Source organism: Arctopsyche grandis, chromosome 2 (genome assembly GCF_051622035.1).
Source record: "Arctopsyche grandis isolate Sample6627 chromosome 2, ASM5162203v2, whole genome shotgun sequence".
Taxonomy (NCBI): Eukaryota; Metazoa; Arthropoda; class Insecta; order Trichoptera; family Hydropsychidae; genus Arctopsyche; species Arctopsyche grandis.
The window spans coordinates 17,411,310-17,483,398 of NC_135356.1; the positions used below are offsets into that span (position 1 = coordinate 17,411,310).

Consider the following 72,089-nt stretch of genomic DNA (forward strand, 5'->3'; position numbering starts at 1 on the left):
TTGTTAGCAACTTCGCCTCCGGCCAAAAAGCCACGATTCCAAAATTCCAATTCCGACTCCACGTCCTGGTAATATTACGAACAAAAGTCAGACCATATATAATAATATAAGCGTTGTATCTTATATCTTTTAAAATATGTCAATCTCGAATGACTGACAGGGCTTTTGATTAATATCTGTACATAATTTAGACGGTTCGGTGATTTTTCCGCAAAAAGCGACATCGCGCACGTCACTAAAATCTCGATCACGGAACATATGGCACCCAGAAACTCCATCAATCGAAAAATACCGATAGCAATCGAAAACTCGAGTGCCAGATATATCTTATTCGTGATTTTTGTGGCAATGATCCTCTTGCTGATCACAATTTGCACAATAATCCGTTTACCAATTTATACGTATGTACATACATTTCGACTGAAAGGGCCAGTTTCGCCTTTTTTTTAATGTATCCGTTTATTATCCTCTTATCTTGTAATACAATATGAATGCATATTTGGTTTTGAAAGTATAATTTAACCTACCACTTAATAACACGTTACTATTATTAAGTAGCATACTGATAAAAAACTATATATTATAAAATTAGTTATATAATCGCGAAAAACGCGATTTTTGGATTTTGATCGATGGACCTATCGGAAAATTACTATTGTATCAACAGAACGTTAAATAAAAACGAATCATCGATTTTAAACAATGTCCTGTGCTTCCAATCAATCGATTTATCGCGACGAAAATGTCGAAAAACTCTTTTTCGTCATCTTTTTCGTGTTCCTGGGCTTTGTACGGCGACTTTTGAGCGATCCGGAGAATTTGAATTCTCGTTAATCCACTAAAATTAATTATAAATATCTCATTTAAACTGAAATAGATTATAATTAACTGTTATTTTTGAAATATTTGAATAGTCAAAAATATTATAGAAAAAGAGATATATGACAATAATTTCTACTAGGTCTAAATTGTACATTGTACACACATATAATGTACATACATTTTTCAATAAATATTTATAGTTAATATCAAATGTAATATTTATGATATAGGTATAATTGTTTTACTTTTACAATTAAATGAAATACATATGTAAAACGTGGATGAAATCATATTTGTAATGGAATATGGGAAAATAATATGCGTAAATACATATATACATACATATTTATGAATGTTTGATAAAACGTGCGTAAGCTATACAATTATAAATATACATACATATGTATATGTATATACATGTGGACATATACCTAAATAATTCGAATTGAACTTCTATGAGAAATTAATTCAAATTATTAATCGAACTCATAAGCCCAACTAGGGGGGAGGGGATTTGGGATATAAACTCTTTCTAAAATTTATCCTTTTTACGTTAAGATTCAAATTTTTTACTGTAAAAATTGAATAATCTTGAAGCACTTAAGAGTTCTCAAAAACTGCCCAACTCCTCAATTATATTTCTAAATGACGCATTTTATACATTATTTATCACTAGTAGGTACATAGTAACAAATTGCCGGCATTTAAAAATGCCACAAACTAATGAATTTCAAGTTAACCCTTAAAATTGAATTAGCGGAATAAATTCGATGATAAAGATTTCAGTACACATTTAATTCGAGACGAGATTTATTAAGTCGAGGTATTCATAGGTAGCGTACAAATGCGACATGATATGACGCGACAAGGGTATATATGTATGTATGTACATTCTCTTGGGATTATAAGTATAGGGTGGATGGTCATTATTCATTAGGGTAATAGCAAATAACAGTACACCTTCCAACAGTGTTGAATGCAAGAGAGCAATAAAAAAGTTTTTCTACCAAGTTAACAACGGCTCAAAGCAAATTTCCCTAATGATCATCCGATTTCAAATTATTAGGAATAGGTGTACCTTTGTCGCACTAAAAATGCACGTAGTCTACATAGGGATGGCAATTTATCGTAAAATTTCATAAACCGGTAAACGATAAATGATTTCTCCTACTATCGGTATACCGGCATTTACCGGTAAATGAAAAAAGTGGATTATATTAGATTAGATAACCGTATGTGGTTACTTTTCTTCAAAACGATAACCTAGATTGAATGGTAATGTCAACATATAAATTCATTCAAAGTAAATTCGTAGTTACAAATTTATTTTATTTTTAGCCATTGATCGATTTCTTTATTTGGACCGACGTGTGTTGGACATATGTAGATAGAATGAAGTGAACATTTAGTATTTTCTTTTAATATTTCCCATCTTAATATATTATTCACTTTTTGCAGGACACCAAACAATCTTATTAGTTTATTACATCGGGACAATATTCTGCAGGATGCACACTACAAAGATTTAAAATATGGCAATTGTATGCTTCACTCATATTGGAGCCATTATCGTATCCTTGGGCGCGGCAATCACTTATCGGAATATTATGTCTTCGAAGAGTTTCGAGAATTAAATTTGTGATTTCATCTCCCGTTTTATTATTGCAATCGACAAATTCAATAAATCTTTCGAAGATTTCATTCGTTTGTTTCTTTGTTTGCGAGAACATAACGCAAAATGAATGTTGTTTGTACCACATGAACGGAATCTGGGGTTGCATCTACAATTATGGAAAAGTATTTTCCAATCTCATTTTCTTTTAAAATACAGCTACGAACATTTTCAGCACAGCACGAAATAAATTCATTTTAAATATCTGGAGATAAAAAATGAACCTGCCATCTTTTCTTTTCAATTTGTAATTCCTTCACTTTTTTCAAATGCTCGATAAGAAGAGTATTATAATGAGTAATGACTTATAATCTCTAGCATTCCTAAGAAATTTCCATTTCTTGGATCACCAATAAAGTTGCTACTCCTCCTAAAGGCCAACCCATTTTCTATGCCCAGTGAACACGAATCTGGTCATAAAAAATGTTGATTGGAGATTCAGAGATATACATATGTATGTGTATTTAAATCGCGCGATTTTTCTATATCCTGGTGTTGTTCCGCCGATGTCTCAAAATCTGTCAATTTCCTGTTCAAAATGAATATTGGAATCTATATTCGGGTATTTTATCTTTCATTTGTAGTACTTTTCAGCTTTCAAATCTCTCTAAGTAGTCGTCCATTTCAAATCAAAAGTCAAAAGTACGTATTTTCACTTGGGATTTTTTCCCACTGTTAATACTATTTTATATTGAGTTTTTTCTATTGAAACATGTTTATTGGGATAGTGTTCTGGTCAGGCTATTTTTTCTTTTCGTTTAAAAGGGTTAAGTGGAAGTGTGCTGAATTTTAAATCGGTAAAATTGCAAGCTAAAAGCTTGTACTAGTATTTACACGAATCTGAATTGAATTAATAGGGATAATATATTAAATTGTCTTTATATGAGAATTAAATAAAATTCCAATTAGAAAAATCATATTTCGACTATATCTTGTGGATTCGTTTATTTTATCGAGGTAAGCAAGTTATCAATAGAATTTTTGTTATTAATCCATACGGGCCCTTGGACTTTTTACATACCTCATTTACGTTTCACATGGCTTTCGTGTTAGTGGTCATTTTTATCTCTTATCCGATCGTTTTCATACTTTGCCATATTGCTCATTTTGTTAGTACTGTCTTTATTATTCCAGAAAAATGCCGCCCGATAAAACGTGAAAAAAATCGCATTTTTGATCTGCAGCTGCAAAATTTTTTCGAAGAGTTTATTTCTACACTCGAAAATATATATTTATGCGTCGAACAAATTCTCCGAACTTCGGTCATGAAAATTTTTTTACAAGCTTTTTATTATGTAAAATATATGTATTATTGTATTGATTTTCTCAGGAATCGGTCAGTCCGACGTCTCGACCGGGGCCCCTCGGGCAGTCGGCTCTGTATTGCAATCCGCCTAACAATATCCAAATAAAACCTACTGAAAAACACTAAAATTGAATTATACTTTTAGTCAAAATATGTATGTAGAAATTTTCCGATCCAATATTCTACCAACTATCTTATAGGGTCGATATTAATCGATGAAATATGAATTACTTTCAATTTTTTTCTTTGTATACGTAGTACAATAGATAAAGTATGTGGGTATATACACAATACATAAAGTAGTAACAATACAAGTTTTTTTTCCATTTTGTTTTTATCAATTTACATCTTTGCTTGGGACAAAAACACGTCGAACATATTTGGAATCAAACATTATAGGTATTTATGTATATTATGTACATAATAAGAATTCCATCGTGCAAACATTGTCTTATATATGTATGACAAGATTGTACGTACACACATAAATCTTTTACATGCAAATGCATTTCTTGACAGAATTCTTGTTGTATTTTCGCCATGTATTATTGGATGTTTCTATGTTTCTTTTGTTCACAATTAGCAACAAACCAGATATCATTCTTTAAAATATTTAAGTTGTAATTAAAACACTGACGGAACACTTCACGAAGCGGAAAATTCAAATCAATCACACTGTGGCGGCTCGCTTATACGACATGGTCGAGTTTGGTTGCCTTCCTGCGAGTGGGAACCAACTCGGCTGGGTTCGGAGAGCTACTACTCACTCTGTCTTCAGCTGTCATATAATAAACACGTGCATTAACATGCCAGTCGTCTCATTCGTTCATCCTCCATACTGGTGACCTCCGACATCGAGCCACGCAGCCTCGATCAATTTCAACATGCCGCTCATCCCTGCCTCGCCGAGCCAGGCGGGGAAGCTACCCGCCGCGCCCCCATCGCCATCAACACAGCACGCCGCGGCCCGCGGGTGACAATAAACGAGCAGACACGGCTACCTACCTACCTACCTACCTACCTACCGACGTCCAGCCACAACGTCGATGACAGGTGCTTAAAAAAATGGGGGAGCGAATGAGACGACGATCTTGACAGCTGGATGTGGAGTCATGCGCGATCCACTACACATAGAACGGTCATCCAGCACCACAAGACATACACCACCTCAGCACCATCATCATCATCATCATCATCATCAAGGCCCCGTCCGTCCCCACGAGCGTCGTCACGCCGAGACGGGCGGTAGCGCTACAACACCTCCACGAGCCACAACGACTCACAGTCCAGCTCGGAGTATCATCAACCACATCGATGCCCCTGCCGCCCCCGCCGCCCCACCAACCGACATCAGCCTCGGAAGAGCGGCGCCGCCGCAGCATCGCATCGCATCGGCGCGACCATCGGACCAGCCACCGTCCTGCTCGCGACGTCACCGCCCTCGAATCTACCGACCATTCAGGGCGGTACACCTATGTACACAGCGGATGACCCACGTCAACAATTTTTTTTCTCCCCACGTAATAATTTTTTCTCTTTGTGTAACAATAATTTTTTTTCTATTGTAAAATTTGTTTCTTTGTAATTTTGGTATCGCTGATGCTGGGGGGGGAGTGATGTGGCGGCTCGCTTATACGACATGGTCGAGTTTGGTTGCCTTCCTGCGAGTGGGAACCAACTCGGCTGGGTTCGGAGAGCTACTACTCACTCTGTCTTCAGCTGTCATATAATAAACACGTGCATTAACATGCCAGTCGTCTCATTAGTTCATCCTCCATAACACCAAAACAGACGCGATCTTCTTTAGTGTTAGACAGCATAAGCCAACTTCAAATCTGAAAATCCCTTCCGGAGAAAAATTGAAATGGCAATTAGTAATAAAATCAGGAGTCAATTAGAATGAATCAAAGTCTTCTTTAAACTCGGGAAACTGGGGCACTGCCCCACACATTTCTCCAAACCAAAAAAAAAAATATATTTTAATATTGTTGACGACTCGACAAGAGTCAACAAGTGTTTCTTTATTCAGCTTACCACGCGGTAAGCAGTACCAGTTCGTAATTCAGTTCGGGGCGTTATCTGTCGTGGTCCCGCGATCGCCAGCTTCAATTTACCTGCTACTCTGGCACTTATGAGTAGAGGTAGGATAGTCACAGTGCTATCCATTGTTCGGCAAACCTTTAACAATGCATTTACAACCTTTGAACAATACACGGCCCCCTCAGACTCCGGTGACTACTTATGAGTTATGACTATGAGTAGAAGTAGGATAGTCACAGTGCTATCCATTGTTCCATTGTTGTAAAGCCTTTGTAAAAAAGGTTCGGCAAACCTTTAACAATGCATTTACAACCTTTGAACAATACGCGGCACCTTCTGGGTCCGGTGACTAGTTATGAGTAGACACCGGATAGTCACAGTGCTTTTTCTAGGAATCGGGGCGGTTTAGTTCTATTTAAAAAGCTAGAGTCCAAAAAAAAAAACGTTCGACGAACCTTTAACAATGCAATGAACAATACACAGCACCCTCTGGCTCCGTTTTTTTCAAGACGGCACCTTGGTTATCCGGCCTTTAGTTATGAGTAGTCACCGGAGTCTGAGGGGGCCGTGTATTGTTCAAAGGTTGTAAATGCATTGTTAAAGGTTTGCCGAACAAAGGATAGCACTGTGACTATCCTACCTCTAGTTATGAGGCACACTAAGTTATGAGTAGACTGCGGATAGAGACAGTGCTTTTTCCAGGAATCGGGGCGGTTTGGCTGTATTTACAAAGATAGAGTACAAAAAAAAAGGTTGGGCGAACCTTTTACAACAATTGAACATTAGCATTTACAATAATTGAAAAATAAACGGCGCGCTGTGGATCCGACCTTTACTTATGAGTGGTACTGAGTATATGTAAAGTACAGACAGTCAGTAGAGGCAGAGAGAAAAGATACGTATTTCCGTATACTATATGTACATAGAAGGTCGCTTTTAGTTGGCTGCGTGAAGGTTTCTTTGGGGCAGAATACGCCAGCTCCGATTTTCAAAATTTGACTATATTTTGCAAGACGTGCTTAAATTGTTAACCATAATATGTAAATTCTTTCATTTTTATCATTGAATATTTTTTATTAATCATATCTTTGCTTTTTTAAAACACCATTAGGTGTTGATGACACCTAATGAACAATTTGTGAATGAATAATTTGTTAAAAAAGTAATTTTCCTTATATAAAATGTTATTAAAAATAAATTACGTTAATTTTTAGTCGGCTTTAGCCTCCTCGTGTTCCACCTGTTTTTAAAGTCATATCTGATAAGTAGTCACTCCGGTGACTACTTATCAGAATTTGCCAATATATATAGATATCAGTGGCGTGCGGTCCATGGATGCGGTGGATGCGGCGCATCCCCTATAACTTTAAAAAGCCAAGAGTATTTTTAATAAATATTTGAATTTCGCTTCGATGTATTCTTAGTGATGTACGTGATTATGATGTAGTATATGATATATATTTCACATATCACGTGTTTTTTGTTACATGATGCATTATATAGGATCTTTTGATAATTTTTATTAAGGATTCGCATAGGCCGCATTCGCATAGGCCGGCCACAGGCGAGTGACGCTGGCGAGTAGACGCTGAGTGAAGTGCGCGCGCGTCATGGATTCGGAGTCGCGACCGATCCCATTTGCGCATGCGCACTATGAGGCTGTCATATTCGCGCGGACGCGTTGACACTTGTTTAACCTCTACGGTGGATTCGGTTTCTCTGTTTGCTTATCTATTGAGTTTCACTTGGAAGCCGCTGTTGATCGATATTTCCGCACGCTACGCCCCAAGTTATTTATCAAAAAGCTAGCCGATTCATTTCTTTAGACGAAGTTAATCATTTATACTGTAAGTTGGTTATTTTTTACTTTTGAATTAAGTTTTCATTTAAATTAGTTTCGTCTAACTTTATTTTTAGTTTACTGTTCCACTACTTACGAGTTTTCATTATTGCCTTTAATATGGATATCGAAAATAACAATGAGAGTGGACTTGTCGTCGAGATCAATAATAATTGCAATTGTTTAATTGAAAATGTGCTGAAAAGAAGATTTGCTTCTCTCCCATTTAATGAAAAGGAGATTATTGTTAAGAGCCCCAAACCCACACCAATATTAAATATTCAGTCTAAAACAAAAACATTTAAAAGGTATTTTAACACAGAAACATACGAAAAAATTTCATGGATTTGTGGATGTGCTCACTTAACGAAATTATTCTGTTGGCCATGTATTTTATTTTCTCAAGAAGTGAATGTCTGGAGTAAATTTGGATTTTCTGACCTAAACAATTTAAGTAAATCGCGCAAGAGACATGAATGTTCTCAAGCTCACATATGTTCTGCTGCTCAATTTAAAAAATTTGGAAAGGGACCTCGTATAGAAAATTTTTTAAGTGCTCAATTTAAAGCAAATATTGAAATGCACAACAAAGAAGTTACTGCAAATAGATACATTTTGTCGAAATTAATAAGCGCGATCTATTTTTTAGCAAAACAAGAACAACCTTTACGAGGACATTTTGAGCACCAGGAATCGGAAAATAGAGGGAATTATATTGAATTGCTGTATCTGTTGAGTGAATCAGACATAAAATTGAAAACTCATTTAGATAACTCTACGGTGTTTACTGGACTATCGAACCATATACAAAATGACTTGGTATCCGCAATATCAAAAGTCTTGCTAGATGAGATTAAAACTGAAATACGTGCATCAAAATTTGTTTCCATAATTGTGGACGAATCTACAGATATCAGTCGCAAAGCTCAGCTATCTACTATTTTTAGATATGTAGATGAAAATAATGAAATTCAGGAGAGATTTGTTGGATTTGTCGATGTTAGTCCCAATAGAACAGCTAATGCTCTTTTTCAGCACATACGTGAGACCTTGGAAGAATTTGGTTGTTTGGACAAATTAATTGCACAAACGTACGATGGAGCGGCTGTAATGTCCGGGGAGCATAATGGAGTGCAACGAAAAATTCGAGATATTTGTCCTAATTCTTTATTTGTCCATTGTTACGCTCACAGATTGAATTTAGTTTTGTCGCAATCTGTTAAACATATATCCGGATGCAAACGTTTTTTCAGCCGTATGTTGTCATTTTCAACTTTTTTTTGTAAGTCTTCAAGAAGAATTTCCCTTCTCGATTGTCAAATAAAAAAACGATTTCCCACTGCTGCCCCTACACGATGGAACTACAATAGCAAAATTTTAAATATGATATTAGAATATCAAACAGAATTAATGGAAATATTTAATCAAATAATTAATGACGAAGACGAATGGGATACTGATGCTGTCATAAATGCTGAAGTCCTTCATCGTTATTTAAAAGAGTTTGAATTCAATTTCAATTTGCATTTATTTTCTGCAATATTTAATTCGGCAGATTTTTTATTTGAAATTTTACAAAAAAAAACCTTTGACATATCGTATTGCGTAAGTGAAATTAAAAAATTTGTAAAATATTTAGATAACAAAAAAGACGATTTTGATTCATTGTGGAACAAAGTAATAACTAAAAATTTTAATAGAAAAAGAAAATATGCTGAATGTGAAGAAGATGTGAAAACAACGTATAAACTTCACTATTCTGAAATTTTAGAAACTCTTTCAGTAAATACAACCAATCGATTTCGAGATATCGAAAATTTAAAATTTCTCGAATTTTTTAACGTCAAAAAATTTAAAGAATATGAAAATAATTTTCCAGATTTCCTATTTAAATCACTCCACCTAACTTATGGAAAATACTTTGATTTTATGAAATTAAAAAGCGAATTAATTTACATGTACTCAACGCAAGATTTTCATTTGAAATCTATAAATGACGTAAATGAATTAATTGTGAAAGATGATCTAATAGACGTTTTGGAACAAGTATTTAGTTTAATACAATTAATTTGTACGATACCTTCCACGAGCGCATCGGCTGAACGATCATTTTCGACTATGAAAAGAATTAAAACGTTCTTGCTTTAATTGCAATCGAAAAGAAAATAATGTCAAATTTAAAAAACAATAAAAAATTCTATGATGCGGTTATCGATGAATTTTGTAAAAAGGAACGAAGAATAAAATTAAATTTTAAAAAATAAATTGGTCGGTTTTTTTTTTCAAACAAGGGACAGCATCCCTTGTTTGAAAAGTCACCGCCCGCCACTGATAGATATGTATATATATATATATATATATATATATATATATATATATATATATATATATATATATATATATATATATATATATATATATATTTTAGAATTTGGGAAAATCAGAATAAACGTATTACAGAAAATATTTTGAAACGTGAAACATTATACATATTTGATGTTTTGCGAAACATTTCTCGAAATGAAGAAAAGTGGACTTTTGCCACTTTCAATTATTACGGCTCATAAATATCTAAAATACTTGGAAAAGAAAATGATTGTCGTCAGTATTTTTGCGATGAATAAGTAATAAAAGCCAAAATAAACTTGTTCGGTCCAGTGGACACATCCACGATATTATTTAATTTTTAATTTTGAAATGCTTTTTATTCTTTAATAAATTACCTTTGTTCATAAAACATCTTAGCTACATATATCATAACTAGAGGTAGGATAGTCACAGTGCTATCCATTGTTCGGCAAACCTTTAACAATGCATTTACAACCTTTGAACAATACACGGCCCCTCAGGCTCCGGTGACTAATCATAACTAAGCTTCGGCGCGACCCTGCGCATCATTGTTCATTTTTCTGGTGAACCTTTTTTTTGCTTTCTAGCTTTGTAAGTTTACCCTCATTCCTGCAAAATAGCCCAAAAAATCTCATTTTTTTTGTTTCAAAAGCACGCTCCACCGTCGAAGACTAATCAATAATCATAATTCATAACCAGACTTAGGCGGCCAGGATGCTTTTACCCATTAAAAAATGGTTCATTATTGTCAATTATTATTGTCCTACAAAGCAAGATAACCAAAATAATGTTGACAATAGTGAACCATTTTTAGTATGATCATAACAATTTCTGATATAGTGATAATTTTCTATTTTATAAAATATTTATTTTTTGTTAGTAGTTTAAGTATTATATTATTTTCATGTACTTATTTGTACAGTATAATTGTAAAAAAAATATCATAAACCTATCTATGTATATAATTTCGAAAGAGACTTTGTAACTATGTAAGTATGTAAGGTTCGTTGGAAACATTGAAAACAAATTAAAGTTTCTATGACGACGATATCGACATCGTTAAATATTATATTTTTTCGATTCAAATAAATTTAATGATAAAAAACAAATGAATGTTTACTATTAGATTGCTTTGCCATGTTTAAGCTGTTTATATTACAAATACCGAACGAAGCCGGGTAAAAACACTAGTTAATAATAACGCGATAATGAGATAGCTGAATTCCTTCGACAAAAAATTACACTAAGTTATTTAGGAATACCAGAGTAGGTTTTCACAACGATTGCAATTTTTAGCGTTCATTGCAGTGTAAAAACTATAACGCAGTGGTCGGTAATCTTTTTGATGAATAGCCACATTTTGACTAAATATTTTTAATTATTTAAAATATGGAGCTGTCGAAAATAAAACAATTTCACGTAGATATTACAAAAAATTATTTCCTTCGATTCTTGGCGAGCCTACCAAATTCACGTAACTGCCGTGTATTTGTTTGTGTTATTGTCAGTGTGCATACTGAATGCTTGGTTGCGTCCATGTAACCAATAAGTACCGCGCGATATTATAAAAGTTTATATTTATACCGAAAGCAATGAATTAAAAAAAAATGGGAAGTTTCTGCAATTATTACTATCTATTACTATTTTAAAATCTATCGGGGAATAGGTTGGGCGTAAATTTTCCGAATCACCCTGTATGGTACCAATAAGTGCAGTGGGGTAAGTGTTAAAGTACGGTGTTTACCATATAAGGGCAGGGTTGGGTCGCTGCTGCAGATGCTCCCCATAGGTCGGTTCGCGTGCAGTCAAACTACACACACACACGTACACACACATGGACACATACAGGTGATGCACAATGCACACGCTGCATAAAAATATGCATGTTGCACACGCTGCACAGGCCTGCCCATGCATAACAAACACCCCTGGCCTACAACCCTATCTATCTATCACTTTTGCCGAGTTTAATATCCGATTACTGTCAAATCTCCCCAAAATGTCAGCGAACATCGTGGCAAAATCGATATGTTGAAGATTTGAAAATGTTTTACATATGTCATCATCATCACCATTTACAGCCATTCACCATGGACTGCTGGAGGAAGGTCTCTCCAACACACATCCACTCATCTCTATTTTGCACAACTCTCGTCCATCTTACCCCACATATTTTCTTCCTTTTACCCTTTTACATTCTCTAGTTCCCATTCTAGCACTTCAATTTCTTTTTATTGCCATTTCAATTTATTCACTATATCCACTACCATTGCGATGCTTCTCACCCACGTATTCCACTTCCTATATTTTCTCGTTATACCGTGCATGCGGCGTTCCATACTTGTTTGAGTGCATTGGACTTTGTGTAGCATTTTGGCGTTCAATCACTGAAAAAACACATTAATATAATATCTGTTTCTTCAGGAAAAGTCAATACAAGGTTTTTTTTATTATTTAAAAATGGCGTGCATTCATCCAAAGTACTACATCCTAATTTTATATAATACTTCTATTTATTTTTATTTCATCTTTACTATCGGACATGTTTAACTGTGATAAAATAAAAATAAAATTCCATTTATATGGTAGTGAGTCTATCACGTTGTTTTATTAACCATAGAATGGTACACGTTTGCAAAACACGCAATCTTGTTTTTGCAAAATAATCTATAGTACCTATGTATGGTATATACGGGTCTACCTCACGGGACCGAATGTGAAACGCCCGAAAACTTACTTTGCACTTAATTTTCGCGAGCAGGATACAACAGGAACAAGAGGAACAGGCTTTTCCTCCCGTATTCTGCGAGCGCACATAAATACGGGAGGTAAAGCCTGTTCCTCTTGTTCCTGTTGTATCCTGCTCGCGAAAATTAAGTGAGTATGTACCGTTTATCATGCACCCTTTTTATTTGATCTTTCGACTTAAGATCTTTCGATTTTCGATCTTTGCCTTCCGATATTTGCGTTTTAGGGTGTTTCACATTCGGGCTCGTGACGGAGACCGGGGATATACTTGAATGTAAATATGTATATCCTATGTTCCCTCCAAGGAATTCAGGCGCGCGAGCAAATAGAAAAATAAAATGGAATATCCCTACAGAAAATGCACTCCGAGAAAGGTTACTGTTCGTTCATCAGTGTCCTTTTGATCATTTTTAATTGAAGTGATTCAGCTGGGGCGGTAAATAAATTTCTCGGACGGACATATGTACATACATACATTCATATATACATACATACATATATGCGCAAAAAATAATTCAGAAGAATTAAAGCCATTAGAATCAATGATACATGCACTTGTAAAACAATCTGAACTGCAAGAATTAGTTGGAAATATGTAGGAACCGTACAGAAAGGGTGATCGGATAAATGCACTCAAGAGAGCTGCACTCTCGAGGCATCCAAACTTTCAAAGATGCTCAAGAAAAACTAACGCAATAGAATTCCACAAAAAAACGTCAAGGAGTATTTGTATGTTATCACTAGACTGCGGATAGAGACCGTGCTTTTTCCAGGAATCGGGGCGGTTTGGCACTATTGACAAAGATAGAGTACAAAAAAAAAAGAGGTTGGGCGAACCTTTTACAATACAATTGAACAATAGCATTTACAACAATTGAACAATAAACGGCGCGCTGTGGATCCGGCCACTAGTTATCACTTATCGAAGGGTGCTGGCACTTTTCTGTAGAATTCTATTACTTAAGTTCTTCTTGAGCGCCTTTGAAAATTAGGATTTCTCGAAACAATCTACATATTCAGTGCATTCTTCCGGGAACCTACAGAAAGACTTCAAATGAGAATCAGAGAAAACATTAAGAAAGATAATAGAAAACCACGCGAAAAGACGATACCTGATAAAATTTTTCGCACATAATAATACATTTCATTCATTTTAATGGATCGTTTGCCGTATCTTGTATTAACAAATATTGTATATTTGCATTTATGTATGTACAAAAAGGACTCACGAGTCTTACGAAAATGTGAATTAGATCTTTTTAGCAGAACCAGGCTTATGTATAACAGTGAAATCATAATTACACTGAAATTTCGGTGAATTCATATCCAATTACACGTTCACTGGGTATAGTTATATTTTCACTACTATGAAAATAAAATTCTTGATTACGACGTCCCGAATGATGCTTTGACATTCACCCCAAACTGAATGAAACACGCATATTATCGTCGAAATAGTAGAAGACTTTATTTTCATTTAACATTTTGAGTTCACTTATTTCAAAATTTTCTAAATACTAGTTTTAATAACCAATAAAGCTTAAGTTATTAAAACACTCTCCTTTGTTAATGTTTTCCAATTTATGGAATTATAATTATTATTATTTCACTGACATTAAGTAGTGAATTTGTAATTCTATTGTTACATCCGTAACTGAGTCAGTGAAATTATCATTTCACGGACAATAACAAATTTCGCTGTAGCATACACACTAAAATTTTTGAATACACTTAGCTTGAACATACATAGAATGCAAAAATTCTACGTGAAATTTGATACCTTTAGAAACATGTACAAATACATACACATGTTTCCTTGGAATATCACGAATTGATCAAAAGAATCACACGGTGAGAAATATAATCAATATTTTAACGGAGCGAGTGAAGTTCAAAAGGCATAGTAGGTACAAACATATGTATGTATGTCAGGTGGGAAATGTACAAAATGAATTTCAGTTGATCAATGAAAATGTTCGAATGATACACAGAAATATATGTATGTTATGTATGTACATACGGACATATGTAGATTGTTGGGGATGATCTAGGAAGTCTGAATGAGGATTTGCTAGTTGTAATAGCTTATTATCAACGACATATTAGTAAAACGTCGTTGAATGAATTTAATGAAAAATAAAGTACATTTTAATATTTAATAAATCACATTATTGTATGTTCATACATAATTTGATATCAATTTATACATTTATGAATATTGGCGAATATAATTGAGAAATCAAAATTTAGTTAACGTTGACGAAAACGGTGTTATTAAAATTTTGAGATATGGGCAGTTTCCTGATCTATTTTCAAACATTAAAATCGAAGTTATACTGTATATCTGAAAATTAATAGATAAATTAGACATTGATACATATGTAGATTATAATATGTACCACTCCATTTCATTTAAATCGGAGAATGTGATTGAAAATCAAGTTAGAAAGAGAAGAAAAATTCGCGAAGGTACATAAATAATGTAATTTAGCTTTGTAAACCTGAAATGGAACTTTGCTGAAAATCTAAAATTAATATATTTCCTGTATAAGTAAAAAAATAAACATAACTATAGATATATGTATGTACTTTCCATATTGTATGTACAATCCAAGAATGCTTTAACTATCGATGTATTTGTGTGAATCAATTATGATTTTTTGACTCTTTTTTATTTTTAAGATTAAAACCCAATTAAATAAATTCACAAAAGCCGATAATTTTAAGATTAAATAAAATCAAAATGGCTAATTTTCTAATAACAATGAGAATAATCAATCCAGTAAATTATGACGTAAATTGGGATGTAAGGATGGTGGTTTTTTCAATGAGTTATTAATAAACTATTATTAAGAAGTTTTACATAAAAATCCGTCACATTTGCCTAGACTAAACGTCGTTAAAAACAAGCCGAGTGAAACTAATTAAAAGCTTTTAAAAATGTACGTGTTCAGTAAATTAGAAATAGCAACCTTATAAATGTTATAGTTCAAAACACGTGGCACGTGGCGTCGCAGTACGTAACCTAAAAGTTTTTATTCACTATTAATTCAAGTGTACCGGTTTTAGTAAAATAAAAATGTTTGTATTGATTATTTTACGTAAGGTGATGTTAAATATCTCAGAATTACATAAATATAAACGGAAATTAATTTCCTGAAGAAATAATAAGAAGCTTACTGCGTAGCCAAATTAACCAGTTTTAGTATCTCATGTATCATATTATCATGTTTAATGAACATATTTAAAATTAATTAATTTGTTTTTATATTCATATATTTTAATCATTTAATAATTTAAACATTTTAACGACATCTGCTATTTTTATTTTGTTACTAATTTTACATTTACGTTTATAAAATAGATTTATTTTATAAATCTCATATAGATGTCATTGTAAAATCGGCACAAAAACATATGGCATGAAAAAAGACGTGACGATAAATAAACTACTATATATGTATTTCAAACTGCATTTTTTTTTAATTTGATATTATCATATATCTTATGATTGTTAGTCGTTTATTTTTTTTAATGAAAAAAAATCAAAACCATCTTAACAATGTAAATAAAATAAAAGGCATAATTTATTAGTGTCATTTTTCGAAATAAATCGCTTGACACATGACTTTGCTTCATAAGCAATGTTTTTTTTTAATTATTTAAACGCCTAAATTTGATGCAGGTCCATCGTGGTAAAGTCAGAATTTTCATTTTCCGCCCAAATCTTATTATTGTTTAAAATTGGCAATTTTATTTTGTTTATGTATGTAGTAATTTAATATATAGTTTCCAAAGAGACTTTGTATGTAAGTATGTATATATGTAAGTATCTTTGGTTGGGAACTTCGGACACAAAAAAAATTTTTTGACGATTCAAACTCTACGACAATTCAATTGGATTGTCATGTTTAAGCTATTTATATTACAAATACTGAGTGAAGCCGGGTAAAGATATAAAAGAAGGATACAAACCATTAGGATAGCCATTCGCTCCATGCAAACTCATAATAAACAAATTGAAAAAATAACGAATGTTTAAAAAAGCTAAAAACAGGTTGAAAATGAAAACGGAAATTAAAATAAAAATGTTTGAAATTTTTTTCAATGCTCTATAGCAGGGTTCCCTAACCATTTTGGGAAATGGGCCGGTTCAGAATTTAGAAATGTACAGAGGGCTGGATGAAAAATTTAAACAAATTTGCATACATTTTTTATAGACATAGTTTTTGATTTTTGATTTTTAAATACTTTTTATTATTACGAAATTATGTTCACAATACATCTTATATCTATTTTAATAGCTACTGATCTACTGATCATTTTCTGTTATACAATTTAATTTAATTTGGTTTGTAATCATAGTATTATATTATTCTAATGTTAATCTACAGCATAATAGGAAAAATAGCTCAAAAACCTATTTACAATCCTTATAAATGTACATAATACATCTAATACATAATATTAATTAAGGACTCTCTAAAGTCGATGACCTAAAGCAGATTGTGTTTAGGTAATCTGTGTTTATACCTAAAGGGTATAGACCTTTTGTTGTAATCACCGAGATTCTTCCCAAGTGTGTTAGTATGGATATGTATATATGAATATGTACATATGTATGTACATTAAAAAAAAAAAAAAAATTGTATATTTTTATATAATGTAAACACGAATTTTATACCTAAATTATGCATATATGCATGTATATTTGTATGTTTGTATATACATACATACATACATAAACATTGGGCTGGATGAAAATGTCTCACGGAATGTAGGTTGGTGACCACTGATCTATAGAAATCATATTAAGTTGTTAGGAAATAGGAAATAGTAGAATTAGGAAATTTTGTTGTCAGTGGGGATTGCAATTTACTGTCAAGTTTCATAAAGCGGTAAACGGTATACGATTTTTTCTACTACCGGTATACCTGTATACCGGTATTACAATTCTTAGCTGTCAGTCTGAAATTGGGTTTCAGCCGTCTTATGACTTATGAGAGTTATGCAAGAGTGTACGTCATACATAGTTGTTCAATGGATCCAATTTTGGACGGAACTGGTTGAAAATTGGCGGGAAGCACGGTGTAGGGTGCACGTTATAGCAGTTAGCTGCTGACCGGTCTTCTCGGTCACTTTCGCTGTCTCAGATCACTTTCACTTACTTGCCTTATTCATAAACGGCTGGTGTGTCCTTACGTGTCCGCCCATTGCATTAGCACTTCTCAGTTTCGTCACTTTGCTACCGCAAAATGGACACACCGTTGCATTTCTGTTGTTCCGATTCGACACTCCACTTCAATACGCCCAAACATTACGCTTTAGAGATGGGACTGAGAAAAATGACAATATGTTGCGACTATTATGCAACACTGAAAATATGTAGACCGCAAGCTTCACATTTGATACAGCTTTGTGTCTTCTTCATGAGATAACGGTCATAGCCGTTTCGCCGGAGAATATCGATTACTCTAAATTCGAGTTTTCTAGTAATCTGTCGGTGTCGGTTTAGCGTGCATTCTACCTTAAAGGTAACTGGTTATCTATGTTTATAGGAATGGTCAGATAAACAGGTTCATATTTAATGATTAACGGTAAACCGTAGCAATGTCATGAATAAACTTGACAAAAAGGTCGGGAAAATTCTTATTTTTAATGCGCCAAACGGTGTTTGGCTGTTCGAGAAGCCTTTTTTCCGAGAGAAAACTGCAGGTTGACTCTTCCGTTGCAATCAGTCGATAAAAGTCTCTACGAAGCATTCTTGGGGGATAATAAAAACTAAATATACTGTCAGCACGCTAGGCCGGTCCAAATGTCAGACAAATATTATTGTCAAGTCCTAGGTAGAATGCACGCTAAACCGGCACCAATATGTCTATGGAAATATCTCATGAAAATACATACATATATGTTTACCATATTACATATATGATTTATTTTTTCCTTCATCAATTCGAAGTATTTTTTTAAATTTTTTTGGCAAAATGTAAAGGAATGTCTGTATTCTCGTCACCAAAGGCCAAATAATTATCAAATTGTGATATAGCTTTCCGTCACTTATCTAAAATAATTCGGCTATCAGAATTATTTGGCTCTGTTCGAAAGGGTTCCGACTACTGATCAAAAGTCTTATCTTTCTTTATACCTATAAGTAGAGGTCGGAATCTGAAGGGGCCGGAAACGTGCCGCCTATTGTTCCATTGTTGTAAATCCTTTGTAAAAAAGGTTCGGCAAACCTTTAAGAGGGTTGGATAGCAGCGTCACTTTTGAATATCGCTTTATAAAAAATGTTGTTTTTGTTTCTGTCTTCGAGCTACAGCCCGAACTACCACGAAAGTGAGTGAGAGTGTGTGTGTGCGCGCGCGTTTTGCATCGAGCACAAATTCCCAAACATCGAATATTATTGATGTATTATTGATGCGAGCGGGAAATATTTGTACTTGCAACGTTTGGGAACATGCATCTTTCGTAATATGCTGTTTCGGTCGCTCGCGCTTATGAATGTATTTACGCGTCCCGCTTCTTTGAATTCTCCTTTCCGTCGTGTCATATGCATATCGTTCAGCGTTTGTTTGTACGAAAGTCTAAGAACTGAGTACTTACAATGGATGGAAGAAAAGGGAAGAAATAACGTATGTTCCAGTCGACTAAAAGACAAAAACGATATTTTAAACGAAATATCCATCTTACAACACATTCGACCACCAGGTAATAATGCTTTCTTGTGACTTAGTAACTATTATTTATTATGCAAAATGTAGTGATGTGAGCATAGCATAGGAAAAGGAGTAAGACAAGGAGATACAATCTCGCCCAAGTTATTCAATGCGGTGCTTGAGGGAGTTTTCAGGAAATTGGATTGGGATACAGCCGGAGTAAGCATCAATGGTCGCTTTTTGAGTCACCTTCGGTTCGCAGACGATATAGTTCTAGTAGCTCGTGATTCAGCTGACCTACTTATCAGACTAACACAGCTGGACAGGGAAAGTAGAAAAGTAGGATTAAAAATTAACGTAGATAAGACTAAACTAATGTTCAATAGTTATTGCATGCCTGATAGCATCCCCTTAGATGATAAACCAGTAGAAGTAGTAAATAATTATTTATATTTAGGTCAAATAATTGACATGTCTGGTAGTAAAAATGAAGAGATAAAGAGATAAACATCGATGTCGCCAATGCTGCTGCTGTTGGAAACTTAGCTGTAGCCTCCACAAGTTCTGGACCGACATCTTTGTATACAGTTCCGCGAGATTTATTCGATCAAAATTTATCAGAAACAGCTAGTTCAACGTCATCAACGAGGCTTGATGATTTAGTTATAGAAGCAGAAGCAGACAATCCCAACGAAACAGATATTCATGAACAATTAGAAGGGCGCAGAATAGTAGATATTAAATATTTATTTTCAGCGCTTTCAAAAATTTAGCATGAACACACTAATTGTACATTATCTGACTTAAATTTTGTGAAAGAAATAAGAAAAGGTTTTCTCAGCGAATATGTTTTTCGGTGTAGAATGTGCTTAGCAAAGGAAACTGTATACTCCGAAGATCCGAAACTGCAAGTTTCCGCAAATACTGCTTTCGTAGAAGGAATTATTTGTACAGGTAATGGCTATTCACAATTAAATGAAATTTGAGTCGTGGAACTTACACAAGCATAGAACAACATTTAGCGCCAACAATCGAAGAATGTGCCTTTGATGAAATGATTGTCGTTGGTGAAGAAGAAAAAAGGCTCGCCATTTTAAATGGTGACATAGACGAGGAAGGATATCCCTTACTGACAGTCATTGCAGACGGTTCTTGGGCAAAGAGATCATATAAAAGTGGGTTTAACTCCTTGTCTGGTGCAGCGTGCATAGTAGGGCTCCGAACTAAAAAAGTTTTATATCTCGGAGTACGAAACTCTTAGGGCGGTTTCAGACTAGCGTTTTATACGCGCGTATAATCTCGTTTTTTGAAGTGCATGTAGGCACGTATAGGCGCTTCGTTTTCCATACGCGCAACTCGTACGAGCGTAGACACGCTTATAAGCTCGTATTATCCATGTTGATACTAAATCACCACTACCGGTTCGAGCGAAAACGCCGAAATAAGCCCGTGTACGCGCGTTCGGTTTTTTGAAGCGCAAAAAGTAGCGCGCGTGTAAGCGCGTATGGCGAAATGACCGTATACGCGCAGAAATAAAACGCTAGTCTGAAACCGCCCTTACCGCTGCATATGTGCCAGAGCTACAAAATTAAATATAGATGCAACTGAGCACAAGTGTTTTAAAAATTGGCGTGACAGCGCTAATGTCATGGAAGCTGTTAAGTCTATTTAAATATATCTATGTTTTATTTAATAATGTGTGTTTTATTTTCATTTATTATTTTATGTTCAGTATATTTGTTATCTGTAAATGCATTTTCATTTTTCAAAACTGCACCAAGGAAAGATCCCTGGAAAATATACTTCCCACTTTTATTACTAATTGTTTTAATAAAAAATATATTTGCCTTCTGTTTGTACCTGTGAACAATATTCAAGAAGAAAAAAATCGTATATATCAATTTAAAATAATTTGCCCGTGAAAGGGTTTAATTACTATAATCTTTTCCTGTATTTTAAAAAATGTGAATATTTCACTAATATATATGTAGAAAATAGATTTTAGTATTTTATTTTCATTTTCTCCGCAAACAAAATGAAAAAATATTTTGAATAAATTCAATAATTACTTTACATAACACATTGTTTTATTTTAGAAGTTCGTATAAAAGTGTCACGTACATACATAGACACACCAATCTGGAGAAATAAAAAGAAATCGACAAGTCAGAAGTTGCAATTTGGTGTGCGCGAATATAGTACTTATGTATCGAAATATGTAATACGTACATATTGTGTAGTTACGATTCGAGAGAATTGTATATCGTATGTATGAACTTGTCATGTGAACAGTGGAGTCGTATGTGAGTGCGAGTGTGTGTGTATAGTGTACGTGTACGTGTACTAGCCTCGGACCCCCCCCGACCCCCGCACATATATTGAGTAAAAGGGACAGATGCGCGTCCAACAGATTCTACCTCTTTTAAATTTACAAAATCCAGCTTTCCTAATCAACTATTTTCTCCTCCAAAACTGAACCAATTTTAAAAAAAATTTCATCATCGGTATGAGAAAGATATTTTCTGTGCATCTATCAGCGTATTTTTTTTAAAATCGACCGTTAAATAAGCACGCTGGACTCTTTTCGTGGGTGTAAAAAAGAGGCGATTTTATAGATGTTTGGCGGCTCCTAGCTCCTACAAAAAATAATAAATCAAAAAAATAAAACGATAGATGCACCCCAATGGTGGATATCCATAGCATATTAAAAAATAATTTCTCTAGTGCCATAATTGAGGAAGGGAGAAGTTTAGTAAGTTTGTATGGACAAGGCGCTGCTGTCCAGCCCTCTTAACAATGCATTTACAATCTTTGAACAATAAACAGCCCCTTCAGATTCCGGTCTCTACCTATAAGTCTTGGTCTTTGGTATTAGTCATAGTCTTTGAGATACAACTACGATTGAAAACATGCTAGATACTAGTCTTCCGATTTGTTTGTTGACAAGTTCCAAGTGATTGGCTACATTTACGACGTAAAGTGTCAGTCTGCAGTCATTAGCTATATTGAAAGGAAATGTCGTCAAACGGCACTCAATTATGCCTTGATAGCATCTCGGATCAACCTACAAGAAACCGAAAAACCTACATATGAGCATATATAAATATGTATTAAAGTGCGAAACCATTGTTAGGATTTCTACTATGTATGTACATAATCCATTTGAGAGCGAGCACGCTTCGTACCTAACAATGCACACCGCGTCGTGTAAACAAACCCCGATAAAATAGGATCAGTCACGTTTCATGAGAATATTGCATTGTTTAAAATTTAAACAAATATTCCGTGGGCTTTAACAGCTTCCCTTGTACGTGAGAATTGATGAAATATCGAAATGTTGTGCAAATTTTATTTGCTCTCGGCTAAAGCTCTTTCTGGTTGGTACATGCATCTGATGACAAACTTGGGCTTTGCGAATGCACTCCAATTACGAGTCGGTGTATTTACAAATGTAAGCCGGCAGCTCCATTATGCAGAGCAGATTACAAAATGTGGTGCAATATGACACGTTTCGTCTCGTAATATTTGTTTTGTGTTTATAAATGGTTCGTATCGTTAGTATCGTTATCATTTACATACATCCACTACTGGACGTAGGCCTCTCAAGAATCCTATTTCAAGTTACCGAAACAGCCTTGCGGGGGGGGGGGGGGGGGTAGAGCCGTAGCTAGGGTAGTTTGCGCATAGGGGCAAATATGCTACTAGTTTCTTCCCTCCCATTATTTTTTACAAACCTCCTTTACGTTTCACTTATTTTCTTAATCTTCTCAATTTTCTGCTCTTCCATTCAATTAAATATCAAAATTACCGTTTTCCCATGTATTATATTATGAACAAGTAAATCCATAATAATAAATCACCCCTCCTTGTAGCGCTGGTCTGCATTTTATATAAACGTGCGAAAATGTCATCTGATCCACCCCCCACCCAACGTTACGGCTCAGCGTTGGGTGGGGGATTAGGAGAGACAGTGTCTCCTTGCCTGACTCCCTTTCCTGTGTAAAATCTATCTTTACCTGAAAAAAATCACTAAAAATTAATTTAAGCTTGTTTGTGTTCAACTTCGATGGGCAGCAATGCGAGATTATTTAGTCTGGATTGTACGATTTAGTTTTTTTTTTGGAATATTTTATAATTTTTAACTAATTGAAACCCTTAGTACTCGCCATAGTTATTGGTAAGGTAAAAAATAATGTCAACAATTTATAAGCAACCGTACTTTGTAATTGGTCTAATAGACGTATTTTTTTTAATAATGACGTTGAGTGAATAAATTGGGAATCAAACTTTTTAAGTTGGACACTGGTACTGAGTCAATGATGGAGAGAGATATCGTCGTTATAATTAAATTATTTAACTGCATTTTGAATGAAAATGCACCAAATAACTATCTGACATCGTTTAGGTAAAAAATTGTGCCTTAGCAGATAATCATTTTGACAAATTCGGGTCAACACGTTTCCAGGCTGTGAATCGGGTGGGAATTCTTTTTCAGACAACCGCAAAGTTGGTATCAGATATGTAGTGCATTTTTACGAAAAATTAAGTTGGACACTTTTACTTGTCTGACGACGTATGTACATATGTACATACGTACAGTTATGTTTTATGTGTCTGAGGTCCGATGGATTTTTCGACTATTTTCGCTGAATCATAATTGAGATTACCTCGTAGCCCAGCGATGACAAATAGGTGGCATACTTCAAAATATTTATTATTAAACAGTTTTGTGCAAAATATCGCCAACGATGCAATTGGTCATATTTTTTTCAAATCGAAAAAAAAGGAAGATATATAATATAACAACTTTTAAGAAGAAATCTTATGAATTTTAAACTTAATGTTTAAGTTCATCATTATAAATTTGACCGTTTACCTACTGACCGTACATTTATCTTACTGATTAGTTAAGTAAACAACTGTTCAAGACATTGAAACCACTAAAGCATATTAAATGTTAAGCATATCTAATGGGTTAATTCAACGTGTTCAATTTTTAAATGATATAAAAACAGATTGAAATATGTAGAAAGTTGGATATAAAATGCGACATTCAATTATAAAAATATAAAACGACCTCAAAATTTATTTCCAAGATGAGATTAATTTGAGAACGTCCGGTTAAAATTTTTTGCTCTGTTAATTCGCATAAAATATAATTTTGGATGATATATTTTTAAAATTGGTAAGGTAAATTTTGCATCGGCTAAATTTTATAAAATTGTACATAGTACATGCAACATGTATTTACATTTACAGTAAAAATATTTATGTCACTGTAACAACAAAGTTTTGATATATACATAGGTATTCATTTATGTGTATATATCTGATATAATTTCAATTTTATTTATTAAAGATTGAAGACGTAAGTATTAGTCGATAAGAATATGAATTACACGTAAGGCTTATATATACATACATGCCTTACGTGTAATGTATAATGTATATGCATGTATGTAGTTTTTAGGATGTAAACCTATACATATATATATTCGTAAGTTTTTAGTATTTGAATTTTCAAACATTTGGGAATACTATTGAAGGATTTAATCTAAGCTAAATATATTCATACATGTATGATTTAGGAACAAAAATTATATTGATAATGTATTCCAATTTTACATATTGTTTGCTGAAAATCTTGTGCGTAGTTTGAAAATGTATATTGTAAGTTATTTTACTATATCCAAATAATAACAGGCTGAAGACAAAGAAGAAAAAAACATTGCTTGGATGTAACTCGTTGACTTTTTGGCGCGAAACTTTGCGGTCAACAATTGCACTTAATTTGGCCATGCATTCGCGTTTTTCTTTTATTCACACGTTTACGCCGAAATTTTGCTTAACGCCACTTTCTTTTTTTCACGTTGACAGGTACTCATTTCGGTTGTTTCCAAATTTCACGTATCTTATTGTTTCCCGTCGACTTTTTCTATTGTCTACTTTTTTACTCACGCTCACGCAACGCATGAAAATTGATTTCCAATCCTTCAGATTTTTAAAATTCACCGATTCTAATTTGACAAATCAAACTTGTTGTGTGAAAATCTCACAACATATCGGTTGATTATTTGTATATAGCCTAATTATGTTGTTTTTAAATAGTTCTTTCTTTTTATTTGAACGCGCCATAATTTAGATGTTAAGCGTGATAGGCCTATGCGCCATTAGAACAAATTTTCGATTGTTTTAACTTTCTTTGAGAATTCTTTTAGGCACAATAGGCTTTGTTAGATAACGTTGATATATGCGTCTATTATTAAACCCCGAGATAGCTGCATATAATTCCGAAATGCTTTTACTTAGTAGTAGTAGTGGAAAGTAGAGTGCCATGTTAGTCTATTAAATTATTTAAATTTTTATCAACGTATACTATATCCTATACTATGTATATGCTATACTATATTCATATCGAATTTTCAATCGATTAAACGAAAATTTGTTTATTAAAGATGCATTTACATTTATATGCGAGTATAATTTAATTAAGCTCTTGCAGCCTCATATATATAAATATAAATATAGTATGTACATACATATAATGCAGAGAGGATTTATATGTATATATTCTGATATTAAAATCCACAGATTTCGTTATCGTTTATCTTATTACCTTGAACAACATACACGTATATACATAGATAGGTATATACTTTTTTTTGGGTTTTATATATATGCTATAGTAAGAGTGTTAAGTTCGCTGATGTATACATTGTCTAGTATGTGTATGCATCGTCAAAATCATCTAGTAACAGTGTAGACGGAGACATAACATTTAACTACATAAATTTACCATAACCTAAAATCGTAGGTAATACGGATATATGTATGTATGTAGTTGCGAAACTTATATGTATTGTATATTGAATCTTGATAATTACTGTATATTTCTAATCCAACAATAAATTGTTTATTTGAATACAATCGGTTCTATTCTTGAAGATAAAATTCATTGAAAGAGTTACGTCAAACCAGCTTACATATATGTATGTATACAGCGGCAAGTGCATGAATTTACTGGCAAGTGTATACCTTGTCTAGTAAGAGTATTTGCGAAATCTAGCTTATCAAAGTTGGTGTGTGTATGTACTTACTAGACAAAGTATATATCTGCCTGACTTGAGGCTTTTACTGTAACATATATAAATAAAAAGGATAAAAGGGTTTGATGAATTTTTACAGATAAGTGATAGAGGCATTTAAGAAAAAAATGCATTTATTTCGATAACGAAATAACAACGATTATTATAAAAATACACAACAAATAAAAACAATAATACAATCAACAAATTATTAACAAACAAGACATGTCCGCGCGTTGTTGTAGCAAACATACAAATATATCATATATGATATATATATATATATATATATATATATATATATATATATATATATATATATATATATATATATATACATACATACATACATACATAGATATATATATATATATATATATATATATATATATATATATATATATATATATATATATATATATATATATATATATATATATATATATATATATATATATATATATATATATATATATATATATATATATATGTATATATAATAATAATATTATATACTATGGAAGCAAACAGGTTACATTTAATAATACATGTATAATACAGGTACATACAGTATGCTTACGATATAGTCGTCGATTACCCTATGATCAGTCAAGGATAGCTTAAAGTAGCTCGGGACAGAAAGGAAGAAGGATTTGGAGGAGGTGGTGGTGGAGGTGAACTACCTGGTGCAGTTTTGTCATGTTGAACTGCATAGGGCAGCACCTGTGAAGTTACAAGTGCATAGTTACAAATATATGTATGGCATCACATTACAAGGACATATAGGCGAGTGTCCCACTCGATCTTGGTGCCGAGCACTTTGTTAGTCCATTAACGACACCAACCGGACACACAAATTAAACTATTTTTACAAGGCGTGTTCTTGAATCAGCGGGCTGGTGTTGAGTTACGCCACTCATTTGGGAAATTGCCAAGGGGTGGACGCTTGTGAGACAGGTTGTTTCCCCTGAACTGGTGCGATTGGAACCGCTGATTGCTTGGCCTGTTTGTCTGATCGATCCCATCCGTGCTCGTGATGGTCATGGTGTTCGTGATGGTCGTGATGGTCTGGACTCGGGAACCACTCTGAAATTACTACAGGCTTCCATATTTTTTTCCATCCTGGAACCCAAATGTCTTTGTAGTCAGGTACCCATATCTGTTTCCACGCTTCTTTCCATTCCAACTTTTTGTCTGGTACCCAGATGAGTTTCTTAGATGGCTTCCAAATCTGCTTCCACGCTTCCTTCCATTCCAACTTTTTGTCTGGTACCCAGATGAGTTTCTTAGATGGCTTCCAAATTTGCTTCCATGCTTCTTTCCATGCTAGTTTCTTATCGTCGATCCATATCTGTTTCTTTTCTGTTCGCCACGTTTGCTTCCATTCTTCCTTCCAAGCAAGCTTCTTATCCGTGACCCAAATTTGCTTTTTAGCGGCTTTCCAATATTTCTTCCATAGAGGTTTCCACACGAGCTTCTTTTTCCACAAGTCGTGCGAAGTGTATTCCCATCCTTCGTGATCTTTACCTAAGAACTTTTCACCTGGAATGCCTACTTTGACCCATTCGGGTATCCAAATTTTTTTCCACGCTGGAACTTGTATATCTTTCCAGGCTGGCACTTGGATTTCCTTCCAAATCGGCACGTTAATTTTTTTCCAGTCAGGCACTTGGATCTCCTTCCAGGATGGAATCTTGATTGGTTTCCAAATGGGTTTCCAAATCTTTTTCCAATCTGGGATTTGGATATCTTTCCATGCGGCTACTTTCGTCGGCACCCAGATCGGCTTCCAGATTTTTTTCCATGCGGGAATTTGTATATCTTTCCACACAGCAACTTGAGTAGGCACCCAAACGGGTTTTTGGGTCTTTTTCCAATCAGGCTTCCAAATCTGTTTCTTGGCTGGCTTCCAAATTTTTTTCCATCCAGGCTTCCAGATCAACTTCTTCTTCCAGAATCCGGGGTCGTGATGGTCATGATGGTCATGATGATCATGATGCTCATCGTGGTGATGGTGGTCATCGTTACCAAAATTAAACGGTGCAGGGTAATCATATCCAACCTTCTTTTCTGCTACTTGCGACTGTTGCGCTTGCTGGTCTACAACTGCTTTGCATGTGACCAAAGACACGTGGACTATTACCGCTAGGGTAATCTGTGAACAAAGAAAAACATAATCTTTACATGGTTGTTTAAAATGATTCCAATTTTTTTAAACTATTAGTGGATTTATAGACACATGCAACGACGAAGATGAATAAAGAATGGGTGAATTGTCTGAACCGAGGGCACTAATAGGTGAAAGTACTGACGCAATTATTATAAATGTTACAGTGAAATTATAACAGCAGTGAAATCATAATTACACTAAAGTTTCAGTGGGTATAGTTATATTTTCAGAACGGAAATTACATATTCACTGGCCCTTTTAGTAAAATTATAATTTTTGACAGTTGAATGATACTTAAATACCTACTTAAGATTATTTTGTAGAATGATTTATGATCCAATAATTAATTGATATTATGTACTAAAGAAATAAAGTTTCTGATTGTGACGACCGTACTCACTACATGAGTCAGTGAAATTATAAATTCGCTGACAGTAGCAATTTCACTGTAACATAAACAACATGTATGACATTCAAAGGTGACATAACTAGCGATCAGAGTCACTACGTTATTTCTAAATTTCGCTTATATTATAAAATCTACATATTTTGCGGATTTGTTTGTCTCGTTCAATTAACCGGATGACTAATTCTCGACGAAGCCGATGTTTTTATGCATTTTTTTGGCGACATGCAAATACGTCGACACCGAGCATGGGCGGGTAAGAAGAGAATTTCAATTATGAAATTGACATTCGGACAAAGAAAATATTGCCCAATGTCGCAGTGTATCCTTGTTATGGAAGAGAAACGTAGATCGTGGGCAGACGATGTTAAAAAAAATAATCGGTGAAAACATGTTATGCAATCGTGCGAAAATCGATCGACTCAGGACATCTCTATTATTCGAATGTAAATTAGGCGCCATGTTGAATAATTCATACGATAAACGTATGCGGTTTACTATTATTGAATTTCTAACTAATTACCCGATGTTTCGAAAAGAAAATAAATTAAATTGATTATTATTTTTTGTAGGCAAATAGGCTTATGAATTAAATGTAATCTATATAATGATGTCAAAAGTATAAAAAAAAATTATAGTGATTAGTTAATTGTTCTCGTAAATATTTGGCATAAGTATTATTATGATAGAAATCCAATTTGTAGATAGTATAATATATAAGTGTACTCTATGATGCAATTGAAGTGTATAAAATGAAATAAAAAATAAATAAAAAAAATAATGATAAGGTCAAGTTGAATTGTAGCACGCTTGAACTTGCGCACACGCATGATTTAATTCAGTTGAATGAATCGCAGAATAATTATGCACGTTGGCAATCTATATACATATACATATATACGTAACTCACCTTCAGACGATCTCGTAGAGATGATCCTGAGCTTTCTATCCGGATGCTAGCTTAGCTACATAATTGCGTGAGTGAATACAAGTTAGCGCAACAACAAGCAAAATTCAATGCGCAAAAAATGTCACAAAAGTGCATTCGATACACTATACATACATATACATATGAAAAGGAAGGGCGCTGCAATGAAAGTGCATTTAAACGAACATAATTATGCTCACCCGCTGCGATTAGCGTGTATTATATTATGTAGAAAGTGTGTAGAAAAATTATGCGAATGCATTTGTGATATGGGTGCATCAAGTTTGTTATGTCATGGTGGTTGATATTCGCATAGTATATAGATAGTGATTTTTAATAATATTCAAATATGGGTACGATAATGTTTACTGTCATATTCGATCGGCGTGTGTATGTGAGTGTGTTTGTGTTTTATATTCGAGGTGAAAGAATGTCGTGTTTACACCGACGATAAGGAGATTCGATAAGTGTTCCTAATCAGAATTAGAATGTGTCGGAGATATGAAAAGTGAGTGAGTGCCTTTCTTTTCGTGAGGAAAGAGTCGTGAAAGTTCATCGATTTATTGATTTTGGCCACGCTGATCTCATAAACATACCCGGGTATACGTGTTTTGTGCGGACCATTGCGTAACCTGTTCATTATTGTTGCTGCGATAATAAATGATTTGAGACGTGCAAAAGTGTAGGTATACGTATAAACCTATATACGTAAGTATGCATGTACAATGTCCGCTTTCTTTTTTAATGTGTCACATCTAAATAACGCGACGAAATTATGCTAAAAAAGCACTAATTTGTTGAAAGTAGCCAAAGATGCATAGAAGACGATTTTGCTGTTTCAAGTTATTTTTGCCAAGGTTAGATATTAAGATCAATGTCGAGTTTATGTACAAGTTTGTTTGCGCAAAAAAAAAATATTCAAGATATAATAATATTATAATTCATGTTATGTTGCGTTTTTTTTTTAAAGTTGTTTTCGATTTCAATTCAAATTTTGAATGTTGTATGCGTCACCAGAGCTTAAAATCTTTAAGCTTTTAAAAATCACATTCTGAAGTATTTAGTGAGATATTTATAAATATGATATTTTTGTTTTTGTTGTTATGATGTTGAAAAAATCTACAAACGAGCAAATTGTGTCAGTTCGATACAAAAAATGCTTAGTAAATTAAGTTTTGACCACTTAATCACCATAAGCGCACCGGTGTGCGCTCTTTCGTGTTTAAGACCATGACTCTTCACAGTGAACTCTAAAAATATCCTGTGATACTAATGAAAAATAGTCAATATTTTTCCTTAGTTTGTTATATATTCAAGAGGTAGTGTCAAGGGTCGGCACTAAACACAAACAATAAAATAATCGAATCGGTTTCTAAAAACGCGTGGCGATTAAGTGGCTAAATATAATTAATTGTTTAGTAAAAAAGTGTGGAGGCATTGATTTGGAATTAACAAAATATTTAGTAATCCTATATTTACATTTAATAATAATGATCAAGTAGTAGAAGAAACAATATAAAAAGTTTATATATGTACATATGTCTATTGTGTATGTACATAATTTGTTAAGGCAATAAACATATATATATATATATATATATATATATATATATATATATATATATATATATATTAAATATGATAAAATACGATGGGGTTAATCAAAAAATTCGGAACGACTAAGTTTCATCTCTAAGTTGAGTGTTTTTTTGAAACTTAGATAGGTTCAAATTTAATTTACACTTGTGTGCGAAAAAATATGGTAAGGATAAAAAAAATTAAATAAAAAAGTACTTATAAAATGATAAAAAGAATCTTGGGGTTTAAATAATTTTTGACTTTTTGGTCTAAATTGGACGAATTGTCAATGTGTAACAAGTGAGAGACGGATTTATGTATGTATGTTCGGATTTTGAACATTGGATTAGTGGACACTTCCTCACTGCTGTCGAACACTAGAGTCACGAGGGTCGTGGTATGTTTAAGGGTTGTTAGTTTGTAGTGAAATAGTGACTGACCAGAGCGGTCCGCGTGGCGGTCATGGCTGCGGACTGTTGTCGCGGCTGTTGCGGCCGCTGCTGCTGCTGGAGCTGGTTAGTCTTTGCTACCAAGGAAAGTGGCCTTATGTAGTCCCCTGGATGGTGGGGCCACAACTGCCCCACTACTTTCGCTGCAAGGCCGTGTGCTGCCACTTTCGCTGCAAGGACGCTCGATAACTTCGATTCGAGACGAGGATTACCTCTTCTACAACCCTCTCGCAACTCAAATTTACTCATATCGACAAAATTCCTCTTCTTTCTGATGGGCAGTTTTTTTAATGGAGTTAGTTGCCTTTTGCTATGGTCAAATATGCTATCTGCACTGTGATTGGTATATAAAATTGAGTATTTATTTACAAGATGTAGACATGCATAAAAACAAAGAGTAAATATATAATATATATATACATAAAATCCGAGTCCAATACAGTACAGATTTTTACAAAGATAAACAAATGAAAAAGATAAATACAAGATAAACAAATGAAAAGGAAAAGAATAAAAGCTATAACATGACTAAATAGCACATTGCATAACTAAACTAAAGTGTTAAAATATTGGAAAAAGGTTATAAAATTGAATAGAAGAAGAAATGGATCAATCGGTCAAGATTCTCTTGATGTTAGTCCTGAATTAATGTAGGGAAATACCGAACAGATCAACCTCATTCAGCTCCCCGTTAACATACGATAAACACGTTGCAGATAAGAATATTTTTGGGAATTAGTATTGAAAGGATTAAGTGAAGAGAGTGCAACGTCTCTAAAATACCTAACTGTTACATTCGAAGTATATTTTCAGTTGAAATATATTCCAACTCATACTGTACATATGTATGTATATTGCAGTCATGCAAAATAAATCCCTAAAAATAATTTATAATACACCCATATACGTATACTAACTTGAAAAAACTGCATGCCATATGTAATATTCCGTTTGTTACAGACATTACTAACAAACTAACCAGTAGATTATATGACAGAATCACTAATAACCATACTAAAACACTTGTGAAGAGTCTCGGTGATTACAACAAAATGTCAATACCCTTCAGGTATATACTACACAGATTACCTAAACACAATCTGCTTCAGGTCATCGACTTTAGATTAATAATATTATGTATTAAATGTATTATGTGCTTTTAATTAATATTATGTATTAAATGTATTATGTGCATTTATAAAAATTATAAAAAGGTTTTTGATATTATAATAATATAATACTATGATTAGTAACCAAATTAAATTAAAATTGTAAAATAGAAAATTATCAGAAGATCAGTAGCTATTAAAATAAATATAAGATGTATTGTGAACATAATTTCGTAATAATAAAAAGCATTTAAAAATCAAAGCTACAGTGTTAAATCTATTTAGTGGATTGTGCATTGATAAACCGCAGAAAGTGCAGAATAGAGCAATGCGTGTAATTTTGAATGTGAGAAAACGTAAGAACGTTAGAAGTATGTTAGATGAATTGAAATGGTTGGATATTAGAAATAGTCTTAAATTAAGCACTTTAAAATTTGTATATAAGCTAGATAAGAATCTATTACCCAAATATTTTAATAATTACATAGTTAGGGATAGATATATACAATGTATGTACATACATAATCATAAAAGTAGAAATAGGAATAATTTAATTATAGGTAGAGCTAAGAAAACAAAAACTGCAGGAGGTGTTTTCCACGGTTCTAGCATACTTACTCTATGAACACATACCCCTCGGACACATACCCCCGGTTAAAAACCCTCTAGACATTAACCCCCCCATGTAAAAAACCCCCTCCCCCCGTCAAGGATAAAATTGTTTTATAAAAATTGACAGTATCTTTAATAAAAAGTCAGTATTAATTCTAATTTATTTCAGCCAGAAAAATACAGATTCAGAAATACAGATATTAATAATACATATATCAGATTCTTTATAAATAATAAATAATCAATAACAATAATTTAAAATTTACAAAGCTCCAAAATCAATTGTATTTTAATATCTTTTTCTTTTCCTTTTCTCGATTTTACAAATTCCATCATGGATAGTCTAAAAATATTTAAAATATAATAATAATATATGTATACTTCTATTAAAATTTACTTTCAATACCACAGAACGCAAACGCTAACTGGTGACTAAAAGTCTTTTAAATTCATATTTATTCTATTTACAACAATAAATTTAAATTAAATATTGTATATAAATTGAAATTCAATATGCTAGAGCATTCTACACTCAATTTATTATTATTTATTACTTTACTTTATTATTAATTATTTATTTCTATTTTTACACAATTTTTATCCATGGCGGGGTTATTTGCACGGGGGGGGGGGGGGGGGGTTAATGTCCAGGGGTTTTTTGGCTTGGGGGAAGTGTCCGGATACCCTTTTCCACAGAGGTGTTAAAATATATAATGCCCTTACTGAAAGCATTAGAGGTGCTAGTACCATTGGTGCTTTCTTGAGTGGTGTTAATGGATACCTCAGTGAAAGGTGATGTAATTATATGTATATTTAAGTTTAATAAAATGAAATGTTAAGAATTATATTATATCATTTTAGGGTCACTAATTATAGTTTTGTTAATTTTGTAAGTATGTTATATTATAGTTATTAGTTTTAGTTTAAAATTTTTAATTGATAAATATTCATTAACAATTTGCTATTTAACAATAATAAATAAACTGGCGTTTTAGGTCATTCATCGCAGTCGAATCTGCGGGCTGGGGTGTCGGGAGGGCTGAAGGAACGTAACGAGCCGTATTCTGGAAGTAAGAAGGAAGGAAAGTCACGACCTTCAGACATGAGGAAATCGACGAAGAAGAAGGTCATTCATATACGAATTCAACTAGTAAATTACATTTCTACAATCACAAATACACTTTCAACGATGTGCGCCAGTTGTATTCAGTCAGCTCTGATGTTATTACGAATGCTTTAGAATTCAATAACGCGCTAATATTTGCTGCGTATTACGAATTGTACTGTATTGCGATAACTCTAAGAATGTGTTCAAAACAAAAAAAAAGTGACTTTCCAACTCAATTTAATAGTCGAGTGACGTTTTCACGAAAATATAACCTCTCCATCTAGCCTGGTACCAACTTAAAGTTGATCAGTATTTTCAGTAATTCGCCATATGAATCAACTTACGTAGGTGAGACGAAATGTATTCCAACTAGTCAAAATCTATTACAACTGGAAGATACACTTCAACTGTTACATATATATATATATATATATATATATATATATATATATATATATATATATATATATATATATATATATATATATATATATATATATCATCATCATCATCATTTACAGCCATTCGCCATCCACTGCTGGATGAAGGCCTCTCCAACACGCTTCCACTCGTCTCTGTTTTGCGCAACACTCATCCATCTCATTCCGCACATTTTCCTAATTTCGTTCACCCATCTTCCTTGCGGTCTTCCTTTTACTCTTTTGCCTTCTCTCGGGTACCATTCAAGCACTTCGTTTGTCCACCTTTCGTCCATCCTCCTAGCTACGTGACCCGCCCATTGCCATTTCAATCTCTTCACTCTATCCACTATGTCCACTACCCTTGTCATATTTCTCACCCACGTGTTCCGCTTCCTGTCTTTCCTCGTTATGCCAAGCATACAGCGTTCCATACTTCTTTGAGTGCATTGGATTTTATTTTGCATCTTGGCGTTTAGTGTCCAAGTTTCACATCCATACGTCATCACTGGCAAAACGCATTGATCAAAGATCCTTTTCTTCAGGCAGAGTGGCATTTTTGATTTAAAAACAGCATTCATCCGTCCAAATGCACTCCACCCTAATTTCATACGTCTCTTTATCTCTTCATCTTTATTACCAGACATGTCAATTATTTGACCTAAATATAAATAATTATTTACTACTTCTACTGGTTTATCATCTAATGGGATGCTATCAGGCATGCAATACCTATTGAACATTAGTTTGGTCTTATCTACGTTAATTTTTAATCCTACTTTTCTACTTTCCCTGTCCAGCTGTGTTAGTCTGTTAAGTAGGTCAGCTGAATCACGAGCTATTAAAACTATATCGTCTGCGAACCGAAGGTGACTCAAGAAGCGACCGTTGATGCTTACTCCGGCTTTGTCCCATTCCAAGTTCCTGAAAACTCCCTCAAGCACCGCATTGAATAACTTGGGCGAGATTGTATCTCCTTGTCTTACTCCTTTTCTTATGCTAAATCTATCTGTACCTGAAAAAATTTTAACCGAAGCTGTGGCATTCTTATATATTGCAGCTAACAGCCCCACATAGGGTTCCGGTACTCCGGCATTGTGGCTCACTGTATCGAAGGCTTTCTCATAATCGACGAAACCTAGGCACAGTGGCCGTTGATATTCGTTGGCGCGCTCGATTAGTTCGCCAACTACTTGGAGGTGGTCCATTGTGCTGAAATTTGCCCTAAACCCTGCCTGCTCTATAGGTTGGTTCTCGTCGAGGATATTCTTCAGCCTTTCTGTAATAACCTTCGTGAAGAGCTTGTAGACCGCTGAAAGTAAACTAATGGGTCGGTAGTTCTTGATATCGCTTTTGTCGCCTTTTTTGTGTATTAAAATGATAGTTGCGTTATTCCATCCTTCTGGTATAGCTTGGTTCTGGATGCATTTGCTGAAAAGCCTAGCTAAGATATTATTTAGGGGGGAGCCGCCACATTTTAGTAAGTCAATGGGAATATTATCTTCCCCTGGGGTTTTACCGTTCTTTGCAGTTTTTAGCGCGGCCTCTACTTCGCTAGGCAATACTGCAGGAACCCTTTGGCCGTGTGTCGGTTCCAGAGCGGGGAATTGGCCGTTGTCGTTCTCGTATAGTTTTGCATAGAACGTGTAAACTCTGTCTATGATTTATTCTCTATTCCTAATTATTACTCCGCTCTCTGATCTGATTGCGATCATTTGGTTTTTGCCTAAGAAAAGATCCTGTTTGCACTTTTTCAGGCTACGGTTATTCTTAATGGTATTATATATATATATATATATATATATATATATATATATATATATATATATATATATATATATATATATATATATATATATATATATATATATATATATATATATATATATATATATAACTATATATATATATATATATATATATATATATATATATATATAGAATATATATATATATATATATATATATATATATATATATATATATATATATATATATATATATATATATATATATATATATATATATATATATATATATATATATATATATATATATATATATATATATATATATATTGTACAAGTTGCGGAATAGGTCCCTTACTACTGAATTTTGATAAATATCTTATTTATTACGTTGGAATCAAATATATTATATTTCTGAGCTTTTTCTCTTACTACCTCTCAAATAGTTCTATTATAATAAGAAAATTATTAAATATATATTAACAACAAAAATGTGTGAAATAGATAACTGCACCGTACATTGTGAACAACAAAAAGCTTAAAATAAAAATTAATTATGAATTTCGATATAAATTATTATTAAATTATGAGCTTTAAAATTGTATTGGGTGAATGTGAGTTATTATGATGTATGGAGGAGTACGCTTTTTTCATAAAGTTTTTATATATTTTTCTTAGATATAATTCGAGGTCTGTGATATAATTCGATATAAGGACCTGTGATATAATTCGAGGTCTTTTTGCACAGTTAATTTTTATTGTTCTACGTTTGATTTTCAAACTTGTTCACCAGCGCGAAAATTGTCGGTACTGTTGAGGCAGTTTGATTGTCATGAAATCTCTTAAACGCGTAAAAATTATATCAGGTAAGTCTTGTTTTCATGTATGTACTTTTCAATTATTTTAGTACTTTTTGTGATAGCATTCTAGGCCTTCCTGTGCGATTCTTGTCTCTAACTTATTCTTACTTTTCAAACTTGTTCGCTATGCATAAATTATTGATTCTGATGGGTTAGTTCGTATGCCATAAAATCTCATAAATCCTTTTATGTACAAGCATTTATTGATCTACTATTTTGCTGAAACAAGATTACAAAAATAAATTATATTTTTTTTAATATACTCAATGAATTCTTGCCACACTTTGTACATACATACATACATATGTATATAGCATTATGGTTTTAAATTTTTTATTTACTTTTTGGGAATTTCTAGAGAAATTGTTGAATTTTATAATGGAAAGGTTCAAAGTAAATACAAATACCAAAATTTGTAAAAAAAAAACAAAAAAAGTAACAAATACCAAAATTTGTCAAATGAATTTTGAAAACGAATATCGGATTTTTGTTGAACTTAAAAAGCATATCTTGAAAATGAAAAGGCAATGACTGAATGTTTTTATGATCAGCGTTGGAGGACAAGAATTAATTCTAACATAACTCCGAAAATCGTACTAAATAAATATTACATAATCATAATTTATTTCAGTGATTATTGGAATTGACAACTACCAGAATTGTTAACTTAATATTCTGTTGAAAAATAATGGGGTTGTAGTATAATAAGATTAAATATTAGAAATGTTTAAACTACATGTAGGTGCATAGCTGCATAACATTTAGCTACATATGTATGTACGTATATACATATGTATATTATATGTGTATGCGAATCAAATGCTTTTTGCATAACAGCTGGAGGCTATATACAGATTGTATACTAATTGTATACTATGGAAATTTTAAAAGAGTTGGAGAAGGAATATTTTTTTTAAATTTGTATTTATCGGTAAATATCGAACGTCTTTTCTAAAAACGGATTCGGTATTCCGATTTCCGTAGATTTTTATTGAATTATAAATAAGTTATTATTATATTTTACGAGTCTATTTGTCTACCTTTGATTATATTGTCTTTTTGAATAATTTTTGTAACAAATGCCGTAATATGCTGTATGTACATACATACATATGTATATCAGCTCGCTATATATTCATCCTGGGTCCCGTGCTTGTGTTCCTATTTCAACTGCTTTGTTACGGCACTGATCGTGACTACCTGTTAAATAATAGAATATCTTTTGATACTGTTGAAATTCAAGTCTCTTTAGAAAATGAATGGAACAAACAACACTTTTTTGAACTACATATGTAAGTGGCTCTGTGACACTCTTTTATTTACATACGTAATATTTTAGAGAGTTACCACCTAATTATGTGTAATAGGTACAGGTAATGATTTATTGATATTGTATAATATAATTGCAATTAATTAGAGGGACAATATACGTAAAAATTATCATTTTTCATAATTGTACCCTGGTTTATTGATTTTTAATCTTTTCAAGTTCTATTGGTTATAATTCTACTAGTGTTTTGGTTGTTGACAATTATAGCATGTGGACTCGTGCTCTAAAGATGCGATGTGACTTTTGACTTAATTTGTAAGTTTTGTGCTTCACCGCGCGTTGAAGTTTCACTTTTCAGGTATTGTGTACTTGTGGTTTTACTCGGCTTCACTCGGTATTTTTAATATAGACAGCTTAAACACGGCAAAACAGTCTAATAGTAAACATTAATTTGTTTTTTTTATTAAATTTATTTGAATCGAAAAAAAATAATTTTCGACGATATCGATGTCGTCGTCATAGAAACTTTGATATGTTTTCGATGCTCCCAACAAACCTTACAAAGTCTCTTTCGAAATTATACATATATAAAGACGTGATTTTGGCCGGCTTCGCTCGGTATTTGTAATATAAACAACTTAAACATGGCAAAACAATCTAATAGTAAACATTCATTTGTTTTTTTATTAAATTTATTTGAATCGAAAAAAAAATAATATTCAACGATATCGATATCGTGGTCATAGAAACTTTGATTTGTTTCCGATGCTCCCAAAAAACTTTTAAGCCTTACATACATACAAATTTTCTTTCCAAATTATATATTAGATATGTATGTATTTTATTTTGTACTAGTTGTTTTACCCGGCTTCGCTCAGTATTTAAATCAGTTCGCTTATTTCATATAATTTGTTTTATTAGTTTGTTTTATTACTAATTGTTTTACCTGGCTTCGCTCATTATTTGTAATATAAATAGCCTAAACATGGCGAATCTAATAGTAAATATTCATTTGTTTTTTTATTAAATTTATTTGAATCTAAAAAAAAATAATATTCAACCAATCGAATCGTCGACATAGAAGATTTGACTTGTTTTGTTCCCAAACCAATGACATATGTACATTGTACATACAAAGTCTCTTTCGAAATTATATATTAGATGTTGTTTAACATTGAAAGGCCAACGATTAATTTCAAATGAAAAGATGATACACAGAAAAGTCTTTCGAAACATCTAAATCTACTTAGTCAGGTGGAAATGACGTTGAGTGACAGATGGCCTTGCGTGGAGTGCGGGAGCAAGGGCCGTTGCACGCGTGGTCCCTTTAACTCCCACGTGTACCTTTTGCATTTTTATTCTCATTTCTATTTGGGAGTCATCAATCAAGCTGACCTCTGATTTTCTACACTCGTCACTTTCGTTTTCCTAGTACGATTACATACATACATACAGACATATATATGTACATACATATACTCAACGAATATGTAGCCTGAAAGCCGACATTGCGCAACCGCAACACTGATTCTTTGATCGCCCCGATTTCACATGCTGATATTACTTACTAGCACCTACAGCTAGTTTTCTTTGGCTGTTAAAAATAGCCATAAATGATGGTTACTTTTCACATGAACGACTTTAAGTAATGATTTCTTTGAAAGCCGTAATGTGCCATTAATCCTTTGTGGTCGGAGCGTCATTTGGGCTTAGGTATTTAGCTTTGACAATATAAGCGGATCTTGTCGGCTTAGCTAATTTCCTTAGTATTGTTACGTACGCCGTGGATTGAGCGAATTGTACTTAGACCACCGGATATCTGTTATCGGTTAACTAAATGCATGCACTTACTTCCAAAGATTATATCTGGACTCTAAGTGCATTTAGGCTAAACAATGAAGATCCAATGTCTTGGAAATACATATCCGAATACGTGACTATACAACAGGTAAACAGATTAGGCGTCCTGAGAGATCTACCCTTTATAAGGCGGTACGTAGGCGATATAATTGATTCTGGACGGAGCAGTGACAGTGTGTGTAACTCCTTAATCATCAATAAATGCTGTGAAACGACTGTTGGCCTTTAACTTGGATCCTCCACCCACCCCCGTACGCAACAGTATATTTTATAAAATAATTAATATTCAGATGTTTTTTTATAAAATGCGTACATACATACATAGTATATAAATACAAATGTTTGCTTTGTAGAAACCTAATGTGTAATATAGTTAGTAACTAGCGCGGGTGTGACTTGTTGTAATTTATCTTGTTACTATTGGACACACGCTACTTAAAAATCATGTCAACGGTTGCAATAGTCTTTGTTTGAGTTTCGGTAATGTTATATTATATAACGGTGGGCATTCTCACGCTAATGTGCATCATTACGTTTGGCCTGGACCCTGTCAAACCTGTACGCGACCGGACATTTTCGCTTTTATGTAACGGGGTCGTTTTGGACCCGCGGACAAGTTCCGCTAATTAAATTTCACATTGGCGGTTCAACTACCAAGAAACTTAAAAGAGATCCATATCCATTTTCTAATTCCGACGAGGTTGATTTACATGTATGTCCGTTCTATTATGTAACTGTTATCGTATTCGACTTTAATCGAACGAATGTTAATGCGGTTCTATCGAGTGGAAGCTATTCTGTTCAAGGTTTTCGAATTATTTTTGTTTGGGTTTTCAAACATACATATGTACATACTTATTCAAATATTAAAAAATTTCATGCACTATTTTCTTATTTTAAATAAATTAATAAAATAAGTAATTTGTTGCTGATTTGGATCTGTAACCACTTCAATTTAATGCCTACTGTTTAAATGTCCATATGTACATATATGTTTCAGTGAAATCATATTAACACTGACGCTTCAGTGAATATATGTATATCTAATTACACATTCACTGGATATTGTTATATTTTCACTGATTCCTATTAATGAAATTACTAGGAAGAATTTTTGACAGTTGAATAATAGTGAAATACCAATTTAAGATTATTTTATAGAATGCTTTATGATACAATAATTAATTGATATTATGTAGGTATCTACTTTTAAAAAGTTTCTGTTTACGACGACCCAAATGACGCTTTTATATTCACCCCAAACTGAATGATACACACGTATTGTCGTCGAAATAGAAGAATACTTTATTTTCATTTAACATTTTGAGTTCACTTATTTCTAAAATTTCTAAGAACTAGTTTTAATAATAAATAAAACTTAAGTTATAAAAAAACACTTTGCTTTGTTAATATTTCTCAATTTATTGAATTATAAATCTATTGTTAATTCTATTTGTCAATTATATTTTTTAATTCCATCTCATTTTTAAGTACATCAGTACTTACTACTTGAGCCAGTGAAATTATAAGTTCACAAACTATAACAATATCACTGTAACATATACATATGTATGTACATACATATCTACCTAAAACTGAAATATTAAACTATTGGTAAATATAAGAATATTAATACGTTGCTATTTAATAATAACTACTTATATATTTTTATTGATAAAAGAGCAAAAGATTAAATTTTATTTTAAAAACTACATTTGTACATACATACATATGTATCGGTTGAAAGTGGAAAGTATCCTGCTTTACACCAAGTTCCAAAGCTCAGGTAGTGTTGATGAAATATGCTGTAATATTTTTGTTGTTTCAGTGAAATATCATAGATATTACATATATGTACGTTGATGCCTACAAATAGTCATAAGCAAAGATCGGTGTTGGAACGATACTTTTGGCATCAAAAATGGTTCACTATTGCCAACCATGCTTTTTAACTCTCTTGCTTTGTATATTAATGGAGCGGTCTATTGTTATTTGACAAGCACCTAGACAACGCCGAAGACTAGTCATTACTAAGGATCAGCGCCAGAGTATTTTTGCCAAAAAAAATGGGTTCACCATTGTCAATTTATATTGTAAACCTTTTTTTTTCTCTAGCTTTGCAGGACAATAGTAATCAACCCTCTTTCCTGGGAAACAGAACCCAAGCGCTGAAGTCTGGTCATAACTAGGCTACGGATAGAGACAGCGCTTTTTCCAGGAATTGGGGCGGTTTGGCTCTATTTACAAAAGCTAGAGTACAAAAAAAAAGGTTGGGCGAACCTTTTACAATAATTGAACAATAGCATTTACAACAATTGAACAATAAACGGCGCGCTGTGGATCCGGCCACTAGTCATAACTAAAGAGCGGACCCAGAGCGCGCTGTTCATTGTTCACATGTTGTAAATGCATTGTTAAAGGTTTGCCGAACCTTTTTTACAAAGCATTTACAATAATGGAACAATAGACGGCGCGCTTCCGGTCCTACCTGTAGTCATAACACTCATAACTCATGATTAAAAATCGTATACAAGTGTTTTTTTTCTTAGAAATGGTCAGTTTCTTAGAAAAACCGTTAGTGTTCAGAGCAAGAGGTCAAAAAAAGCTTCTAAAAACATGTCCTTTCTAAAAAATTGACAATAGATCGTGTAGTGGAAGACTCGTGTAGTCGATCTCTGATAAAGTGATAAATAGAGATAGGCTTTGGAACTTGGCAATGACCTTTGTGGGCGGGGCAACTTGCCAAAGGGCCGTATTGGTAACACATTCTATGAATTTAATAACATCCAAAGATTAGCGGAAATACATATAAGAAACAACGTTGTCTTCTTCCACTATCAACCCAACGAGTACATGATTTTTTTTTTAATTAGTCAGATGGAGAATTTTGGCCCTCGCGGTTCCTAGATACTAAATAATATTCAATACTACATAATATCAGATGTCCATCGATTTGGTGCTAATACTTAAAGCTAATATCATGTTCACTTCTTCTTTAAAAACAGTTTTAATGTTATAAATTATAATAATTCCCTGAAAAATATAAAGCAGTTGCTTTGTTCGGCCCGCAAAATTTGTTTGGCTCTTTTACTGAGCAATTTTTGTAATCCACCTGTATATGACCTCTGGTCATAAGTTACATATGTCAAAACTTGGCTTAATATTACTACCTTTAATCGCACGGGTTTGTATCGCTAATTTGGGAAAGAATACATTCGTTCGAGCGATTACCACCAATTCAGTGATTCATTGTATCGCTCAAGAATTGATTAATCGGTCTTAATGATTGATCGGCGAATCGTGACGGCGTCATTAATTGATGTTATCTTGATCTTAGCACGTCGTAGGTACATATGTATGTATGTATGTACATATATATGAATATTATTATGTGTACTGTTACCGACAATGTGTATATTTTTGACATTATATACAACATACATACATATATCGACATCCATCAAATACTCATTATGATCTTAATTTGGTACCATTTTAGTTGGGTTTAGGGTGGTGAACAATTTTTTGGATGTATTGTTTATTTGATGAATTATGATTATTTTGATTTATTTTTAAATCGGTATTGTTTTGTCAGATGCAATTTTGAGATCAAATATCTTATATCAAATATCAAATATCTAAATATATATACATATATGTACTTAATACTAATGTGTATAATCTATTGATAACATTTTGAGTTCTTAAAGTATCTGTTATTTTAACGAATTAAGGTAAGATTAATAATTGAGAAGTGTGGCACGGGACGTGCTCATGGTTTCATTATTATTTATTTATTTTTATATAAATGTACTTATTATTAACTGGTAGATTTCTGTACGCACCGTGTTAAAAAATAAGAGTAAATATGAGTATAAGCACTCAACAGAACTTCTGTATTACCCACATTGCCATTGACATAAACAAAAAAAAAAAACACACAAGAAATTGACAGAGATGAAGAATATAAGCGCTAACGAACTTGTGTATTAATTGTCAGTACTGATATATCTGCATTATCTACATATGTGTGTATATTTGCATGTGAGTTGTTTGTTTTATATGTATAGATGTATTTTTTTTTATCTCACTCGCAGTTGAGTAACTTTCTCTAAGATTTTATATATTATATATAATATACATATGCATATGTAGCCGTGTGGCAAAAACCAAAAACATTGATCGGACAAACAAGGCGTGCGGTCAAACTAGATGTGGTCTAACTCGAGTGGGTTACGTCGATACGCGAAAATTACGCAGCTATATGCTAATGGAGTACATATGTACGTTCGGTCACTTTGGACGATTTGAATCGCTTTTCCAATTTTATTACCATTTCTATTTCTTCCTCGTGTGTGTTGTGCGCTTAATTCAATTTAGATACATATCTTATGTTTTGAACCTGGTGGTGGCGTGCCGTGCGGAATAACAAGATAGCCCAGTTTTGCACAGATTTAATATTTATTTATGTTGTATATGAAAGTGGTTCACAGAGAGCGCAAATTATTTGTTTGTTTGGGAGATGTTATTAAGATGCCAGAAGTCAAAATTCCGTTATCTGACTTTAATTGTTTATGAATCGTTGAAATATAATATGTTGATGAATTATAATCATAGGTTAGAACTTGATTAAACAGTGTGATTTCGAGGTTGAATATTAAAAAAAAATGTTTCTGTCTATTAATCGATATATGAGCCGTTATATTTGAAAGTGGCAGAAGTCTATTTTTCAGTTCCAAGACCACTATTTATGTTTGACTTAATTCAAAAATTGTTATCACTTCTTTTAACTCGATATGTCATACATAAAATAAACATACATATTAGAGGCCGCCAGTATTTTTAAATATTGTTAAACGCAAAACATTATATTTAATTTTTTACGAAATATTTCTCGAAATGAAGAAAGGTGACCTTATGCCACTTTCAAATATAACGGCTCATCTAAAATACTTCCAATCGATGTGTCTATCAATGAAAAAGTCTTGAAATTTGATGCGTTATTTTTTCTAATATTTATGTATCTATTATATGAAAATGTGTGTAGTTTAAAACAATCGCGGGTAGTGAAATTTATTAGCATAAAAGTGTGTAATTCTTTTTAATGATAATCCAAGAAATTAAAAAAAATGCAGGTATTCTGTAATGCGCCGTTGGGTTGGGAATTACTGTTTTACGTATAGATGCCATTGTTCAAGTATATATGTATGTATATACATACACATTTATGTCTGTAGCGTTCGTAATATGTGCTAAAAATTTACGATTGCGAAAATAAACAAAATGCTATTGGCAAACTGGTTTCGGAATAAGACATACATATCTTCACTTTTGCAGATAAGATTGCATCTTGCATCAAGGATAAGGTCAATGAAATGTTTTGAGAGCAAACAACCACGTTATTTACCGGTTATATGTAATCGAGTTACTTAAAATATTTCTATTTCATTTTTTAAATAGGATTATTTTAATATGCATTTATATATTGGCTCACATTTTTTGAAGAAATATATATTTTTTGGCATTCCAATAAGTTTTTTTTTAAACTTTTAACAATTTTTCTTTTGACTATTCTGAAGAAAAATACACAATTAATTTCATTATATCACATGTTTGTTGATTTTATTTTGAAAACGGGACAAGGATTTTGATAAATAGAAGCTGATTTTAGTGAAGTAATCTAATATATAATTTATATGTAAGTATATATGTACATATGTAATGTTGGTCGGTAACATCGAAAACAAATCGAAGTTTCTATGACGATTCGATATATATTTTTTTCAATTCAAAAAAAATTAATAAAAAAACAAATTAATATTTACTATTAGATTCGCCATATTTAAGCTGTTTATATTACAAATACTGAGCGAAGCCGGGTAAAACAACTTTGATTTGTTACCAACCAACATTACATACTTAAAAAGTCTCTTTCGAAATTATACATATATTAGATGCATAATAGTCTGTTTTCAACAGTACTTACAGGTACTTGTATGTAAATGTACATACGTTTATTAATTCTGATCCTTTTGATTGAAACACGTAATTTTTACTTATACTTGTAGATACATATGTATGTGGTATGAAGTTATGGGGATGTTTTTTTAACAGCTGGAGGCGAGTATGGAATGAGTTTTTTGATTGTGGCCGATGCAGCAACAACTCTCGTTGTTTTCTCTGTACTTCACTTTCACTGTTCTGATGTAGCGTGGTTGTTACACAACGTTGTTGCGGAGCTCGCGGTCACCAAGAAGGCCAAAGTTATGCGACGGCCAAGTGCTCCACTGCCCGCTCCACATTTCATCGTTGTGTACTAGACAACACACTACCAACTGGCCCAAATATTGGCTTTGGGGATTTCGCTAGGCTTACTTATCGATTCTTTTCAGTAAAGGGGCAGATATGCAGATTATACATACATACACAAAGTAGTGTAGTCGGGCCAGGTCGCCGACCTGGTACTTCTTTTTGATAATAACTTTGTTTTTCGAGAACAATTAATAAATATTTTGGCTAGTACATATTTCATATAAAATTTTGTATAGATACCAAATATTGTGAGCAGAATCTCGTTCTAACATTTGATGACCACAACCGAAAAGTTGAGAGTATTCAAAACTTAAAAGACGTTTAATGCAATGTATGGGCTTTTTTTTATCTAAAACCGCCCAAAACTTCGAAAGATAACATTCTTTGAACTATTGATCATACGCACTTAAGAGGGCTGGACACCAGCGCCTTGTCCATACAAACGTATTACACTTCTCCCTTCCTCAATTATGGCACTACAGAAATTATTTTTTAATATGCTATGGATATCTACCATTGGGATGCATCTATCGTTTTATTTTTTTGACTAGTTATTTTTTATAGGAGCTAGGAGCCGCCAAACATGTATAAAATCGCCTCTTTTTTACACCCACGAAAAGAGTCCAGCGTGCTTATTTAACGGTCGATTTAAAAAAAAAATACGCGCATAGTTGCACAGAAAATATCTTTCTCATACCGATAATGAAATATTTTTAAAAATTGGTCCACTTTCGGAGGAGAACATTGGAGAATACGAAACCTCGATTTTGTCGATTTAAAATACGTTTTATCTGATCGAAGCGCAACTGTCGCATTCACTCAATATATATATTGATATACATTGTCGCATTCACTCAATATATGTATATATCGAAGAAAGGAACGGCATCAAAATTAAGGTTTCGGGTGTACAGCCCTCTTAAGGATAGATAAAATAAGGGAACTAAGCTAAAATAAATAGTCATCTCTAAATTGTTAAAGTTTGATAGTTTTTCGACACACAAACACTATTTGTTAATTAGCATTTTTTTTTTTTATAAATATTTGAATTACCAATATTAGGATACACATTTTTAAATTAAGAAAAAAAGTGGGGGGGTCATAAAAATTAAACACCAACCTGGTTCTTTTTTATTTAGCACTACACCACTGCATACAGATTACACATATGTATGTACCATACAGCTTCAAGTATCCCCTGGCAAAATAGAAAAATATCGCGTGACAAAACTTTAAGTTGAACCGAATATTAATTAATTAATGTTTTTTTGAGGTTGGAGGGAGGGTTGATTCAAATTTGTCAAATCTTTGAAAGTTTATTTAATTTCAATTTGCAATCATCATGTATTGTAGCAAATTTTGTCGACACAAATCTACAAAAAGAAATGTCAATTGAAATAAAATCATATCAAATATAATATTCTTTGGACCTTAATAAGCTCAGTGGTTACCGTACAATTCTAACAGGTGAGTTGTCACTGGTTAGAGCCCTGACCTAGTTGTATTTATGGCCAGATTTTGGATACGTTGACTTTATTTGGATACATTTGACTCCAGGTCGATCGTTTTTTACCAAAGCTTACCAATTTATCTGATTTTATTGTTGAAACGGCTCCTCACCAAATTGGCCATCTAGCATCTCTTTGTCTCCTGTATATTTAGTACATCCATACATATGTATGTATGTACAGCTTTGACCATAGGTGTCATTTTGGGTAAACCTGTAATGGCATAAATAAATATAAATAAAAACATATTTTGAAGGTTAAAAATGAATTATGATGGATATTACGAGTTAAAATTTAAAATTTCAGCGATTAGTAAGCTTAAAACTAAGTAAGAAATTAAGCTGACGAATGAAATGTACATATAAGAAAAATTGGTTTTATATGGTCAATACATGTGTATAAATATGTACATACATAGGTATGTATGTACATATTTATTTCAGATTGATATATTATAAATGAAAAATAAATGTCGTTAGTTCGGTTATGGATAATGAGTCTGGTCCTTGATTTATGTATGATCGTTAAATTGGGCACAAGTTAAAACAAATCAACTATAAAGGACAACAAAATAAAACATCAATTTAGAAATAAAAACATCAGTTTCAATGTTATCTTTTGACTCATTGCACAAACATATGTATGTACATATGTACACATGTACCTACTAACGATCTGGAATGTTGGTATTTCTCTTACGTTTGCGAATCTATTGAACTGGGCCATTGTGAAGAATCACCATTCATACATTATATTTTTAAACAATTGCTCGTTAAACGCACGTTTGTTTACTTCCGCAAAAGAAAAAAAAATGAGCTGAGTAAATAAAAATTTGACCGTGAAACACTTTTATGTTCGCTTTTCACTGGTAAATCGTTAACCCGATCTTGTGTTCCGTTCCAGTGTTTCGAGTAAGTGTGTTTTTATTAATTTTCGCACTACATAAAGTATTATACATACGAACAAATCAAAAGTGAGGAATTTCAGCTAGGTATTATTAATATATATAATATGTATTATAATTCAATCCAGACTTCGATAGTAAAATAGATGCCGTTCCGCAATCGCAATCCGATCATATAAAATTAGAAAACGTGAAAATGAAGTCGACGGTTCTCAAATTAGCCCGTCGTAATAGTAATTATTGTAACTGCGGATATTTAAATAAAAATAAAAAAAATCACGTGCTGAACGCATTATGACCGTTATGGTAAAAAATCGTAACGTAACTATCGTAGGTATGCATATTGTATTATATTATACATACGTATTTGACTGAGATAATTAGCGTCATGGTGTTAATTCTGGTTAATTTTTTTGCACATTTTCGTATGTTAATTGAATGGCATTTTTTTTACGGTGAGCGGTCATTTGGTGCGGAAAAAATTTAAGCGATCGTTACCAATCATTATACTTATGTATGTACATATGTACAGTGTTTTTATCTTATGAAGGCGAATTTCATCAGATGTGGGATATCAGTCCCGGAAAAAAATATGAAATAATTTTTATGTAGTACATATGTATGTGTTCAGTCAAATATTATTAATTATTTTAATGATTTTTACAAAGCAAATGTACAAGACGAACAACTCTGGTATTTATTTACATATCCAAAAGAAATATAATTCACTCGAGTAGGTGAATTTTCTTCAGCTTTAGTAAACTTAATTTTTTTTTAACTTTATTTGAAAATGTATCCAAAAATTCAAAAGATTGCCGTCGACTTTTGTTGATGTTGATTTGAGTCTCAACCAGAGACGTCCCGAAAAATTTTGTCGCCCTTAGATCGTTGATCATTGATCACCGATACATTTCCAATGTATTATATCTACATATGTATTTATTATTGAATTCCCGAGACGGTTCCTGGGATCGTTATAATTGAAAGTGGCATTAGTCCAAAATATTAAATATAATGTTTTGCCTTGAACAATATTGAAAAATACTGGTGGCCTGTAATACGTTTATTCTGCTTTTCCGAAATTCTGAACATATCGAATTAAAATAAGTGATAATAATTTGAGAATCAAATCAAACAGAAATAGTGAAACATAATACATATAACGTCTTATATGATGTATTTTTTTCAATTTGTTTATATAAAAAATGTTAAAAAAAGTAAATAATATATTTATTAACTGGTAAAAGTGTTATTATAAAAGAAGATTCTTAAGAATACTAAAATATTTATATCAGAATCCGAAAGCCTATTTTTAAATTTGCTACAAAAATTTCCAGCAACGGAAATAACTCTTTCAGTTTCGGTTGAATTTAGTTTTATAGTTAAAGGGACGAAAACAATTATCTTAAAATTATCTGGTTTTTTTCCTTTCAGCATGTATATTTTTGTTTTTTTTTAAACTCGAAACTACATATATTTACGTTATTTTGTAAATTTGTCTTTCATAATTTTATATTTAACTAGCTGAACCCGGCATGCGTTGCAATGTCACAATAACGCATGCAATTCCCATTCCCGTTGCCGTTCCCATTCCCGTTCCCGTTCTCGTTTCCGTTCCCATTTGTCGGAAAAACACAGGCAGCGAACACATTTTAAATTATTCAATTATTTGTTTATTTTACCCTAACAACGTAGGTCGCGACGCGAAAACATTTGAAATTATTGCGTTGCAATGTCACTCATTCCCGTTTTTCCGTTTCCGTTACCGTTTTTGGCCGATTTTTTTTCCACAGTAAGCGTCTCGAACATGTATACAATAAATCCTGAAAGTTCCATCGTAATCGGTTCAGTTGTTTAGGAGACTATTTGAGACAGACAGACAGACAAACATTCAATTTTATATACATACTAGCTGAACCCGGCATGCGTTGCAATGCCACTATAACGCATGCAATTCCCGTTCCCGTTCCCATTCCCGTTCCCATTCCCGTTCCCATTCCCGTTCTCATTCCCGTTCGCATTCCCGTTCCCGTTCCCGTTCTCGTTCTCGTTCCCGTAACCCATTTGTCGGAAAAACGCAGGCAGCGAACACATTTTTAAATTATTCAATTATTTGTTAATTTTACCCTAAAAACATTTGAAATTATTGCGTTGCAATGCCACTCATTCCCGTTTTTCTCGTTTCCGTTCTTGTTTTTGGCCGATTTTTTTCACAGTAAGCTTCCCGGACATGCATACAATAAATCCTGAAAGTTCCATCGTTGCATCGTCCAATAACGCATGCAATTCCCGTTCCCGTTTCCGAAGTGAATGTTTCAGTTTCAAATTAATCTTAAAAATAAGGCTTCTCTCGGTATTTGTAATATAAACCGCTTAAACATGACTAATCTAATAGTAAAAAAAAAATAAAAAAATACAAATCTATTTTTTTTATTTTTTTTTTATTTATTTTTTTAATAAAATGTTTACTATTAGATTAGTCATGTTTATGCGGTTTATATTACAAATACCGAGTGAATCCAGGTAATACAGCTAGTTAATAATCAAATTAAATTATAGTAAAGTATAGGAACGCATACGTGACAGATAGACAAACATTGATTTATATAGATATGTAGGATTGTTATGAGTGGTACGTAATGTCAGGTTGGTATGAGTGGTACGTAATGTATTTGTACGTTGGCAATGCGTGCGCGCAAGTTCGTTGCTAACGTAAACATTTCCTGAACTACACACTGGCGCTTCATACTTTCGCGTCGAAAAAATCGTAATTACGAATATTATTACTAAGAGGTTTTTTCACTTTTTTCTTTCACAGTAATCTTTCCAGACATGCATACAACAAATCCTGAAAGTTTCATAGTAATCGGTTCAGTAGTTTAGGAGCCTATTCGAGACAGACAGACAGACATTGATTTTTATATATATAGATATATAGATTTTGTAATCATCGTCAAACACACAATTGTCTCATCTTCATCAGAATCTTAAAGAGTTCATTCCATTGTGGAATTGTCTATTCAAGCAGGATAAACTCGCTTCATCGTAGTTTCATCGTAGGATATACATATGTACTTTCGCCCTTTAATATAACATTTAAAGAACGTTTTGATTTTAATATTTGCTACGGGATTCAAGATAAGCATTCCCGAGACGTTCGACATCAAAAATTTCGTGAATTTCCAGGAATTTTTGTCCCGGGTCAGAAACCCTAGTTGTAGCATTCTAATAAAATAAACATTATAAATTACTGTTTGCTTACATACTATATATGTATGATTGAATGCGTTTCAATGATGCATCCATAAATACGCGTTGTGGTTGTTATCTTTATTATTATTATAGAGTGTCATCTTGTATTGCTTATTTTGACGAAATTAAAATAGAAAGTGTTAATAAGATTTTACGAACATATGTACATATGTATGTCTCTTTTGTTCCGAAAAAAAATTTCTAATGAATGCGCCAAGTGTTTTCGTATGTTATGTCGTTTTTCCACTTAGTACGCCTCGTTGGCACGTGCTATACACATAATTAGTCCGCATACAAATTATTTGAATTTAGCCTTTTTAAACAATTGAAAGTATTTACGATGAATTACGTCAATTAGGTATCTATATAGGTAGATGAAAATAAATATGTTAGAAGTCTTAAGATACATAAGTAGCATACATATGTAGGTACTAAGGTATAATGTATCTTGATTCTTATTCGGATATATTTGTATATTCGTATTATACATAATATTATATATGTATGTTTAAATACAAGACGGATATGTGGAGGGAAAATTCTCATACAAATAATGTTAGAAAAGAAAATTCTCATACAAATAAATATACATACAATATTTATGTATTTGTGTCTATCTATTTACCAGTGCGTTGCGCTCCGTTGTACCAACTTGCAATATCTGGAGACTAGTTTTCTCAACTTTTCGTCTGCTTAAACAGGAGTTTGTATTGTATAAAAAAATGTTTTTGTATACATGTATGTTTGTAATATTGTAATCATTCATAGATTTTTAAGCTTAACACACCTTTAAAACGTATAAAAATCAATTCTTACTATATTTTTTTAATAGTTAATGTTTTAATCGTAAAACAAGTATTTCACTATGAAAAACATTTTTGTATGTATATTTATTTTGTATTATATACAAACTTGACGGCGAAATACACCGAAAAAGTTGGGAAAACGAGTCTTGAGATATTGCAAGTTAGTGGAACGAGGTAGACCCCTATCAGTGGCGTGATGTGGAAATCTCCCTGATTTTATTACTTACGTGAGCGAGAGCAGGATACAAGGGGACTAGGTGACGTCATACCGATTCCTCTTGTATCCTGTTCGCGCACATGCAAGTGAAACTGTGCGATAAAAACGGGGAGATTTCCACGGCACCCCACTGGTATCTGAATATACATGTATGTATGATAATAGTTTATTGGACTAAATCAGTAAATTGACGAAAGAAGATTCGAATATAAAAAAAATTAGGAAATCTTTTAAGAAAATTCTATTGATATAAATAAGAAGAGGTTAGTAAAAAGTCGTTAAAGACAAGATTCTCAAAAACATACAGAAGTTTCAAATTGTTCCAGTAAATAATGTGTATTTTAATGTTTAAGTCTGTTGTTTACATTGGCAATATATTATTGTATTTAAAAACGAAATAAAACTTGATACATTGAATTATTCATGTTTTTCAATTATCCGTTCCACCTACTCCATCTTACACCAAATAACCGTTTTTATCGCATACGTAAGTGAAGCTGTGCGAATAAAACGGGGGATTTCCACGGCACGCCACTGCTATATATGTATGTATGTACATTTACAAAAGAACTTAAAATACGATGAAAATAATTTCTCGCTCGAATTAAAATTGAACAAAAAATCTTAGTACCTCCATAACCACAAAATCATAACCCGACAAAAATTTCTTTTATATATTGTATAAATAATTCGTTCATTGAAGTTCATATTATGTAATAACAAATATATAATTAATGTACATATATTGTATGTATGTATGTATGTACATATGTACGTTTAAAGACATCCTTTTGTTTAAAAATGGCGTTAAGAAAATATTGGAAAAAAATAATTTCCTTAACGTTCAAATATGATAGAAATTAGAATGATTGTGGCATTCCGAACAACTTGAATTATTTTCTGAACTTAATCTATTGAAATATGCCTTGTATACATATGTATATATGTAGGTATAATATGCATATTTTATACATACAATATTTCAACGCTTAAACGATTCATTAGATTTCACGCCTAATTTTTTCAATTTCAATAAAGTCGTTAAATATCTATGTAATGTGATCAGAGCCACGACCAGTCGCAGCGCGGAAAAATTCCCACACTTTTTAGTTTGTTTTTTTCTTATCTTTAAAAGTTTTCTTTGCGGTCTCGTATGAATTTCGGTTAAGTTTCGAGAGTGCGGTAACATCTAATTTCTTTTACTGTGTGATCGAAATTGCAATGCCATCATTATCATCATTGACCGTTACCGGTTCTGCGAGGAAGCTGACGTGGGGTGACTAACTTTCCCTTACCGCTGCCATTATACAGTTTCGTAATACTGACCAGACGAACTAGTATTTTTATACACTTACACTTATCAAGAGATCTCGTAAATTTCTACGTATAGATTGATCTCGACCGGTCGAACTCTTCTTCGGAAACGGAGAGGTCAAAGTTGTAGTCGGATGTTCCAGTGGTTATATTATACATATTTATATATTGTATGCATTATATATTATACATACATATGCATTTATGTAGTTTTATGAAAATAAGGGCTAAATTATAAGCTTTCGAATAAAACATGTAATATTTTTCTTTTGTCTTCAGTATTCAGTGAAAGGCTTATGTTAAATTTATGCAAATAAAGAATAAACGTTATGATGATCGTTTTGTTTCTGCATTGTTTTACCGTCTTCTGTATTAATATGATGTTATAACTCTTTTCTTCCGTTTGTGCTATGTACATATGTACATACATGACTCAATGAAAACAGCGTCACGTGCTAATGATTTCAAAAAAATGTTAGGTCAATATCAGTTTTTATTACTTTTTGTATATTTATGATCGATAGATACAGTTTGTTTTTATTATAAGTATGTTAAAACATCTGATAGTAGTAGGATATATGTAAATACGTATGTATGTATGTAGGTGATACATTTTAAAAATCATCAGATATTGACATGTTATTTTACTCAAGTTGCAATTATTTGCAATGAAGTTGCTAAATACTAATGTTGCTTCATTAAATATTCCCAACCTGAAGGATGCTTGTTACCAGGGCCGCGCCTAGGAGTTCGGCCGCCTGTGTGCAAACTTAAATCGAGAAATGTAGTGTTTAAAATTAACCAGAAAAAAGTCAGAAAACCAAATCGTCTAGTTCTGAACAGGACCAGACGAAAAGAGAGACTGAAAGTTTTTAAGTTCATTCATGAAAATATACTGTTTTTACCTCCCAATCCCACATCTGGAAATTGTTCTTTCGATGAAAAACCAATACTCAACATCATTGAAGAAATACATCTGGCAGTCGCAAAGATAATAGAACATAAAAAAATACCTAGCTCTATGCAGATCGAAGCTGCCATCCCGCTATCCCGTTATTTCCCCGAATTAGTTCGAGTGTGTTACAAGTTGTAACTTGCAATAGCAATCCACAAGTATACAACAAGACAACCTAAATGCATTTTAAAAAGTACGATGTCTTGTTTCTTATTTTTAAAGGAATGTAATTTTTTCGACTTTATATTTCGGATGCCTGTGTGCGTTGCACACTTTTGTACATATGGTAGGCGTGGCCCTGCTTGTTACAGACCAATTTGGCTAATAGAAAGTGTAGTCGTAGGTAAGTTAAATTGAGACTGAAGATATTTAAGTTCTCCGATGGAATGATAGGACATATATGTATGTATATGCAGTTGTTAAAACTAAATTTTCTTAGCACGATGTTCGGATTTCATCTAAAATATGGTTTAAAAAACAACCAGGTAGCGAAAAATGTTCGAAAAATCATGTATGTTGTTAATGTGTGTGATGCGCGCTCCAGTCCAAAATTGCTTTAATGGCTTCCAAATCTGGTATTCAGCTCAAATTGACGTGAAAGTGTTTGATGTAAGCGGATTCGAGGCAATTATCTTAGACATCTCTTCGCATTTGAGAATTTTAATCGCGATATTCTCTACTAGAATCTCAAACGGTGTAATCAATCAATTCGATTGAAGTTGTGTGCTCTCATACTTAGTGAGATTTTTTTTGCAACACGCACGCAACGTAAAACGTACGTATTTACGATGAAATGTGTAGTCGCCGAAGTGTACACTGTGTAATTGACTATAAACAATGGTGTATAATAAAAATAATAGTTTATTATAGTAGAAAATTCAGCACAGGTGCCGATCAATGCAATTGACATAATTTATGTAAGACAGACTTACCTCTTCAGGATATTAGATGCCCGATTTTATGGATTGACTTTTCACTTTTTTCAGTCTATTACAATCAAGCTACTAAGAAATACATACACATGTGTATATATTATAATTTTTTGAGGCAATAGAAAAGATTCAAAATGGGGGCGATAAATTGATGGGTTGCGACCATCATATTTATTCTTAAACAGTTTTTCATCCCAAGAAGACATATTTAGACATTTTTACAAAAAGACATTTTTAAAATTCTACTAAGTAGTACATACATAAATGTATACAAATACATGTACTATATCCAATAACTGCATACAATACATATATGATCCGTTATATTTGAAATTGGCGTTAGTCCATTTTTCTTCATTTCGAGGAATATCTCGAGTTTTACGTTTTATAATATTTAAAAATCTTGGTGGCCTGTAATACGTTTATTCTGCTTTTCCAAGATTCTGGAAATATCGCATTAAAATAAGTGATAAAAATTTGTAAATTAAGTCAAACAGAAAGTGTTTTTGGAACTGAAAATTGGATTCCCGCCACTTTCATATACATACATGTATATTTAGTATATTTATGGAGACTTTTCTTGAAGAAAGAAAATATGCCCCTTTTGAAAAAAACCGCTTTGTACTATTATGTATTTTCATCATAATTATTTTTAAATAACTTTAAAATACAATATTAAATTATATTTAATTTTATCTTGAATCATTTTCTTCTATTAAAGTCTTGATAAAAAGTATATTACTTAACAAAAGAAAAAATTAATATTAAAAAAAATCTATATTTTCAGTTGCACATAATTTTTGTAATTGAAAGAAACCGAGAACTTTTTTTAGTTTTCATTTGTGAATTTACACGTTTCAGAAAAAAAATTGTAAATTTTGAAAAAAAAATTATAACTCCTTGAAAATATTAATATTAGGTTATTTGTGGGAAAATTATAAAATTTTTGGAAAGGCAACACATTTTTTTACATAGGGAGAATTTTTCCTGGAAAATATGGTCACCCTATAGATAAATAACTAAGGAAACAAAAGCTATTAGATTGTCATCTTGGTTTGAATTCACAGAATATATAAAATAAGGAAATTCTGACACGATTCTCGAGTTTTATACAACTTCCAAAGCCACGGAAATATCAAATAAATTAATTCGTATTATGTACTAATCGAACATTTATATTCTCAACTGATTACATTGACTTCACTACACATCGGTAACTTTTGCAGAATTGTATTTTCAGTGAATTTTTTCAGTTGGAACCAAGTACGGAGAAAAGTCACATAAACAGGTTTTTCGAGTTGAATGTCAATGTTTCTTTCATTGCCGATTGAGCTCGAATCGATCTGCTAAGTTAAGCACGCCATATTTGAAATGTGCAGTATCCATCAATGCTGATTTTACGCATGTATTTGACTCGACTTTCTATCTGTCCCGTTAGTCATCCTTGTCCACAATTTCGCGAGGAAATCCCAACGCGTTGCACAATGCTATTGCGAAAATTCGACGCGTTGGAAACTCGCGTCCTCAATCTTTGGTTCATATTAAGTATTATTATGTATTCCATATTGCATTGCTATGACGTGGGCCAAAACCTTGTTTTTTTTTTGTTACGAACTTGAAATTTTAGTTCTTTTTTATTTATTAAATTCGCATTTTAACGATGCAACAGATTCATGTCCGTGAATCGTAATTGTATGAATTTGTTTCGAAAGCACGATTCGGTCTCAATTTTAAATTACTCAATTAATTATTTTATTATTGCATATTCAATTTCGAACATAACTTATACATAATTACTGTTCAAGAGTCAAAAAAAATTACACGTATAATATATGTAAATTGAAAATTTTCATCGGGTTTTCTCGATGAATTTTTACATGAATTATTTATATAATAAATGCATTTTTTACTACAGATCTAACTTATTTCATGTAACCTTATGTTCTTTTCATTGGAGACGCAAATATAAAGAGAGTGCTGAACCATTTATGATTAAAAATTAAAAAATAGTATTGACATGGAAGATAGTACATCTACATATAGTAGCACTACATATGAACATCTATTCCTTCACGATACGAAAAGCACAACCTTTGAAATCGCTCTAAAATACCATATAATAATGGTATATATATTTATTTATTTACCATTGTTGAGTAGTGTAAGAATGCCGACATCTAACAGTAGTAATTAGGTGACCTGGTGACTTACAGTCAGTCCAGAGTATTGCGTTAAAGATATGCAAAAAATGAAGTTATATGAAGTTCCATACTCTTGTTAATTCTAATGATGTTCACAAAGCAAATGGACAAGACAATTAACAACTTTACTGCATATTTTCATATCTTCAAGAAATCTTCAGCTAAGGCGGACGAAGTTCTACATTTAAACACAGTAATTTTATTAAAATAAATGTCCTTTTTAACTTTGTATTAAAATGTTTCCAAAGATCAAACACGACTCTTGTCGATGTTGATCCGAGTCTCAATATTTATGATTATTGGACATTAAGAGGGCTGGACACCAGCGCCTTGTCCATACAAACGTATTGCACTTCTCCCTTCCTCAATTATGGCACTAGAGAAATTATTTTTTAATATGCTATGGATATCCACTATTAGCATGCATTTATGCTTTTATTTTTTTGATTAGTTATTTTTTATAGGAGCTAGAAGCCGCCAAACATTTATAAAATCGCCTTTTTTTTACACCCACGAAAAGAGTCCAGCGTGCTTATTTAACGGTCGATTTTAAAAAAAAATACGCGCACAGTTGCATAGAAAATATCTTTCTCATACCGATGATGAAATATTTTTAAAAATTGGTCCAGTTTCGGAGGAGAACATTGGAGAATACGAAACCTCGATTTTGTCGATTTAAAATACGTTTTATCTGATCGAAGCGCAACTGTCGCATTCACTCAATATATATATTGATATATATTGTCGCATTTACTCAATAAATACATTCACTCAATATACATATATATCGAAGAAAGGAACGGCGAAAAAAATGAGGTACAGCCCTCTTAATACAGTGCCAATGCACATGTGTTTATTTCTTTTAAATTTATAATCTGCACAATTAAAAAATAGCGTACTCAAATGTTTCGTACGGTAAAGTGTATATAACTGGATTTACTATATGTTCTTTGTTGAAATAACAAGAACCACGCCGTATCTAATTGCAATGGTGAAAAATCCGCAAAAGGTCAACAGGAGATATTTTTTTTTAAAAAGCGAAAACATATCTGGAGAAAGATCCATCACCACGTTCGATTAATGTCAATAATCAGTTCCCACGACCGGCTGAGGATGATTCATTTTATGACATACCTAATCCTAAAGTGCGCTTGCTCACGCTACTTTACGTAACCGTCACTCCGGCTTGGAACGAAAAGAAAAACAATTCACTCAGTTTTGTACCCGTACACGTCTTTTGTTTGTGTTCTTATGTACTTCCCCATAGTGTAAATTGTGAGGCGGAAAAACAAAGGAAAACAAAACAACTTACAATAGAGGTCAGTTCTGTTGACCGTTTGGAGTGCAAAGATCATGTGTGTGTGTGTATGTTTGAATTAAAACATGAAAGTCAAAATCGCAATAATTACTCGCATAACCGTCGATGCATATTGTATAGGGCTGTGCGTGGTAACCAATTAAATCAATTTAATATTTTTTTTCAATACTATTATACATATGTTATTCGATGAAAATAAATGCAGTAACATTGATAAAAATGTCTGGCGCTTTTAATTTATTCCATATGCATAGGCACCGAGAGAAAATTTCGGTCTGGGGAAAAATTTTATTCAGTGACCAAAAGAAGGGTCATTAAAAAAATAATAGTGCGTTTCAATATGTACATACATATATGTATGTATGTATGTATAAAAACTTGTTAATAGCGATTTTGTCGAAGAATTAGTCATCGCCGGGTAGATGGGAATTTGCAGGCTTCGCTTACAACCAGGGTTGTGGAGCCGGTTTAATATTTACCGATTCCGACTCCGACTGCAACTTTATTTTACGTTTCGACTTCATCTCCGACTCCAACTTGAACGATTTTAGTAATGGTGCTTACGCATCAAGCCAACGAACGGCCCACAGGCCAACTTTTAAAATTAGTGGCGTACAAAATATTGAAATAAAAATTAAATAAAAAATTGGACTTAAATATCAAAATTAAGCTAAAGAGCGAGATTGAGCTAAAAAGAGATCATCATTGATGTTTTGAATTACAACAATGTTTTGAATTACGACGATACGCATTTACAACCAGAGAAATATTATAATTTCTCTGCTTACGAGTGAAAAAAAATCTTGTTATTATTTCTTAAAAGTTGTCACGATATGTTACTGTATTTCGGCCGTCGATGATCGGTAAAAAAAAACATTTGACAAAAAACCGCGGTGTCGGTTGTCGGTGTTTTGCCAAAGGGTTTCTTTTTCTTTTGTCGAAATAAAATTAATAATCACACATTATCCGATAAATTTTACCTCTGAAATGATTTAATTACTTGATTTATTTCGACGAGAGAAACAATTGAAGAATAAAAAAATCCTTTTGATGTAACCGACAACACCCCGGGTTAGCGAAAATCGTTGGATCACCCATACTAATACATGATATATTCTCAGTAACTGTGCTTTACGGGGAAGTAAAAATAATAATTCTTTGATTTTTTTTCGATCTTAGTGCGTATCTTCGTAAGTCAAAACATCTTAAGTCGAGGATTACCTGTATGTGATTGTTGATGATCTAATTTTAGGTCAATCTCGAAAATTTATTTAAATTGTGCATGTTCTGTTTTAACTTTCAATATTTAATTTTAATTTTAATATAATGATTATAATTTTATTTTGATACTTGAATTTAATTTTAATATAATAATAATAGTTTTAATTTTGATATTTAATTTCAATTTTTAAATTTAATTTTTATTTCGATATTTTGTACGCTACTGGTTTAAAAAGTTGGCCCAGAGACCGTTCGTTGGTTTGGTTCGTACGCACCATAAGATCGACTTTTATTGCCAACGTATGGGGTCTACGTGACGAGCCCGAATGTGAAACGCCCGAAAACGCAAATATCGGAAGGCAAAGATCGAAAATCGAAAGATCCTAAGTCGAAAGATAAAAAAAGGGTGCATGGTAAACGGTACATACTAGTTGTTTCATACACGAACTATGTATATATACATACTAGTTGTTTCATACACGAACTATGTATTGGTTTAAGTATTATTAACAGTCAAAAGTTAAGTATTATTAACAGTCATAAACTATATTTAAATAGACTCGCCAGGTGACAAACAAATGAGAATATGTATGTAGCCAGTATCGGTCCCCGATTACGTTTTTCGGTTTTCACATGCGATAAAGTTTGACTGAAATATGTAACGTAAATTGTACCTTGACTTTTTTATATTCCATGAACTGAAACATGATATGTAATACTAGAGAAGAAAGCCAGGGCTTTATTCGATGGAAAATAATAATGAGAAAAGTCCAAGGGTTTTTGATATGTGCACGCACGACATATTATATTCGATACTTTCGATTTCTCGCTGTACATCCGAGAGATACAAATGTAATGCAATATAAACGTGGTATGTATGTGCTTCGTATTTCACTTTCATTTCTCTCATACGACCAATTCTTATTTAGCCGTGAATAAATTATTATGCGTGTTATGATCGAACGAAAGCGTAAGTTTGGTTTTCATTGATTTTTTTCGCAATTACATTTGCGAATTTAATTCGCCGCAAGTGTGACGCCCCTGTCCGCAGAACGCTCGAAGCGCATTTGCATACATAAGCTTCGGCTGGGAATGTATTTTATAATTTAATTTATTTACTTTAATTTATATTTAATTTATTTAATTTATATTCCTGTAAAAATTGTATAAAACTTTTTATTTAGGAATATACAGATATTTTGATCCTTTCCGATAATTATCAGATAAATTTTATCAGAGATCAGCGAGTCATTGGTTGCCGTCCACTCGTATAGAATTTTGGTTTCAGCTTGAAGTTTTTTATTAATATATAATTTCTCAATTTAAAAAAAATCTTATATATGTACATACATTGTATGTAGTACATATATCGGAATGGAAATAGAAAATTTGACGGATGGACCAGTCACTACCATACATCTGACGCAGGTTTTATTGCAGTTTACGCTTAGAACATTCCTCTTATTGATTCGCATTGGCTTTTCTTCGACATTGGATCACAGTTTCGTGTTGCATTTATCGACTGGGTTATGTAACGTATGAGTCTTATCGAAATGGAAAGTAAGTGTAGATATGTATGTATGTTCGTATGAACACATTGCGTACTGAAGACCGAGTCATGGGAAAGTATGGACTCCTGTTTTGTACACTACATCTTGTAAGATTATGATATGATGGTTTTAGATGCAAATACACCGTGTAAAAGCTATTTTTTACTGTCTAAATCGTATCCTGTTCAAACGTCCGAACAAATATTTTGACGGATTGCTTCTTGGTGTGAATCATTTTTGAACAAATATGAATTTCATTGCATTTTTCCTTTATTACTTTTTTATATATGAATGTACTGATGATATGTATTGATGATCCTCTTTTAATAACACTGTTCGACAAATGACGACTTTTTTTTGGTTCAGAGACGAGATATGACGAGAAAGACAATTTAATAATAATATATTAAATTGTCTTTATATGAGAATTAAATAAAATTCCACTTAGAAAAATCATATTTCGACTATTCTTGTGGATTAATAACAAAAATTCGTTTATTTTATTGAGGTAAGCCATTTATCAATAGAATTTTTGAAGAATAGTCAAAATATGATTTTTCTAAGTGGAATTTTATTTAATTCTCATATAAAGACAATTTAATATATTATTCCTATTAATTCAATTCAGATTTGTGTAAATACTAGTACGAGCTTTTAGCTCGCAATTTTACCGATTTAAAATTCAGCACACTTCCAATTAACCCTTTTAAACGAAAAAAAAATAGTGTGGCTAGACCACTATCCCAATAAACATGTTTCAATAGAAAATACTCAATATAAAATAGTATTAACAGTGAAATATTCCAAGTGAAAATACGTACTTTTGACTTTTGATTTGAACTGGACGACTACTTAGAGAGATTTGAAAGCTGAAAAGTTCTACAAATGAAAGATAAAATACCCGACTATAGATTCCAATATTCATTTTGAACAGGAAATTGACAGATTTTGAGACATCGACCGAACAACACCAAGATATAGAAAAATCGCGCGATTTAAAAAACAAATATATCTCCGAATCTCGAGCCAATCAACATTTTTTATTACCAGATTCGTGTTTACTGGGCATAGATCTATAAGAAAAGTCATATCTCGTCTCTGAATCATTTTTCGTGTCGAACGGTGTAACCTGCTGAGTGTTGAAATTTACAACACGTTCATGTCATAATTACTTTTTGTTATATAAATATATTTTTTTCTTTACACCAATTTTTGCCACCCCCGAAATCTGTCACTGTGCAAATGCCGACTTGACCCCTAAGTCTGACCCTGCATGTTAGAACTTTGTAATAGTCTTCAAAATGATTTCTTTCTTTTACTCATTCATGGGGTACATATGTCCAAGTATTTCAATTCAGCACTTAAAGAGAACATGTTCGGAAAATACAACTTTGTCTTGTTATACGTATTATAATATGTATATAGGTAAATTAAGATTTAAGCCAAGCTTGTGTCCTACAAATGACAATACAAATCAACTTCATAGTTTCCTTTGTTATTCAGTCATAGGATTAATTTACAAATCATCGCAGTTGGCGTGAATTATTGCATAAAATCGTGGGTAGTTGTGTTGGCGATGTTGAGAAGGAAGTACCCAGGAAGTGTTGAGGAAGAACTGATGGTTCGCTAGGGAAAGTGGCACCTGGTCTGAACTGGTTGCCATTGCACGACCGCATCTTATTTCACACAAACGTTCTTCCGTAACCGTTGACTTTGGTTGTTGATCTTCAAAATGAATCACTCTCGATGTCGAAGAGACGGCAAATACCTTGCGAATAAATAAATAAAAAAAAAAATGCACGAAGCCATGAATACAACAACACTCGCGCTATGGACGTGATGATATAAATATTAAGTTGGTATTTATTATAGGAATTATTATCACATTTTAATTAAATTTAACCCAAACATTTGGAAGTGGATTTATGTACTTGATTAAGTCATATTTATTTCGACGGTCTTTCATCTTTTGGGAGATTTATATAAAGACTTCTTCCGATGACTCCTCTAGCGATTGAGTTACACTATTATATCAATTGAAAATTGATTTTTTTTTATGACATACTCCCAGTATGTCATCCCAATTTCGTAATCACTTATCTCATTCTTGATTTGTTAATGATAATGATTTGTTAATAAATCTGAATACAGACTACTTACAGCTCGCTTAGTCAAAATTCTTCCAGAAAATTTGGTCTTTTCACCTTGAGATTCAAAATTATTTTAGCCACTTTTGAAATTTACTTTTGAGCAGTAAATTTATTTGGTGGTAACATTTATATTATTACAATATACACATTTATGTACACTTTGCTGAAAAAAAAAAATTTAATAAGTACTTACAAGTTTTTTTGCTGAAAGCTTCTTAGTGCATTTTCTTTTCCAAGGACTTTAGTAAGTAAAAATATGTTAGACATTACAATTTGATTATTTAGATTATTTATATTTATTGAAGAAGTTTTTTGAATGAAAATTGTAAATGTGTTGTTGGAGAAAAAGGCATTTTTTTAATATATTTTTATATGAAATTTATCGTGCCTTGAAATAAAATTTTTCATAAAAGTAAAAGTAAAGTTGGGATAAATTTAAAATTTTTACATTATCTAATTATTTATGTATGTATGTACTCCCTAAAACAATAAGGCCGTAAGATTTTTAAAATTATTTCGTTATCTTTTTCATTTATTTTCTCAATAATTTACTTTATTAATTTGAGCAAAGTTGGGCAATTCAGCTCGTACTATATACATCAGTGACGCACCAGCCGCGGTCGCGGGCCACATGCGGCCGAAGTAACAAAATTCAATAATGATTTTACACTCGCTGAATATCCTACATTGAAATCTATATAATTTTAGATTGGTTATTATCAAAAATATCATATTTTATCAAAAAATGAATTTTATTTAAAAAGTTTTGCCTACGGCGTAATCAAAAAAATATATGTAAATGGATTTTGACATGTGAATAATATGAAAATTAAGGGTAATCATTTTTTTTTGCTTTCAGCGCACTGTTTTCTATAGTAGTTATATAAAGTGTCTAAAGGGGGGAATATTGTATTTTCAAAATTATAAAATAAGTCCCTATTAAAATTCTAAAATAAGTCCCTATCAGCTATTGTTTTCCCAAAGCTTGGAGGGGTCTAGGATTCTTTCTTCCGGCTCTGTGTGAATATCATTATTTTTCAACACTTTTGCACGCTGCGGCTTGTCAACAATTATAAAATAGATATATTAGTCCATCTGTTTTGCATCATTGATGTACACAAGTGATGTATTTATATATATGTATGTATATATACATACATACATATGCATATGTAAATAATAGTTTTTATTCTTGCATTATTGTACTCCATAATGGTCGGCAAATTTTTTCTCCTATTTCCAAATTTCCGCAGATGTAAAAAGATTGCTCTAAAGTACATAAATAATAATACATATTTACAGATATTATATTCTTAAGTACATGCAATAAAAGTCGATAACGTCTCAAAAATATTGTCTTTGAAATTTTTAATTTTGACCTTTAAGATAGCGATTACAATATAGCAATCTTAGATTTTATTGAAAAATAAATTATAAATATATAATCATTGCGTTTTTTTTTATTTTTTTTTTACTATGCACATACATATACATACATAGTTCATTAAACGATCAAAAGCAAAGCGGTGTAGATATTAATCGGCGAAATATTAATCGATAGTACTTATTTACAATCGTTTTTAGTTGAGCATTTTATTGTAATAGACATTCATACATACATAAAACCACTTAAATGTCAATTAAGTTTGTTTTTTGCCTGTCTAAGAAAGCTTTCAGGTGTCATTTGAAATTTTGTCAATGTACTTTCATAGTTGGGGGTTCAATCGAATCGTTTCGTGGTACACGAACTGGATATATTATCGATAATGGCCAAGCGACCACTCTGTGTGAGAATTGTTTTCCTTTCACTTTGGCAGTATCCAAATTCAGAGCTGGTTCAACTCAACGAGCTTTGGTCATTGACTTCCCATCTCCTTGGGGGCATTCGCAACTCGTACGCATACACATATCCAAGTGGATACATTTCGTATCAAAAGTCGTCGCTCTACTGTTTTCTAAACTTTATGGCATTTTTTTCACTAAGGAATCTTAAGAAAAAAATCGCATATATAAAATTTTCAATTTTCGAATCATCACTATTATGAATAAAATTTCTGACACTCGAATCAAATTGTAGATATCCAGATTGACTACTGGAACATTTTCTTTATGACTTGTATACATAGATCTAGAATATACTATATCTATGCTTGTATATACACAAAAGCTTATTAAGAACTTACTTATTTATAAAATAAGAAAAAGAAATATAAAAGACATGAAAAAATATACGTTCTCTTTCACATAATATTAATAGATATAAAAGAAATTTTGCGGTTAGTCTACTTTTGTGACGTCAAAATCTATTTGTAGCGTTTTTTAAAATTTTTCGAAAAAAGTGACGGTAAAATTATGATAACATGAAAGATGTCAAAATTATTTTGAATATAACATCGCACTCCTCTAGTTTGGAAAGCGCTGGGTTAGCTATCCGGAAAATGTGTCCATCGAAGGCGATGATGTCGACGATGACGCCAATACCGATGAATTTGCATTATAATGCACTAAATGTTGCGTGTCGAATTTTGTGTATTATATTTGAATGACCGATGATTGTATTCGAGTGTGTTGAAATGTGACATCATTGAAATCATCGAGTTGACACATCCTTCGCGTGAACTTTCACGCAAAATAAACTTTCAATGATGGGTCATCCAAATTTTATTATTATTATATTACAACCACTTTTTCAATTAATTGCGTAACGAAATTTCATATCCGGTTCGATGATTTTACCCCTATATAAATACATATATACATAGGAGCTGTTATATTTGAAATTGGCGTAAGTCCATAATTTCGAGAAATATCTCGCAAAACATTAAATATCATGTTTTGCCTTTTACAATATTTAAAAATATTCGTGGCCTGTAATACGTTTATTCTTTTTTTCTGAGATTCTGGACATATCGAATTAAAAGAAGTGATAACAATTTGTGAATAAAAGAAGTGATAACAATTTGTCAAACATAAATCGTGTTTTTTGAACTGTAAATTGGACTTCCACCACTAACGGCACAAATATAACGGTTCATATTTGAGAAGCGTCTTTAAATCCAAGTCGTTATGAAAACATATTATTTATAGGTGTGTATTGATGGAACATTTTCAGTAGATAAGTTTCTGCTAAATTTGTGTTAGCTCGGCTACAGCAGACCCTACAATAGAGAAATCTATTATTTAATAATATATTGAGCCCTTGCCAGACGTTGGCCATTATAAATATGTAGAATCAACTGACTTTGTAGATATTGTATTGTAATCAAAAGCTTTATCTTTTGATAGAAAAATCGCCTGTGTGTCTACTACTGGTTTTTCTGCACACAGTTTTCTTCATCAATGTTAAGGTCCGCTTTTACTTTACATAATTAGACAATACTCATTTGGAGGTAACATAACTTTAGCAGATTCATAAGGAATCGAAATAAAATAGAGCAACGACAGTAGTTATTGTTTTCTGTTGGCGTCCAGCATCCGACTAGCCAGTGAATGAGCGACGAGCAGGCATCACCCCATAGAGCATTGGTACATGTTATACGCAAATTCAATAACATTTTTGATCTGATCAAATCAGTGGATTATTTATAATAGTATTTTCACTCCTGATGTGCAAGTGAACGTGACCGATGGACCTTTTGACCGCGGATGACCGTCATCTTGTGAAAGTGATTATATTATCTACTACCGGCATAAAATGCATAGACGGACGTTGCAGAAATTGCAAGTTTCAACGGCTAGACAATATGTATGTGAACTGTCCATCAGACACGATGTAAATCAAAGGTCGCGAGATTAAATATGTTCGTCGATAGATTACTCACTCTTCAGTTACAACTTTCGCGGTACAAAAAAAAAAAATAAAGCCCACTTATGTACATATTATATGTAAGTAACTCCCACTGGATGTACATATATCTTCATATGATCACTGTTTTATTGATTTTGAACGCCCCCATTCACTTTGATATAACAGACGTATTCAATTTGTATACAATTACCCGTGATAATGTGCGAATATGATATCGTTTTTATTATTTTTTTTAAACTCAATTGTATGGGCGCTAAATTACGTGCGAAATTATGTACGTGCGTTATTACACGTCGTGTCTTTGATCTCGAGGTATATTTTGTAATGTAATCTTATGGACTTATTATGCATATTAATTTGCTAGTCGAGTTTGAATCTAAATAAATGTAAGTAACTTTCTTGAAATTTAGAAAGGATGTATGAAGGTTTTTAGCATGTCCTTTAAGAATTAAGTCATGGGCAGTATCCATGTACACATTATAAATACATATAATAAATGAAGAAATCGATACCTACATACGTACGCATAGTCGATGTAACAGTGTTTTGTTAGTGCGTGTTGCATTGCGATAGCGTTTGAACTGATTTTTGGTACGAATTTGGTCTCGATTGTGCAATACTACCTTTGCTTTATTCAAATTCAATAATCGCAATTTGAGATTCCGCATGAGTGAAGAACGTGACTCGAATACTTTATCGATGTGCATAGCTTTCTTTGTTATTGTTATCTATTCTTTTGATCAGAAACGGAGTGGTGAAATATTATTTGCAAATATTTATGCAAAATGAACGTGGCTTACAGATATGCACGTGTTTGATGATTTTGTTACATTTTTCGGTGTTAATTAAAACGACAAAAGGAAAATTTAACGAATAAAATTAATAATGTTGGTTGCTGTTCTACTCGCTAATTGATGTCTCTTAATTGTGACTTTTATATGTACATACATACATATGTACATATGTAGGTATCGAAAGAGTTTTCATCGTTTTACGAAAACGCTGTATCATCTCGGATATTAATCACCACTTAAGCGTATTATATATGTACTTTAAGGAAAATATGTATTTTGTAGCGTTAAATATGCGGATAAACAAAATTGTACGTCAATTATTACCGTTTCACAGCTAAAATTTCATATTTAAAGGTATGAATATGGGCTTTTTTATAATTTTGAGCGAAAGTTGTTTGACCGGTGCGCAATTCCTGCAATTACATTTTAGAAATGAGTGTTTGTTGTTAAAGTTCAAGTTGTTCTAATAATAACGCATATTACGGTGAAATGCCTGCTTGTGATGCAACCCGTCGTTGTGATGATGAATAATGACACCACAGCCGTAAACAATTTAAAGTGTTAATATATTATTAATCATTTAAAGTTCCCGACTACAAAACCAAGCAGTATAATTCTGTATGCTTAAATTTACGACAATTATTATAAATTGCCGTTAAATTTCTGAGTTGATCGAATTGTCCGAATGTTTGCGCTCGTGTTTTGTTTAAACGGCTTTTATTATTATTCATTTTTATTCGGTGTCGCTCTGGCGAAAGTTAAAAGATGTAGCAAAACGTTGGAGATGCGCCGAATCGTCATTAATGAACGCAAAAAAAAAGCGAAATTAAAAACGTGAGCGCGAATGTACTATGATTTAACAAGAAAGATGAAATATGTATGTATGTATGTATAGTGACCCAAACGCACTTTCATTGTAAATCGAATTGAATTTTTATATATAGACGTTTTGGTATATTTTGATTATAAATACCAAGTACATAATTAAAGTAGAGTATGAAGATTTTATTTTTATTTTTAAAATATCCAAATATAACGCGTGTATCGCTTGAATTTCTTATTACATGTGGTTTATAAGTAGCTGTATTGTTGTTAGCTTGCTTAGACGTAGTATTAATCAAATTTTAGTCTTCAGGTGCAACGAAGACTACTGATTCCTTATGTCGAAAATATCATCTAATCATCGACATTGATATTGTAAATTCACAAATTATACTTTCTTTTAGAAGCGATTGAGATTCCGAAATTATACATATATATAGATAATTGTCATTTGTAAAAGAATTCTCCAATTCTACTTCTACTTAATTCTACTCTACTTCTACTTACTTCTACTTCTACTTCTACTTAATTCCCTTGGGCCAAGATTTATTATTGGAGGAGACTACAACGTTAAACATACAGCTTGGGGATCACGACTTATAAGTCCTGGTAAAGGAAACAACCTTCTATACGCGATTCAGAGCTCCTCGTGCGAGTATCATTTCTCACAAAAACCAACCTTCTGGACCACTGACAGTAAAAAGGTACCAGATTTAATTGACTTTTTTTATATCCAAAGGAATAGCCCCAAACCATATTGAGGTCGTGGGAATAGAGGACCTTACTTTTGATCACAAACCAGTGCTAATGACACTGAGCACACTGGTAATTAAAAGAATAATGAGACAGAACCTGAAAAATAAACGCACTAACTGGAATATGTTCAGAAAAAAACTAGATCGATCAATAAATATAATAGTGAAACTTAAAACTACAGAAGATATCGAACTACACACTCAAAATTTTATTGACTCTGTACAAGAGGCT

General features: G+C 32.6%; 2 protein-coding genes across 2 annotated transcripts; one reads left to right on the plus strand and one right to left on the minus strand.

Annotated features, from left to right (window-relative positions):
- Positions 1-7,490: 7,490 nt before the first annotated feature.
- On the plus strand, positions 7,491-20,209 carry LOC143922298 (zinc finger MYM-type protein 1-like). Its single transcript, XM_077445523.1, has 4 exons — positions 7,491-7,687; positions 7,758-9,522; positions 19,100-19,116; positions 19,930-20,209. Exons 2-4 carry the CDS (start codon positions 7,801-7,803, stop codon positions 20,207-20,209), a joined length of 2,019 nt encoding a protein of 672 aa, XP_077301649.1. The 5' UTR covers positions 7,491-7,687; positions 7,758-7,800.
- Positions 20,210-27,130: 6,921 nt separating this feature from the next.
- On the minus strand, positions 27,131-32,301 carry LOC143922299 (uncharacterized). The gene is made up of 4 exons (XM_077445525.1): positions 32,044-32,301; positions 27,795-28,676; positions 27,510-27,734; positions 27,131-27,244 (listed from the first exon to the last, which is right to left on the minus strand). Exons 1-4 carry the CDS (start codon positions 32,299-32,301, stop codon positions 27,131-27,133), a joined length of 1,479 nt encoding a protein of 492 aa, XP_077301651.1.
- Positions 32,302-72,089: the final 39,788 nt, after the last annotated feature.

Coding starts and splice junctions, on each gene's coding strand:
- LOC143922298 (XM_077445523.1), top strand. CDS start 7,801: ATGGATATCGAAAATAACAATGAGAGTGGACTTGTCGTCGAGATCAAT.
- LOC143922299 (XM_077445525.1), bottom strand. CDS start 32,301: ATGAGTAAATTTGAGTTGCGAGAGGGTTGTAGAAGAGGTAATCCTCGT. Junction 28,677..32,043: donor CCGCCACGCGGACCGCTCTG/GTCAGTCACTAT, acceptor CTTTGTTCACAG/ATTACCCTAGCGGTAATAGT. Junction 27,735..27,794: donor CATCTAAGAAACTCATCTGG/GTACCAGACAAA, acceptor AAGCCATCTAAG/AAACTCATCTGGGTACCAGA.